Genomic DNA, 72089 nt, shown 5'->3' on the forward strand with positions numbered 1-72089 from the left:
ATTTAAAAACTACAACATGTTCTTTGATGCATCATCTCTGTTTTTTCGACACTAAACCGACAAAAACTGCAACAATATTAATATCTAACTTTTGTAAGTCGCATAATATACTTTATACGTATTATACAACCTACCTTTTATGATTCTTTAATGACATATAAGACACAATGAAAAATGCTATGAATCATACAATTCAAATATCAGTTGACATAAAAACAAACTTGATTCAAAATAAATTTTATAACATGGGCTATCTATTACATAAATGGAAACCATAATACTAACATTAAATGTGAGGGGTTTTGGAAACAAAGATAAAAGAGTGCAAGTGTTTGAGTGGCTACACGGTCTTAACTATTCGATATACATGTTACAAGAGACACATTTGAGTAACTCTAATTATGAATAATGGAAACATGACTGGCCTGGTCGATTTGTTTATAGTGGATGTAAGTCAAATAGCGAAGGTGTAGGGATATTTTTACATCCAAATAGTGACATGGAACTAGCTAACTTCACTGAAATTGTTATTGGAAGGTTAATAGCTGTAGGCATTAAAATGCAAGATATTACCATCACACTTATTAAATTTTACGGGTCAAACAAAGATGACCCATATGTATTCTCAAAACTAAAAAGCTTTTTATTGTCAAATGCTGATAAAAACTTTATTATAGGCGGTGATTTTAATACTGCCTTAACAGGACTTGACAAGAAAAACGGTAATTTTAACACCCATAAAACCTGCAGAAAATCTCTAATAGATTTAATGGCCACCAACATCTAGAGGATAAAACATCCAGACAAAAACCAATTCACATGGCACTCTAATTGTAAATTACATATATGCTGCAGACTTGACTTCTTCTTGATATCAAATAACTTATGTAATCTTATATCAAAATGTAACATAAAACCTGGATATAAAACGAACCACTCTCTTGTACAGTTAAACATAGATAATTAACTCTTAGGAAAAGGACGTGGATACTTTAAAATTAATGATTCCATTCTACTAGATGTTGAATATAAAAAAAAAGTATCAATGACATAACGAATTTAAATAAAGAATGTAATCCAAGCACAATGTGGGAACTAATTAAGATTACAATTCGTAATGAAACAATAAAATACTGTTCAATAAAAAACAAAAAATCTAAAAAGGAAGAAGAAGTGTTAATTAAAGAAATCACGACACTACAACAAAATTTAATAAATTGTAACTCTGCTGATTCTATAGAAAATATAACAAACATAATAAAAGCTAAACAACAAGAACTATAACACATTTATGATAAAAAGGTTAATGGATATATTTTAAGATCAAAAGCTATTCAGGTCGAAGGAAATGAAAAACAATTCAGCATACTTTGCCAACATAGAAAAACGGAGAGCCGAAAAGAAAACAATTCATAAATTGATTGTTGATAACACAGTGTTAAAAGATAATGACAAAATATTAGAAGCAGAAGCCAAGTATTATGAAACACTTTATGAACAGAATCATACAGAAGAAACTGCATCGGAATTTTTTAATGTACCTATAAATAAACTAAACAAAGAGCAAAAAGTACAATGTGAAAGCAAACTTACTGATTATGAATGTGGGTGTGCATGATTAGAAATGGCGTATAATAAAAGCCCAGGCTCTGACGGACTAACTGTTGAATTTTATAAAATATTCTGGCCAACATTAGAAGAATACTATACCAAATCAATCAATTATTCTTTTGACAATGGTGAACTAACTGCTCTACAAAAACAGGGTAAAATTACACTTATTCCTAAGTCAGATAAAAACTTGAATTACTTTTCAAACTGGCGACCAATTAGTCTATTAAACATCGATTACAAAATTGCAACTAAATATAAAGCTAACCGTTTGAAAAAATATTAAATAGAATAATTAGTTATGACAAAACAGGTTTCATGAAAGACAGATATATAGGTGAAAATGTTAGATTAATATTCGATGTAATTGAATATCTTGAAAGTCACAATAAACCTGGACTGTTATTCTTTGCAGACTTCGAAAAAGCATTCGACAGCTTGAACCACTCTTTTATCTTACATTGTCTTGATCATCTCAATTTCGGACCACAGCTTATTCAATGGATTAAAGTATTTTACAATGATATAAATAGCATCATTTTAAACAATGGTAATCTTTCTAGAAGTTTTAAAATAGAAAAAGGAGTTCGGCAAGGTTGTCCACTATCGTCGTCCTTATTTATCTTCTGTTTGGAAATTCTATCGAATTATATAAATACTAATACAATGATTAAAGGAATAAAAATCAATGACCAAGAAATTAAGCAAACCTTTTTTGCGGACGATGCAACTTTTGTCAATGATGGACCAGCAACGTCCTTTGAAACACTAGTGGAAATCCTCAATAAATTTAGAAAAATATCAGGACTAAACCTAAACTCAACAAAATCCACTGTAATGAGAATTGATGACTTGGACATCTGATGGGGATAAAACTCTAGGAATGAATTTTTATAATCAGCATAAACTTAATATAGAAAAAAACTTTATGCCAAAAATTAAAGAATTTGAAGCCTGCTCAAAACAGTGGCAACATAGAAAACTTACCTTAATGGGAAAAATTACTGTTATAAAAACCTTTGCATTACCAAAGTTAATTTATCCATTTTCGGTTTTCCCAAATCCACCAAAGCAAGTTATAGATGGATTAATAACAACTATGTTCAAATTTTTTTGGGATGATAAACCAGACAAAATCAAAAGAAAAAGATTATATCAACCTTATGAAAATGGAGGCTTAAAACTTACAGACATTTATTTCTTTTTGAACGCTATTAAAGCGGGCTGGGTTAAACGATTCCTAGATGAAAACAATCATGGCAAATGGAAACTCTTACTACAAGAAAAGCTCAAACATTTTGGTACCAGTCTAATATTTGAAAGTAACTTAGATGAAGCTATAATTCATTACATTAGTAAAGAAAGTATATCTTTGAAAGATATGCTTATCGCATGGCAAAACATCAAGAACGAATATAACTGTTTAAAAGGGGGCATTTCTTTATGTAAACATGTCATATGGAATAACAAAAATATAAAAATAAATAACAAATCCATATTTCTGGTAAACTGGTTTAACAATGGTATAAAAACAATTGGACACTTATATAATTATCAAAAAATACATATTATACGTTTAATGAAAAACAATGCTTATATAATATAAATCTACTTAAAATTTTTAATTATTATTCACTATTTTCTGCGATTCCCAAAGAATGTAAAACATTATTGCATACACAAGGGATCAACACTTTAACAAGGCCGGAAAAAACTTTTGGTAATTTGATAGAGAAAACCAAACAAATAAATAAAACACTTTATAACATACAACACAAAACACACACTACAATTTATAACTGTACTGAAATGAAATGGAACCAATTATTGAATCTTAAAGAAAATACAGACTGGAAAAAAAAAATACGATTCCATTTAAGTCAACAATTGATACATATCTACGCAATTTTCAATACAAGTTTTCATCTAGAATAGTACCAACAAATATATTTTTAACCAAATGTGGACTGGAAGCGTGTAGCTTGTGTGATTTTTGCTAATTAAATAGTGAAACAATTGACTATTTATGGTGGAAATGCCTCTACATACAAGAAATATGGACCAAACTGCAACACTTTCTGAAAGATGATAACATTGACATAAAATTAAGCAAAGAAATGGCCTTCCTTGGTTTTATCGACAAAAAGTATACAATCATGTTCTGAATTTTATACTAATTTTAATGAAAACGTTTATATTTAACACGAAAAAAAAATGCAACCCAAAATTTAATATTTTTCTAAATTATCTCAAGATAAAAATACAGGCAGAAGCAGAAATTGCCCTCATTAAAAACAAATATGAAACACATAATCAAAAATGGATCCACCTCAGACAATATTTTTCAACCAACAGAACTTCGCTTTAGTACATATTAATTTTTGCCCATGCTCTCAACCATTTGGACTTATGTTTAAAATGTCAACCGCAAAGTACTAATACCATAATCAAGAAATATTGTTCTATGTATTGTAAATGCTTTAAATTACTTGATATTCCTCTTGAACCATTTAAACAAAAATATGTATTGTTTGTATGTATGCAAGTGCGTATGTGCATGCGTGTGTGTGCGCGCGGGTGTGTGTGCGTGTGTATGTGACAGCGAGTGTGAATTCGCCTGAGTGCATGCTTTTTATTTGCTTCTCATGTGAAATGATTAATACTGACAATAAATGTTGTATGTGTGCGAACTATATGAATGAATGCACTGTATATTGTTTTACTTTTTAGAAAATCTAAAAATAATTATGTATGAGTGATCCATATATGTTATATTATATTACCAATGTGTTATGTATGAAAATGTAAATGCTGTATATGTAAATGTCAAGCATGGTAAAATAAATGAAAAAAAAGAAAAAGATCTTAAAAGTGGAAATAGTTAAATACCTCCTGAAAACGCGCGTTTTTAATCTGCTGATAAATTGTGCGTACTTGTGTACAAACTTGTCTCATATTGTAACATCAATAAATATGTCTTCCGTGATTGGGATGCAAATAGTAATCGGGACACTAAAATAATTTGTTTTTCTTATCCTCTCACTAAGGAACTTCTCGGAATATATGCCGAACTATTAAATGACAACAACATGCATTCTTCACTCGAAAATCTCTATGTCTCTATATCTAGAAACTCTATGCACAAACGTGAAAACACATCTAGTTTACCACTCCTGAATATGTGTTAAAACTTGTTTATGCTGAATGGCAGTTTATTTACCTATTTATCAACCTTTTGGCGTTTTCTTCTTGCAGGGACTAATCAGTCATTTATTAAGTGTTGATAACGGTCGAATGCTTAAATTTTATCACGGAGTCCGAAATTGTAAAAACTGTACCTGTATTCCCAGATGGCCACACTGTTCTTGTTATGGACATTTATTTTGTATTATCTCAAAGCAAAAATACAACAACAACAATAACTTACCGGTCTGCCTGGAAATATACCTAGTTGTTATCAATATTAACAAACACCAATTAAGGAGTTATATTTGCGCCTGAATACCTACTCCAACATTAAAATAAAGACACCATTGAAATTTATAATGCCATTAGTGAACAATTACTTTTTGACGCAGACACAATTATTTCAAGTGTTGTAAAAGAACTGATCGATCAGTCTTATATACTCTGCGAATTTTCAACTTATTTGTTAAAATGTTATCATTAATGATAGTGTTTAAAACTAGTGTGTGTGTGTTAAACATGCCAATATATTCTTGACTATTGATTGTGCAAAGTATTTCGTATAAAAATGCTGATTTGTTACTTATGATAAATGGCTGTGGCTACTTTTTTTATGTGTACGATTATAAAAGCGACTTATAATAGTGTTTTATCATCTCAATCAGGATGTTGATTAAAAAATATAATTGTCATTATTATAACTATACAAGCTCAACGTTCATTTTGTAAATTTGTGTTTATCTTCATCGTGACTGTATGGCTAACTTAACTCACACACACAATCAAACAACTGTTTGAATGATTCACACAGCTTGTATAATTCCTCTTTACTACAATGTACCCCTGTACCAAATTTGAACCGGAAACACAATTATTTATTTTTACCATGAATACTTTCTGTGCCCTATGCTGTTTTAATGAATACCTGGGGTAAATAAATTATTAATCTGTTCTACTATGGTATTATTTTAAGCTGTTAAAATCAGCAGACAAGTATAATCTTAGTCCCGTGTATTTGATATTTGTACATGCATGTCTCTTATGTGTAGTTATAAAATGATTAAAATACGAACTATAAGTATAAATACTATATTAATTATGTGTATTTCTTTTTTCATTCACAGTTATTAATTCAACAAATAAGATATGTAATCCCGGAAGTAATTAACCCGACATGCCGTAAACAACTTTTATAGTCCGGATGATACGATACTACAAAAGATGCGAAGATTCCGTACCAACCTATCGCATTAATATTGTATATCACACATAGAGCTTTATATTGTTAAAATCGACCATATCAAGTTAACATAATTTGATACAGAATTTAAGCAAACTGCCCCTATTCAAAGCGTGTGCAGAACACAGTAATCAAAACATAAAAAATTTAAATAATAACACGCACTACAACTTAAAATTAAAGACACCGGAATGAAACATCGACCATTAAATAATTTTATCACAACGACAGTTACACAAATGACTTCTTTCATAAATGATACTCCGAAAACATAAATATGTCAATCAAACCAACTCAAACTGCAGTCTGCACCTAAAATTGCTAACATAATTAGTGATCTTTTCTGACTGAGCATGCTTTCATTATATAGAATCCGAACCTCTTGTAGAAATTTTGCCTGTAAGCCCACCTTGACACCAGTGATTACGCTATACTATATTTATAGAACGAGCTGAAGGATTTGGTGACTTCTCCAACGGATAACAGGGACAAGTTTAGGAAGTGTTACATGAAATTAGATAAGTTCCCAATCGTATGGTTTCACATGAAAATGGAAGCATTTATAGTTACCAGATTATTTTCTATTCAATTCCTTAAAATTGTTTAGCGACAACATTGAATGTTGATAAAGTCATTTTACAAAACAACGTCCAGTGATTGACCAGTCAATGAATACGTATGCAGCCAATCAAAGCGCTCAACTCGTTCAGGATACAATTATTGTAATGTTTTACAATATGAAATAAAAATTTGAATGAGGTGCAAGATGCAATTATTGTAATGTTTTAACAATTGCCATACAAATGTGTATGAGGTTAAATATAAAAAGTTTGTAATTTTTTAACAATATTAAATAAAAATATGTATTCGGTAAATTCAAACAGTGGATGATACGGGATTTTATCAGTTGTGAGAAGGGTTCATTTCTTTGCTATAAAGAAAAAGACTTATTTAATACTTTTGTAAAAAGCAGACAGCCCATAGTACCTACGTACGTTATCATAAGCATTAATATTAGTTTCGTGTGAGTTCTTAGGTAACCTCACTAGCAGTTACACATTCGATCATTTTAACATCTTTCATATCTCAAAGTATAAAAAGGTTGGCATTTTGTTCATGTACAAATCAGTGCGATTTTCTTAAAATAATGATCCGTTTTATTTGTTGTTTAATAACAGTAAAATATAAGCGAATCGTTAAGTATCCAAATATACCATAAGTTATTATAGCAAACTATATTTCAATTAATCGTCGCCATGAAGTGTGTATTTGCGGCATGGATGTGATACGAGCTACTATCGGAGAGGGTCAAAGCTCTGCGCTTAGCCTTATGAGTACACGACAGAAACAACGCAAGAAAAGTAATTAGTGTTATTGAAGATCCCTATAGCTGTTATTCCATCATTCGGCACGAGACCAGGACGGAAACTCGTTCTCAGTTTAGCCACATATGCATTTTGGCCCATCATTCGGTATTTTTGACAACGGACGAAAAAGAGGACATTATTGAAAACAGTTGTTTCCGCCAAAGCGATAAAAACATACAGCAAAATAAACGCTGTATCTCACTGTACAAATTTAAGACTTGTAATTCGAATGTAACTGCTTCGAGCTCACCGATTTCATTCCTTTTTTCTTTCAACAATGTCTGCTACCGGAAGTTCAAACGATGGTGTATTTTCATCAGTCAAATAAATTTTAATTGTGTTGTGACATAGTCTTTAAAACATAATGAACGTGCACAACTACGTTTCAGTGTTCATAACGATTTATGTCTATTGATTTTATTCTAACACAGCGTTTTCGTTAAATATTCTGAACTACAAGTTAAATGTATCAGCCTATCAGCCCCATGACAATAACAAATTGTATGACCGCAATATCCGGCCGTGTGCGTGGTTCTTAACTCTCCATTGAAGAACAATATATTAATATAGATTGGAACACCCAATGGTGACGTGTACAATTTCCGACGGGATCTTGTGCAAAACCAAAGAGGAGGTATAACGTAATCCGTTTTCCAAAAAAACAAAAGACGCATCTGGTCGTCGATGACCTAATTCAAGGGTTTTTGCACGTGTTACAACAATTGCAAAGTGACTTAAAATAACTTAAACAATATGTATCAAATGTTTGTCGACAGTGACCACATTAGCTTAAAGTAAAAACAAAAACATTACTTAATTTTATTTGCACTTGTATTACAAATATCATAACGTCCCTTTGAGACCGTGACTTCAATATTTGAAGACACTGAGTGTATTCTATGGACTCCCATGTAAATAACTGACTGGACTGAACATGTGGAAGAACTATGATGGAATAGTGCATTTATGTTCGCTTCTTATTTGCGTAATAGTTATTAAATTATGTTGAGATATTTTTTTGGATCTGGTTCAGTTGCGGGTTGGAGACGAAGTGAACAAGAAGAAAAGGCGGTTATCTTTAATTGATCTATGGTAATCCGAACCTGGTCGTGTAAAGCAATAGTTAATGGCTATTAAAAGGTTACCTGTGTTCTTTACTTCTGATTGCATATAGTCACAGTAGACAAGTAGTAACAATGCACTATATAACGGTGGTTCCAATGATGATCTAACCCTAGATGGCACAACCCAGGACGTTGATTATTACTTTACTGACATACGGGGTCCGCTTGAATCGACGGAACGTTTGTCAAGGCGAAATTATGCGTATTGCTGAATCTTTGTTCCAGTTTATACTAGTAGCCCGAGTTCAATTACCCCTAAGTTCATATGGCCGCCCATATATTTTCTAGTATTGTTTGTATATTCACATAGGGTTGAGTATTACATCTCAATTAGACATCGCAATCATTTGTTATCAAAGATCAATTAGAATAACGTGATAGGAATGCTTAACTCTTCCAAGTTGTATTCAACTTACAGAGTTTGCCATTCATAAATATTAATATATAATCTCTTTAAAGTAACAAAACAATGATTTACTCCACAATTTATAGAGCATCTGTTTTACGAATAATATGGGTCGCTTCACAGTCACCACAACAGGTTGCGAATTACCAGGAGTATTATAAACGTGATTGCGAAGACTTTAAATAGGCCATTTCATATCATATATATACGTAAAAGTGACCATTTGATAAAATAATTACTCAACAACAAACATTGAACATGAAATTCATATAAAAAAAATGATCAGCATAATAATCAAAGAGAGATATTCACTTTGAACATTGTCGTTAATTCAAATTCACGCAAAAGGCAACACCACATCAACTACAAGTTCAATTAAATAGCTAACAAATATTGTTATTGAAGATTATCCGACGAAAACGATGACGATGAAGAAAACCAAACAATCTAGCCATAAAGTAAAATAATTATAGATAAATCGTCTCATTTTAATAGCAAACTGCAATGGCTTTGGGCGTCTAGGCGTGAATATTAATGATGGCATTTTGTAAGCCAAATAGAATGTAGCGTAACAAAGTAAATTACCAACAAAAATAAATTAAATATTATTAAATTAAATTTTATATTAAATATAAGTATACTTAATATTATACGCGTTGGACAATTATTAACAACAGAAATTCAATGTTATTAGCGGGTCACGACAATTGCAAATTACTACTATATGCTTTGGAGCGGTGTCAATATTGAATCAATACCGATCTTATTATGAAATGGCTCAGCTAATTAATGATACATGTTTTAGAGCGATGCCAGAAGGTATCTTCTAAACAACGTCAAACTGGACGAGAAGACACACTCACTGCTTATCTCGCTTATAAGACATATATCGTGTATGCGGGCAGCCCATTGATTGTTGTATGATTTCATGTAAATAGCGGACTGCCATCCTTATTCGTCTGTCGCAAATATCATATTACATCGCTATATTTGTGCATGAGGTTTTGCACAAGATCCCGTCGGAAATTGTACACGTAATAATTGGGTGTTCCAACCTATATTTATACACTGTTCTTGAGTAGAGGGAAGATAATCATACACACGGCCGAATATTACGGTCACATAATTTGTTATTGTCATGGCGCCAATAGGCCATTACATTTAACTTATAGATAAGAATGTTTAACGAACATTGGAAAACGTTGTATTGAAATTAAATAAATAGAAATAAATCGGTATGAACCTTAAAAAGGACTTGTGTATTCTTATTATGAGTGTCAAAGACAATGTCAAAAGTAAAGACGTATGGTTCTATTTAAATACCATTCATCGTAAGTCATAGGCGACCAAGCGTGGGGATCAATGGCGCAAATTTAATAGCCACATACTGTGGCAACTACTGTGACAATAGGCGACCAGGTGTGATTATTTATTTTCATAGTCGAATTCTAACTACTGTTGCCATAGACTAGCAGTCGTTTAATACATTGGCGATATTTAAAGATCCATGTACAGCTGCTATGGGCGAAAATGCATGGAGGTCACTGGTGATATGTACATAAAAATGTACACAGGTTGTAAATGGACAGGCGTATAGATCAATATGTAAAGAACATTTACGATATATGTATTTAAAGATGGCAAGTACTAAGGCCATGGACGGCCAGGCGCAAATTGCAATTAAAATAGCTAATCATTCAGGCAATAGGCGATCACGTGTGAATATAAATGGTGCTATTTAAATAGCTAATTATTGAGACCATAAACGGCAAGCGTTGAGTTCAATGGTTCATTTAAAAAAAGCAGCTACTGTGGTGCATGGTGGATATGGAGTAGAGAGCGACGGTGATATTTAAAGAGCGCGGTTCTGTAGACATAGTCGAAAGTTGTAGAGATCGATTGCGAATTTTGAATAGCCGTCTGTTTTGGCTATATGCGACCAGGCTTGTATAACAGCGATGCCTTTTAAAAATTCATCGTGTTTAGCCATGTGTGACACATAGTATAAAACTATGTGCTATTAATCAGCAAGTCGCTCTGGACATGATAAGTATGATAATCCACCGCTATCTTTTTGAACAAAGACACTAAGGTTTATGTACTAGATTTACATAGTACAACATACAATCAAACACTTGTTTGTAGATCGAAAATACATTATACATGTAAACTACTATTATTGTCGTGTTTCAATATAAAACAACTTTAAGTTGGCGTGCCATGGTTTACGGCCTACTTGTTTCATACAATCCATAGACAACTATTATATCAAAACTATGGAAACAGGAAGTACTTTGTTCATGGAAGAGTCGCGTTTTCTGTCGTAGGGTGATGCACAACTTGGTCGGTCTTAAAAAAGAACTTCAATAATTTATTTCAAGGTAAGTAAACTATTTACATGGACAGCTTATTTAGGTAGTATATTATCGTTTTCAATAAATAATGTTATGTGAACATATATTTTTAGCACATATTCTTAGTTTGTACTTTATTTATTTTACAACGAAAAGTACGTTTAAACGTTTCATTAAACATACAGATCAGCATATTAATGCCACACATTTATTGTTATATTAGAGTGGAATTCAAAAACATCAATTAAGTAGTGTGGTTTTAAGCCATTTAAAGTTTAAATTTTAAATATGCATGGTTTGTCTGTGCTATGAATAATATTTAGCAGGAAAACTTAAGTGATTCCCCATGATCTATTTTTAGACTGATGGAAATCCTACTTGTAATATATAACGGGATCCCTAACAATATGCATACATAATAAAAGTTTCAACTTGTGCTGAATGTCGATTGGAATGGACACTACATAAGTGTATGTAGGATAAAAATTTATTACCACGCCTTGTACAGTACAGCTCACGCAAAACCAACAAAGTCCGCGGCTATGCCGCGGACAGATTCTTCTGTTAACGTATTTTTGCCGCGTATTTACTCGGCATGATGCCGAGGCACTCGACGAAATTTCGCGGAGTGACGCCGCGTCTGTTTTTGCCTCGGCATCGATTCGCGGAGTAACGCCGCGTAGATGCAGCGATTCGCCGAGTATAACTATTTACAAATATTGATTGTATACTAATCTATAACACATGTTATCGAAATATAGAAACATACACAGAAAATACGCTGTGCGATTGTTAACATTTCTCTATATCTGCATACAATTAATTAAATTATCAATCGGATGTCATCTGTCAAAACAATTATTGTGTATGTCGATAACTAGATCTATATTGAGTTAAAGTTTACACAGTTAAATCCCGTAGATTATTTCGGAAACGAGACTTGCTTTAAACGTCTATTATGTCGCCAAAATTGTTGCTCAATAATTTAAAGAAAATAAATGTAGTATTAGATACACATTTTACAACATGTACATGATTCTAGGCTTGTTATTCTTTAGCAAAGCAACCAAAATTCTAAAGATGGCTGCCAGTGCAGCAACCATCTGCGAAAAAAGAGAGACATTTTGTTGTTGCTTTGTCTAAGTTATCTCTATAACATTAATATGAGGATAAACAGTGCACCCACATCTCAACCTGTGCTTTGCGACACACTCTTTATAAATTTGAATGGGTTGTGTGCATTTCAAACTTGCGGTATAAAAAGCAATAACATAATTTTGAAAACTAAGATTATGCAATAGCGAACAACTTCAGTGCCTTCAGCGATTTGATATAATGTTTTATTTGACCGTACGATTATTAAACCTTTAACATAACATATTTTTATAAATCTTAAACTTGTAAAAATTCCAAAGTATGTATGTTATGTTCAAATACCCGTTATATTATATAAAAATGAAGCTTGCACTCTGGTATATATTGTTGGGACGCATTGGCCATGTCATGTATTACTAGTATGTATTTGTCTATTGTTGAAGATCGTGTACCTTAAACATGATGAACGGGAGGGCTTGTGCGCTTGATATTTCGTTTATGTTAATACACCCAATATTTATAAGACCCATGGCGAACGCCTCATAAGTTTAAATTGTACTTGTGAAATCTGATACGGCTTTGGAAAATCCCGGTCTGTTGCAATCGATACCCCTGCAAAGCTTGTTTTTGTATATGATAAAATAGGTTTGCAAGTACGTCCTTTAATTTTTGGGCTTGCTGTCTTAAGATTTTGTGAAATGGGAAGAACATATTTGCAATGCCAATTATTTTCAATGAATAACTTAAGTCGGGCAGACATAGCTGATATCTTATTAACTACTTTTATGTATAAAACTTCCGTGTGTACCGCAAATGCTTGATATATATTTGTTATTCAAATTTTCGGAACTGGACATACCGATCGTTAAACTGATACTAGCTTTGCACACTCTTGAATAAAGAAAAGAAAATTCCCCTACAAGCTGGCCATTATTTACGTTATAGATAATACACTTAAAGTTTTTAGATGTGTATTTATATTCTTTTTCTACGAGACATGGTTTACTGGGATATACACGTAATAGGATGAGTTATTTTATTAAGTGCGATCAGTTATCATTTTCTGTTTGAAACAAGCATCATAAAATCGATTAATTGTATAATAGAAACACATAACATATTTTTATTATATATATTTATGGTTTTTGAATTCATGTTGCATTTTATTATGTTTGTTTTTTTAATAAAAAAGTGTATATCCTATGTACTGCAAATGACATTAAGTCTCGTCTTATTATCTACCATGTTGTACTTTATATAATCGTCTTTTCCATAAACTCATTATAAGTATTATGGATATGTGAATAATAAAGCACACAAATATAGTACCACATATAAATGGGGGACACACCTTCATATATTGGCAATACACCTCATTCGTTTTCTTATTTCATTCAAAAGTGTAAGCTCCCTTTAACAGGCCTACTTTTATTCCCGCATCATATTACAAGCTTAATGTTTACAGCACACAGTGGTAACATGTTACGAAACTGCAACTAAATTGCATGTTAAAACCCTCTTAAAAATGCAATAATTTATGTCAAGGCCTCAATTTCATTGTGGAAAAGTATACCGTACTTAAGCATGGCTTACGTGCATGTTAGCGCTGAAAACATGACAGTGCGCCGTTAGTTTTCAAACAAACATTTGAATACGTATTGTATCTTTGCAATCTGATACAACGCCCGGGAATGGCGGTCTGATAAAATCAATATCCCAGCCAAACCTGCTCTACATTAATATATTTTGCATACCAGCAGGCTGAATATAGTTTCTTAATTGTCCATGACAACAGGCAGATAAGTATCGAATGTGTAGAATTTCCAACGACTAACCAAGAGAGTATTAACACTTAAGAACAATTAAACAGGTGCATGCCATGGTGGTCTGATGTGTCATTATGCAAGGATATTTAATACGTATTTCTTCCGATCATATTATTTTCCTGCCATTGTAAATGTTTTGCAATATGCATTGTATTATACATCAAGCCTTTTCAGACAACTATTTGTATGATCAAGAATAAGGAACATTCATGAACAACACGCTTTACATTGTAGTTAAGATCTTTAATCCTGTTACTTGCAAACGCCTATGCGCCATAGTGTGGTTTTCAGTAGTTATGTGAATCACATTATATTACATGTTAACTTGTATAAACAGCCATTGTATTTAAGTAGGTCATGGTTGGATTGATTGCTGAATATTTGCTTGGAGAGGCTTCTTAAGTTACAGGCGCGATTATGTAAATTGATTATGATTATTTAAGTTTAAAATAGTGTTCAGGTGATCATTTTCGTCGTAATTTTAAAGCTTTTTGGTAATGCGATCATTTTAAGTGTGGCAGTTAGAGCAGGTATAAATACCAAATGTTTCAATGCATATTTTGCCAAAAATCATGATAAAGGTTTACCACTGAAAACTTCACGTATCATTGCCTTCGATACGTATATGTAAGGCAAACGTATAATGGTGTTACGATTACAACCTTTTGGTAATTCATGACACGCAAGGAATTTTGTAAGAATAATGTAATGACAGTGTTCTTATTTTCTTAACGTAATGTTCAACACATGAATTTGCGGGGTACAGAATTCGCGCTATTTCGATTGCCAATGTGCTCCTGCGGTCTTTATCTTTAATACCCAGTCCATGTGAAGAAAAGCTACTTATTTTTAATCAGAACACTCGTTTAACCCTTTCCCTATCAGCAAAGTGGAAATGGCTATGTGCAAACAGCATAAAACCAGAACAAACTGCGAGTAACTCGCAGTCTGTTCAGGTTTAAGGCTGTTTGCTGCTCATCAGTTTCTAATGTTTGTAGATGAAGGCTTAAGAACTTGAATCGAGTAAGAAAAGTCTTAAATTAAATATAACTTTCCAAGGGACTTCAAATGCGTGAAAATACGTATCTAAGTGGTAAAGGGTTAAATTGAAGCCTATTATGCTTGTTCGATGTACATGTATACACGTCAGTTCTAATGTTTAGCGGTCCACTTCTACATCTATGTTCAAAAGCGGTCGTGATATTGAACATAATCAGCATCATCATCATCATCAGCAGCAGCAGCATCGGCGGCGGTGGCGGGGCGGCGGCGGCGTCGTGGTTGTCGTCGTCATTTTCATCACTATCATCATCATCATTTGCATATGATACTTCACGTGTCTGAGATATATGTGGTTCCATTAGCTGAAATACAATAATGTTCTGTGAACAGCAGTATTTGGCATACGTACGTGTTTTTTTATGCCCCCCGAAGAGTGGCATGAAGTTTTTGAACTGTCCGTCAAGCCGTCCGTCTGTCTGTCTGTCCGTCCGTCAGACCGTCCGTCCGTCCGAACACTTTATCATTGGTCATAACTTTTGCAATATTGAAGATAGAAACTTGATATTTGGCATGCATGTGTATCTCATGGAGCTGCACATTTTGTGTGGTCAAAGGTCAAGGTCATCCTTCAAGGTCAAAGATCAAATATATGGCTTCAAAGCGGCGCAGAAGGGGGCATTGTGTTTCTGACAAACACCTCTCTTGTTAGTTGTTCGCTTGCGAACAATTAAGATTAAGAGCTAGTTTTGCAAGTCGGTCTGCTCTTAACTACCCTAAGAACGATGACCACCGCATCTGCTTGTGCACACTGATTAGCCTGTTTATGCTTCACCACTGGTACACTGCAGACAGTGAGTGTGTGTATGCAATCAATAGTGTTTAACAGCCTGTGCGACGACATTGGCCAGTTTGTCATTGAAATCTGTACATATTGGCTGCGTTCAGGGAAAACGGGGCCTTATGTATGTCCAATAAGTGGTGTCCTGTGCACACTGATTAGCCAGTGCAGTTCGCAAGAGCTAATCAAGGACGACACTTTCTGATTCTATGGTGTTTTTCGTTTAAAGACAGTCTCTGGTACTGGGTTGACAATTTATGCATATGCATTAAGCCCTGTTTTCCCAAGAAGCTGCAGTCAGTATACAATACACTAATTGTTTCAGTAATGAAGGAACTGAAACAGCGTAACGGAACGATACAGTGTGTTTAAATTATATTTTATTTAGAGGAATTGTCCGAACGTAGTTAATCTACATTTAATAAACATCATGATTTCGGAACTTGTAATCAGTTTTTATCCCAGGTAAATTATAGTTTATAAGATTGCTCGCCGAGTGACTCAGCGTCATACCACCAACAATTTCCTCGGCATCATGCCGAGGTGTGCCGCGGCGTGTCTCGGCGAACAGACACGGCGACTCGGCGACCAGATGGTCGATGCCGAGTCGACTCCGCGAACAATTGCTGTCGTCAAACTCCGCGGATCGCGGAATTTGTTGGTTTTTCGTGAGCTGTACTGTAGTTATTTGTCCATAATAAGGTTTGCACTAAATCGATTGGATGCAGCAACGTTCCTTGGTTTACCACCACACATAATCGCATGATTGATCAACTTAGTTATGGAGGTTCAGTTATATTGTGCAGCGACTTTTCCCCTTCGTTATAAAGTACCCATAAATGCACTTTAGTATTTGAGGAAACACTAAATATTTCCCAAATGATGTCTGAAAAATTCCCAAAAGGAATGAAAATAGCATTGATTTCGTTCCAAAAGTCCATTATCTGCAAGTTAACAAATAAAATTAGCACTGAAACTGAACATTTCAAGCCAAAATTAATGTAAATGAATATTCGAAACGGTTTCTGCAATTAATACCAAGCAATTAAAAAGACCCATAATTCCCAATATGAAGATACAACGAAGAAAATTATCCCTTTTTAGTGGTTTTGCGCTAATTATTTCCAATTGGGTGACCGTCGGTACCGGTTCTTTTCCTAATTGCGCAAAAAATTGTTGTTGTAATCAATTTGTATGATCAATGATAATAAGTTATGCTTTTTATCCACGGAATGCCTGGACTGTCCTCTGTCGACGATTTTTTTTCGGTATTCCTTTATAGCCCAAACACGTTGTTTGACATGAGGTACATAGGAGTCACGCTGTCGGCTGGTCCGTTGTTTGGTTCGTTGGTCGATATGTTGTTGATCTGTCCATATAAAATGTATAACGTTTGTGGAGCAAAATGCGTCCCTATTTCTCAAGCGTTTGAATTACAACTTAAAATACTTCGTCACAATGCAATGTAAACGTAAACGAGCATATTCATCCTTCGTTTTTGAGTCACTTGTAGTTGGATCTAGTCATTGTATGCATTAATGTTTTAGGTTTGTAGAACGCACTACGTGTTTATTTTGCTATCGTTTGAAATAGAAAACATGTAAAATGTCATAACTTTTGAAGTGCAGATGTGCAAGACACTTTTTGTATGCCCATTAATTCACAAGTTCCTTAATTATAAGCCAAATAACTTATCAATGTCGATTGCGTAAGAAATTATTTTCACTCAACTTAGTTTGTTGAGTTAACTACTACTACAATTTTCAAGCTACGTCATAATCATTCAGTTCAAAGGTGGAAGACCCATTTTCCGTAATCAGTTATTAACACATTCTTGATTGATTTATGTGAGCTTTACCTTAGTCAGTTTATCGCAGAAGCATACACTGTTCTAAGTTTATGTAGCAAAAAACTTCTACATTTGTTAAACGATTGAATTGAAACTCGAAATATATCATCACCATGAACTTCGGGCAGTGAATCACATAAATTTAGTGTTCGTCTGTGCAAAATAAACATTTGAAGTCAAAGGTAAAATAGTTATTTGTAAAACCACTGATTACTGTGATTACATCACTGCATGCTAAACTAAATAACCTTTCATTACTATAAAAACCAAACAGTGTATGATATAAGCACAACATTTTATTAAAATACATTACATCCATTTTTATATCACATGATGTCACAATAACCACACCTACGTCCATTTTAATGAAGCAAATTGTGCTATAACAATAGAACTTATTATTGATCACTCACAATATACCAATGCAGGGGGGGAGGGTCGTTTACGATATTGAAACATGAAACCGAGGAAAGCAAAAGCAAGGTAGACCCGAAAGGGCTTATTCATGTAATAGAAGTGCAAAGCACAAATGGCTTACCGGGTGAAAAAAAACAAGTTACTATTTAACGAAAATCACGAACACGACGCCATTGTGTAAGTTAATTCGAACTAACTTCACTTAAACGCAGTCAGTTCCGGTATACTCATGCCCCCCACACCCCCCTGCAATTTAACAAACCAACATAAAATGATTCACCCATATCATACTATTATAAACACAATATATTCCAGTTTACACCTACGCCATACCATGTAACCACTCAACATGCCATTATAAAGAAATCGCAGATACTACTTAATTAATAATCAACATAACACTATACACACACAAAGTTCCGATATGAACACAATTAACATAGCTATCGACAAACAATAAAGGGACACACAAACAAAATGCAGTTATAAACACATCACATACAAATGTTAATAAGTATTAATTATCATTTTCAAAATAAATGGGTCGATTAATTTGATGTATATGTTTTAAAGGTGATACCCAAGCAACAACGTATTTAATTTGAACGTTGATTTCCTGCTTGTGCTTAACAAGAACATTATGACGAGTTAAGCCAATCTGTTCAAAGATTCGGAATGGACGAACTGGCTGAAGGCATGGTTTGCAATTGAAACTGCAATGTCTGGTCTAGATAAGTTCGCGGAGAACATGGCTAAGAGTATAACTTAAAGTATATTGAATACAATCAAATATGAGCGATGATCAATGAAATCATATAAGCGGTTATGTTAGAAATCGTATAATTGGACGAAACTTTGTGCCAATCATACATTCAATGGCGGGTTATTAAGTATTTAAAACATTAAGACAGTCAAGACTTTTAAATAATTATTCTTTCACAAATGTTGCTATCTTAATACGTTTACATCTCTTGATTGCATTCAACAAATGACGAAATTTGTAAAGAATCGCAGCATATAATGAACATTAACATACACAGTGAAATTCGACTGCAATGCCTTATTCAAACAACAACAGAGTAGTCTTACCAATACATCGTCCAGTTTAAACTATCAGTGGTCGTGACGAAGTTCTTATCTTCATAACGTTATTTTTTACAGAGCTCCAGATAAGGTTTCGGGTCAATTAGTTTTCACTACAATTTTTTTTCGCAATTAGTTTTTTTCCGGAATTCATAATTTTCAATTATTTTTTTTTCTTACAATGAAAAATATAATATACACACTAAACTTTTAACTCTATTGATCTTTGCATGAGCAACTGTGTGCATACCGGTCCCTTTCTGGATTTAAAAGCCCTCTCTCGCCACATTGTGTTTAATACAAGAAGAACATTTCAAATGAATATCGACATCCGAGACTTCAATCTGTAACCAGGGAAAGGCATTATTCCATGCCGAGATCTGTTTTTGCGTGAAACCGCGATGTTTGGGTTTGGAGATCGTCGATTCCACCTCATCAACCGCTTTTGCCACTATATAAGATAATAGACTTGCCAACAATAGACTTTGGACTTTGTTCTCGCCACGAAATGAAACCAAGTATACTTGGCGCTGTCGCAGAATGAAGTTTCTTTTGAACTCGTTCACGCTTTGCAGCCGCCATATTTAATTTTATAAACAGAGGAGCGGAAACGGAAATGCAAATATTATTGGTTACAATCAACTTATTCACAGATCCGGTATCGGAAATCTCGTTATCATTTAACTTTCGCTGCGCAGAACTCCTAAATTCCGTACTATCAAACGGCCGGTCATAATTCGGATCCGTCTGTCTCAAATCGTTTTGATACGATGGATTTTTATTTTATTGTCGTTTTTCTTTAAAAACAAATCGTAATAACGATAAAACGATGCTTATCTGGAATCTGGAGCTCTGGTTTTAGTCAATCGTGTAGTAAATCTAAACAGTAATCGTATTTGAAAATGTATTGTATTTAATACCCGACACATATCTACGCAACATAGATATACAATCCTGTTATATTTATCAATTACTAAGGGCTTGAAATGCCCTATAAATGAATCAACAGCGACAAAGCCTGGATTATTTTATCAATAGACAAACCGTAAGCAAATGACTGTACTCTAAAATAAAAAACAAGCTAGTTGGAATGTCCTTTATTGCATTGATAAAAAGTTGTTGGTAAATTAACATTATAATTGTTTTCTTGTTGCTTCATTTTGAACGTGTATTTATTGTTTATACATGTCAACGATCAAAGAGCCGGCGTGTACCTAGTTCGCTCTTTCCAATTATTTGTATTAGGTATTTCCTTAAAAACAGATGATGCATAATTCAAAATAGATACCACAACCCATCGAATTATTAAAATTATGTGTGTGTAATGTTAAACTACTTATACATAATTATATTTGTGTTTTACAGATGATGCTCGAGCCACAACGTGTTTCTTCCGGACGTTGATTTCCTTCGAAGATGTAGCTAAATAAAATTTAATGGCGAATCTAGCCGATGTGTTCACTGAGTCGGAAAGAATGAACTGGCTGAAGGCATGGCTGGCAATTGATATTGCAAAGATTGGCCTAGAGCAGTTCGCGGAGAACGAGGCTACAATTCTACAAGGCAATATTTACAACGCAATCTTGACAAGTGGCGCAGTCGCGTGTTCTTGCTGTCACACTGCAAACGTGCTGAAATGCCCTTCGCCAGGGATATGCAATAAACGAGGAGCAAATGGCATATGCATAGCAATGCATGACACCGCGTCCAAACAACCGCGACCATGTCCTGCTAATACTTGTAATAAAGTCCTTATTGAAATTGCAAAGCAACATAAATATCCCAATCCTGCGTGGAAAAACACAGAAGCAATTCACTGGGCATCATGTCCATGGCAAATAGCCAAGGTTTATTTTCCTCCAGACGGTTACACTGGAAAGGGATCGGCTCAAGATACTGACTTCAATGGCATCATCAGTTTTATGATCAACTGTAAACATTTCGATAACAAGTTTTCGTTCCCCATAGATCCAGGAAAAACACTTCCACCATGCCTTTTAACAAAGGTAAATATATGCGTGTCATTTTTAATAAATCTCACAATAATAGCACACTCATATTGTAAACATTCTCTTTGCTGGTCCGCCAAGTCGAGTTGCATAAGTTCCCTGATATCGATGGTATTTTCTGGAAACGTGAATCTTTTTCAATGAGAAAGCAGCAAATGTTTTTATTGTGCATAATTATTGAACACATATTTTTGTAACAATTCTTACCAATCAAATTATGATCGTGTGAGTAACCACTGTGAATACATTACAACCGCGTTTTGCATTTCTTTGTTGACACAGTTTTTTACAATAAAGTTACATAACATAAGAATTTATATTAATGGTATTTGTTTTAATTATTTCTTTGTTTTCTTAAAGGCGTATTGTATTTCACAATTGTATATATAATAGCTATGAATATATATTCGGGTATGTTGGCATGCAAATTTACGCAACTTTGGAATGGACTATTGTAAGCGGTTATCGTCACAAACGAGCATCATCTTATCATGCAGTGATTTACAGCACACATGTTTTTAGGCGCGGGACATTGGCAGAACTGTACGTCATTCGTCTACGTGCAAGGTCGCAGATACAGATCTCCAGGATATTTTTATAACACTGACTAGCCTGTTGACTGACCCAAAATGTCTAGCACACGACGTTGCTGCGAAGGAGGCTGTGAGAAAATTAGCAAAGGTATTGTAGAAACAATTGTGGCGAATAAAATCCGCCTGTTTTTGCGTTTCATGAAGTGCATAAAGTTCGTGTATTTATATTACATACAAATGAGTGATATCGTACGTTTTTGCTGTGAGTATTTGATAATAGGTTTCATCAGGTAAATGTACTGTAAATGTAGTCTAAAATGTTAATCTACAATTTATCTTAATTTATAAACAAATAGACGTGAGATACTTGTTATTGACTTGTATAACAATGAGTGTACCATTCGAATTATAATGTAGGTGAACCAAACTACGCGATTTGCATGAGGTATATGTAATCCTAAATACGCCGTCTACATACGCGTATATATGTATACATCTTTATATAACATTAACAATCGTATAAGTGTTTTATCAATTGTGGCGAATGGTATGCGCATACAAATGTGCGTTTATCAAACATTTCATAAAGTATCCGTACATATTTTACATACAGCGTTATTGATTTTTCTGATTACTATTGAAGAATAGGTTCTCACGGGTAAATGTAATTGAATTTAAAGAAATTTTGTCTACAATATTATTCCTCATATATGAACATATAGATATTATATAATTTGTATTGACTTATTTTACAATAATCGTATCTTTCGTCGAACGATATCATACATATAAAATCGTGTTTGGTGTGAACACGTATTTAAATACATTTTTTTATGTATAGCTACAAACCGACGTTCTGAAGCTAACAACGGAGGAAATTGTTAATTTGTTAGAGTCTGCACAAGATACTCTAAAGAAAGTAGAACATATAACTGAGACGGCTATTGAAGAGATTCGTTTTTCCATTGAAAACTTTAGAAAGGATCTAAACGCACACAATGACAAATTAAAGCAGGATCTTGATGAACACACGGGCAAGTGTAAAGGACAACTGGATGAACATCGTCGTAAGACGACAGGAACAGACTACGACCAATCGTGTAAAGGTATGTCCAGTCTTGTTAAAACAGACTACGACCAATCTTGTATAGGTATGTCCAGTCTCGTAAAGGTACGTCTTACCTCGTAAAGGTTTATCCATTGTTTTAAAGGTCTAACTTTCGATTGAACGGTAATTCGCCGAACAATAACGTCAAGCTTATATTTCTGAACATTCAAGATTATCATCTCTCAAAATATTAGCAGTTACTTAATTGCATTTTCAGCAGCAAACCTTTTATATAAATACTAATATGTTTGCCTATGTAAAACAGATTTGTTATCATGAGAGCAATGAGTAAACGATATGGTAATGTTAAGTTGTTGTAGCAAAGTGATGCACATGTCATTATTACTTCACAAAGTGAAGTTCAGGACTTAACAGTGTGCAGTTTATAAAAATTGTAATACTATTTTGTGATATAACTATATGATATACATGTATGCTTGTTAAGTCGTGGGTAATTTTCATAATCTTGTTACATCGTAAATATTTTATTCATATATGACTATGAATCATTATAAACATAATAATACATCTTTGCTATATATATTTGCTGCTTTTTTCAAATGTTACTCGTCTGTCATTATAATAAATAATCGATTGTGTTTATGTTTCAAACCGCCATTTTTAAAATTATTTCTAGTTGAGCCGTGCGGCTATTCCAATTTCAAGATTTGCATACTATAAATAGCTTTAACACTGACATTGTAGAGGAAGTTAATTTCTTGTGAAAACATGTCAACAGACGCTGTAGTAAAATAAATACTCATAACAAACGATTTTGTGTAACATATGAAAACTATACGAACAATTAAAAAAAAAGTGGACATATGTTATAAAAGTTCTAATGAATTACAATATTGACCTGTTTTTGCTGCATTTGTTATCAGCAAAACGATGGTGACCCGGTCAAAACTGTTTTCCGTAGCAATTGCATAATTTGGGAACGTTTTATGAAGTGATTTCAGGCGATTTCTATAACCACGACTCAAAAAGAACCCACGACTAAACAAGAACCTACCATACAAATGATCCTAGTAAGATCAAGACTGCTCATGATCAGATTCAATAGGAATCAATAAATCTATCCTTTTTGATTTTTTTCTAAAAAACTATTTAAGCAACATAAGTATATGAATACATACATGTACTGTCTTCTCTCTTCAGATTTTCGGAGACGGTTGATGGCACATTACGATGACACTTCTAGCAATGTTCCTCTTTCAAACTTGGATCAAAGTCTTGATAAGCGTATAGCAGATATATACGCAACGCCAAATATACACCGAATTGAAATCGAAAAAAATGGGAAACGCGTTAAACAGGAGCAAGTACTGACATACAAACAAATATTTTGCACAGATGGTGATTTCAGTCGACGTATATATCTACAAGGTGAACCCGGCAGCGGAAAATCTACATTTTCAGCTAAGTTAGTTCATGACTGGTCCCATATTAATCAGGTTTCTTCGCCATCTCCTTCTTCTTCTGACACCAAAGCATTTGATGACGTGTTAACAATTCAACAATTCAAATTCCTATTTTTCGTCACATTGAGAGATTCGAGAGGTCAGGCAGATGTTACGCAGATGATAAAGAAGCAACTTATTGATACAACATTTTCCGAAGACGAACGCGCCGATATGTACAGACTTTTCGTACAAATAATGAACACTGAAATCTGCCTCGTAGTACGGGAAGGTCTAGACGAATGGGTGCCTCCTAATGGTAGTAACCTAGCCGAACCATCCATGGCAGGATTTCAGAACGACAAGTGCACGGTCCTGACAACATCTCGACCATGGAAGCTGGCTGATGAACGTATCAAGAATTCGCAAATCGACATTCTTTTCGAAATCGAGGGGATTAGTAATCCGTATGCATTTAGTAACAATATTATTCGATGCCTTATTGACCATTCGAAGGATCTAAAAGAAACTGCGATACAATTTAAGTCATTCGTTGAAGATCGTAAGCTCGAAGAATTATCTTCTTCGCCAATGTTGTACACGCTTGTCATATATACCTGGGTAAACACGATTGAGAAAGAAGAACGTTTGAAAGAATCGTCATTGTGTGGACTGTACACTACTCTACTGGAAAGTCTTTGTAAAAAAGCCAACAGTACGAGTGGTTATTTCAACGATTCAAACCCGCCACCAGTGCACTGTTTTTCTAGCACAAGTTACCTTCAGCCAAACATTGAACACTTAGATAAGCTGGCAGAAGTAGCTTGCAAATTGCTATTCTCTTCTCAGAGAGAATCATCTATTGTTTTCAGTGATATTACATTGTCCAACTATTTTTCTCCGGACGAATTTACAGTTTGCAAGAGGTTTGCTCTTACGGCAGGGATATTAACAAACAGGAAAGATAAAAGTCGGACAGGAAGCTCCAACTCATTTGTCCACAAAACTGTGCAGGAACTTCTCGCAGCATATCATATCGCTTGCAATACAAACATCATTGATGACGTTATATCCAGATACCTTAAACTCAACAATACATCCTATCTCGAAATATCGCAAGTTCTTATATTTTTGTGTGGAATGAACACGTCTGCTGCGAATAAATTGTCGGCTTTGATGAATCATTATGACGTTATCCATTGCGTTCCTTATGATGTATGTCTTCTTGATTGGCGTGACGCGTATCCCTGTAGGTTTCAGCGTATAATTGAGTCTGGAATCAGAGAGGCAGTAGCCAACAAGCAGGAAGAGGAAGGCATACAGCTGACACTCAGTCACTTTGATATTAATGAACGCAACATAAGAGAATTACATGGCATATGGCCTACAGACGCGCGCAATGTCAAGAGTTTGCTTGTATGTATGACAACGAGTGAAACCCTGCGCTCACCTGCACATGACAAGTCTACATCTCATTTTGAGTTTAACCTGTCATCGTGCCACACTTTGAGTCATTTGTATCTATCGGGCAGCGGCATATTGCTGAGAGGTAACATACATATATCTATACGTTATACCATATACGCCATTAAATGACTATGAATGACTACGGTATCGTTGCATGTGTGCATTATTTTTAACATCAGTTCCTGAAATCGGTTTCAGTCTTATAAATTTGCTGTAGGTGATTGATTTATACTGATTTTAGGCAGGTGTACTTGCCGTTAATTGAATAGCATTAAATCACAAGACCACAGTTTAAAACATACCTGAGCGGAAATTATTTTGAAACGATTCGTCCTTAAAAATGTATTTTCCTCATAAGAAAGTGCATTGGTTGAATTGTTGTAAGAATAGATCGAACATGAAAAGATTGTGTGATAATTGGACTCGTTAAAATCGGCCGCAGTGAAATTGGTATCAATACCATATCGTTTTATGATAAGAAAATAGTACACTGTAGATAAGCCGATACGTATAAAATATCTACAAGTATTGCGGCTTCATGATAGGCGCCTCCCCACGGAGAAGTGCCCCCTCAAAAAAAATTCACTGGGCGGATAACTGCCCTCCTGCTGAAAAATAGGGGGCGGAGAAGTGCCCTCTTGTCAGAATGTAATATCAATTAAATAAACATAAAATAAATAAATTGATTATAAATTTGACTTCATTTTTTTCTTTCTAAATATTGCACAACGTGGCAAAATGGATGCTTATATATACGGTAGACATTGGTCTGCTAACTTATATATAGGCATCCATTTTGCGAATTTAATTTAATTTATTATTCGTAGATTTACGTATTTGTTCCATATTTTCAATGGGTCAATACTATCTTACTATGCATTAATTCCGATTTATTTCATTCATAAGTACTATATGTACTACATGTACTGAATTGCACGTCTATATTAAGTTACGACACATGTTCTGTTTTAACACGCACGCTTTTCCTGCGTGGAACTTGACTATGTTTCGCGCTCTCATTAAAACACGACTTTTACATGGCATTCATGTATAGTGATTGGTGCAGATGCGTACAAAGGGACTTAAATAAAATTATATCGTGACTGTCTGTAGAAAATATGTGTTATTCCGTTCGATAAATGGAAATATACGTGTACTGTGTAACGGGTTTTGTTTTCACTACTTACTCGCCATAAGTGATTGATTGCTCATCATTAGCATTGAACTTCTCATTAGAAACAATTGTTGTTTGAGTAACTGTTTACGGTAAAAAGGTGTGATGAAGATGCCCGACGTTTCATGGTTCTTGAAGCTGACACAGGGGGGGGGGGGGGGGCACTTTTTCGCCCCTTGAAATCTTGTGAGGGGGGCAGATATCCGCCTACTTAATTCTGATAGGGTGGCCTCTTTAGATTTGATAGGAGGGCACCTCTCCGCCCCTTTTAAAATAAGGGGCACCTCTCCGGGGGGCACTTCTCCGGATGGGGGGCGCCTCTTCGGATACCAAGTATTGCTTGTCCGTCCAGTTACAACGCAACGCAAGTATTTACATAGATTAAGAAGATTACTCAGGTGATCATTGAATGACTTCTCAACAAATACCCGGGATTAGTCTAAATCGGGGTTGTAATGAATACCCTCAGTCCATTCATTTATAGCAACATGCGTTATAAGATAAGTGTAAACCTATTTAGTTTAGCTCTATTGCATAGAAAGCCAAAGGCTAATTTGAAAAGCTCTCTAGTCCGTGTCCTGGGAACGGCGCCCTTCATTACTGTTGCATATTAAGATTTGGTTTCTAAATGGAAACGAATTACTTTGATCAGTATACGGCCACAAATCGTGTGCTTAAATATCTGCTTTAAAAACGTTATCAGCAATTGCGATTTTTTTTTTAAACTAAATGTTGCAGCAACATCAGTCTTGTCAACAATACGAGCAAGTTTCAACAATTAAAAGAATGATGACGATTTTTTATAATGCCTATACAATGTTTTATACGTTTGTCATAAGGCCATGCCGTTCCTTCATGGTTTATCATTTCTATTTTGAAATTGGCTTAAGACGAATGTGAGAAATGTGCAAATTTTAGTGAAAATTGCTAGCAAACGAAGTTCATGATATGTTTACATACAATCAAAGTCGAACGTGCGAGAATATTTCCAAAGAATGATTGCTTTTATTGCTACTTGTGAGATCATTTTATGCAATGATTAGATAAATTCTCAGTTCTCCATCGTCTTTCTCCTGATTGCGCACTGGTCGTGTATCTATGAAGAAGATGTCACACACAATTCAGTATCACATGCCTTGGGTTTATGCCTTCCTCATCTAAGGTAACAGCTTGTGTCGTTTGGCAAGCTCTTCAAATTCCTTAATACCGGTACCATTAAGATGTTTTAGAGTATCGTATAGATATTTTTGTAGACAAAGTTACTTCTTAATGACTTCCGTTCAAAACCCGTGTATCCTTTTAACTGGTCCCCCGTTGAATATTTATAAACGTCGACTCCGTTGACCATAATATACAACAGGTACAGGCTAATGTATCGGCGATTTTAATTGGATAACGCGAAGACTAATCGGGAGCGTCGTTCGTGACGTGAAGTTACAATGTTATGGTTCGCACGCGGGGTTTCCCAGATTATGTGTTTTAATCTCTCTATCATTCCGTTGATAACTAGATCAAATACAAAGATTTACATGATCGCAAATCAAGAATTTCCACCTTTAAGTAACGCGAGGATATTATGTATCATGTAGTATTCAAGTTGCATATGTACTATGAATCTTATTTGACTAGAACGAGCTTTTATACTTACCTGTCAGCTGTCAAAAAAGTTTAGAAAAATAAACCGGAAATGGTATACGGATTACTTCCCCTGAACCTCGAATAATCTCGCAATATGTTTCTAAAAAGAACCGATCCAATTTTGGACCGGAAACATTAGCTTGTAAAGATCCCTGTATAGAGAGTATGCGATAGATAATGGGAGGTAACCAATCTATGTATCCTTTCGGTTATACTTTAAAAATGAGATTTTTATCTTATGAACTGGGTTTTTGAGGTAGGGGAAATCATCCCTGAAGTCTGCATCCTCCTCCTTAAACTGTTTCGCTCGACGCATCATCTGAACTATATTGATATTGGCGCATTTCTTAGCATCACATATTTTCGACATCTTTCCTCATCACTATTTATTCTACTTTATAGTGCTAAAAATAGACGTTGATTTATTTATTTTACTACCGACATTCATTCCTCAAATTATACAATACGTGCTATGTTATGTTCTACATAGCACAAATGTTCATGGATGGTTTATCTGACTCTGCCATTTCGATAATATCCGATATCGTATCACACCCTACACATACACTTTTATTAGCTCATGTCTCCATTTCACCCTCAATGTCAACATCACTACCGTAAACTACTAAGTGCGTTTTATTCAGAACTGCACTCACTGATATTAACTGCAAATGTCATTAAAAGCAGACGATCCTGTAAGTTTTTTGACGAATTACATTGTTAAATGAATTTGCTGTAAGCAGTCTTAATATAAACGTGTCATCGTGTTGTGCAAGTAACAGACGGGCGTGTAAGAAACTGCATGTATTACTAAATATTCAACTGAATGATCGAACCTTCCATGGCCTTTTTTAACTTGTATCGATATGTACCAAACAATTCTTCCTTTTGCTAAATATTTGTTTTCATTTTATTCTTACTTTTTGTTACAAATTATTACTAAGTAAACGTTCAAAGGGCAGTTTCGGTATATATTGTTTATGAAAAATGTTTAGGCTACAGCCACAGCACTACAGGACCATACTCCGCCTCTATCCTCATCAGTTGAATATAACACCGAAAGCCTTTGCCGTATCCGTCTTGACTTAGAATAAAACTTACAATTACTGTTTAATATTGCAAAATTCCAATGCCACGTGACGAGATTCTTTCCTTAACATCGCACAATTTCCCACATTGGGTATGCGATGCAATAATACGACGCGAAAGTAGAAGACTAGTGTGACTCATTATTTTATTTTGCATTATCCCGTTGTAAACTCAACTTCTCGCATTGTGATTTAGCTCCTGAACATTTTATCGGGTGGTCGTGCTTGTACTCAAGAGTTCGAACAGGCAAACCAACGAGATTCCTTAAAGAAACGCCGTATACATTTACAAATATCTCTGAAAAACATATCCAGTCAAAAATAAATACTGTTACATTACAATCCAAGTAAAAACATATACTAGTTTATCATCTTATTGTGTTTTGTTTGTATTCGTCTTTATTGTAAAAATATATTTTATTGTTGGCTCGTGTTCCTTCCTTTCCGTATTGCCTCCTTTCAGTATGAATCTACTTGCTATGTAAAACCGTATGTCACTTATCGAATATGAAACACATGTCTTGTATATTCGACCAAAAATAACACACTTGCTTTATGTCACATATTCGTCTGCTTATTTGTACAGTCATATATTTACTATTTTACTATTACCACTATTCTTCATAGCCATTATCAAGTTACAAATAAGAAATACTTCCAGATATCTGATCATTTGTTATGGAATTTTTTCTGTAGTCTGAAAGGGAATTACCCGTTTTGATGAGTAAGGTATTGTATCTTTGTGGATTGCCTCACATTCAACATTAAGTATATCTTATGTATTGATCGATAATTGATCATGTATGAATTTATATAATACGGCAATATTGCGTGCAATGTTATCCAAAACGAGACATTAATGTATGCACTAATGTTTGTAGTATGCCAACTTGTAAATAATACAATCGAATGTACATGTACGTATTAAAAACGTTTCAGCCTTTCGGTGTTAAATGTATAACACATGTTGAACATTCGATCAATTAAACACATATTAGTGTTGGTTACAAATGATTCGTTTATATCGATATAAACATGTGCCTCGGACAACCAATTTGACTTTTATTAAAGGGACTTGTTCACAGATTTTCGAGTGTTTTTTTTTCAAAAAAAATATCATTACATTAATTTGCTGAAAAACCAGAACAATGAAATAGTTTTAATAATAAAGCAAATCGATCTCTGAGAATCGATCCCGTGACCCATAGAAGCAAAAGCTGACTGCGTGACGCAGGTTATTGTCCCCTACCGGTTTCATCGGAGGGGACTTATGATTTGCGCTCTGTCTGTCAGTCTGTCAGTCAGTCAGTCAGTCAGTCACACTTTTCTGGATCCTGCGAAAACTGTAACAGTTCTTAATATTATTTCATGAAACTTGAAACATGGATAGATGGCAATATGGACATTATGCACGTTATTTCATTTTGTTTCTACGTCAAAAATTCTGGTTGCTATGGCAACAACACAAATTCTGACAATGGTGGAATTTCTGACAATGGTGGAGCCGATAGGGGACTATATTGCTTGGCAATAGTCTTGTTGCTTCTATTTCATTATTAGAATTCTGAATATTATGTACGTTTTGCTAACTTGTCGATGAAAACGCATGATATTTTTTCAAGATTTTGATTGATGATTATTGATAACTGAATATATATGTTTCACTTTTTTATATGTCAGAAGTTTTATTTTGCCAGGTTGAATATGATACATGATTGTTTTTTCACAACATCATTGTTTTCGAACAAAAGAGTCATTTGGCCAGACTGTGATTAAGTCCTATTAAATATTTTCGTTACCGTTATACATTGAAAAATGTTGTTTCAATTTTGCAGATACAGCAAGCTCAGTCAGATCGGAATTTCCGGTTTGCATTGTACTTAACAACGCAAATCCAGCCCAAGGTGCAGCAAGTCCCACAATACTGTCGTTCATACAATTCATTGGCCTGAAAAGGATCACATGTTCTTCAACCTTTCTACATAATCTGTTCAGTACGCTGTTGACACTAAATCATAAGGTGCGGTGTAGGCTAAAGTTAAACATAACATCGTGTGTAGAGGGATCAGATATATTTACAAAAGCATCCATTAAGACAAATTTTGACAATCGATTTTACATATGGTGTTTAGAGAGTGACAGTCCCGGTCTGTGGGAGGCTCTTCATGGTCTGAATATCAAGAGTCTTAGTCTTTATGATGAGTATAAAATTGGATTTAATTTGAATCATAAAGAACTGTTTTCACAGTTTCTATCATCGCTCACTCATCTAGAAAAGCTGAGTATTACGATGGATTGTGGCATTCCAAGTCTGTGCAAGGCTCTCCGTGTTATGAATATCAATGATCTGATTCTGCGTTGGAGTGATACGTTTCAAGATTTGACAGCGAACCATTTAGAGTTATTGTCGCAGTCTCTATCATCGCTCATACTGCTGACAACGCTCAGTATATATGTTGATGAAGACAGTCCCGGACTGTGGGAGGTTCTCCGTGGTCTGAATATTAAGAGTCTGAATCTGGGTGATACTTGCCGATGTTTGAAAGTGACACATGTAGAGTCGTTGTCGGAGTCTCTAGCATCGCTCACACAGCTAGAAACACTTTGTATTCGTGTGTATGGAGATAACCCCGATCTGTGGAAGGCCCTCCGTGGTCTGAATATCAAGATTCTGAGTCTGAGTCTGGAAAATACGCGGGGTGATTTAACAGTGGATCATGGGGAGTCTTTGTTGCGGTCTACTTGCCGATGTTTGGAATTGACACATGTAGAGTCGTTGTCGGAGTCTCTAGCATCGCTTACACAGCTGAAAACGCTTAGTATAAGAATACGTAAAGACAATCCCGGTCTTTTGGAGGCTCTCCGTGGTCTGAAAATCAAGAGTCTGAGTCTGAAGGATGAGTATATTTCTTTGTTTAGGATGGGTATTTGGAAAGTGATACATGTAGAGTTTTTATAGAAGTCTCGATTTGCGCTCGCTCAGCTGAAACGGTTTGTATAATTGTTTCAATAAGAGTGTCGGTCTGTTGGAGGCCCTCTGTGGTCTCAATATCAAGAGTTTTAGTCTGAAGCTGAGGGTCTGGGAAAGTGGTTTGAGAGTGAATCATGAAGAGTCGTCTTCGCAGAATCTTGTATCACTCAAACGTCCGGAAACGCTGAGTATTGATGTGTATGATAAAATTCCAAGTCTTTGGAATGCTCTCCATAGTCTGAATATCAAGAGTTTGAATCTGGGTGTTTACTTGATTGGTTTGAAGAATGTAGAGTCGATATCGCAGTCTTTTTCATCGTTCAAACGGCTGGAAACACTCAGTATTTTTTAGGCCAAATCCGTTCGGATGGAAGTTCTCCGTGGACTGATTATCAAGAGTTTGATTCTGGATGTTTGGCGAAATTCAAGAAAAAAACATGTAGAGTTTTTGTAGTAAGTTTTATCATCGCTCATAAAGCTGAAAACGCTAGACATTAGTGTGTATAAAGACAGTTTCGGTGAGTGGTAGGCAATCCGTGGTCTGAATATCAAGGGTCTGAGAGGTTGAATTCAGAGTGAATAATGTTGAGTCGTTGTCACGATATATATTATCGCTCACACAGATGAGAAAGCTTAGTATATGTGTTTAAGAAGAAATACCTGGTTTGTGGGGACCCTCTGTGGTCTGAATATCAACAGACTCTGTCTGAGTGGATTTTTGAGAGTTAATAATGTTGAGTTGTTGGCGAATTTTCTATCATCGCTCACACAGCTTAAGGACCTAAGTATTAGCGTGCAAAAATACAGTCCTGGTCTACGGGGGGCGCTCACGTGTCTGAATATCGAGGATCTTAGTGTCAGTTATAAGTGTACTGGTTTTCGAGTGAATAATTAATCACAGACCCTGCCATCTTTAGTATAAGTGTGTCGGTAGACAGTCACGATCTGCAAGAGTCTCTCCGTGGTCTGAGTCTGGGAAGTAAGTGGAACAATTTGAGAGTGCATCATGATGAGTCGTTGTTGCAGTCTCTATGGTCGCTCTTAAGCTGGAAACGCTAACAATATATATTTATACATATTCCGACTAAAAGCTATCTAAATCATCGAAAAAAATATCTACTGTTATGAATTACATTTATCAGAAGTATGCGACCTATTCAACATGATGGCTGAATGTACTCATAACGTTGAGAGTAGTCTGGAATTCAGTTTTACTTGTTCGAATTATAAAAAATATAACCCACTGAAGGAATACACTGATATCCAAAAGACAATGGAAAAACTGAAGAACGCTATAGTGAAACGATTCCGAATATACAAAGCACCTAGATCCGATGAGTGGTCGTATATGTGTGATATGGGTGTTGATGATGACGATGGCAGCGTTGGTACAAAAGGAGTATTACTATTTCCTTCGTAAAATTTTTCAAGACGCCATAAATCAAATTTCAATACGACATCAGATTACCCTAGCCTCGACGTCATGAATGCATGTATGTGGCTTTCATGCTGATGATATAAAAGCATGCATTACTAATGTAGGAAATAATTGTTGATATTGAGTAAATAAAAAGAATGCAGGAACATCTCAAATATAAGTCACCGGGTGAATTTGTTTATGTAAAAGATTGCATTACAAAGTATTAGTATTTTATCAGTGTTAAATTGCAACGTGTAAAATATAATATTTTTTTATTTTCTAACATGATATAAGTCTGATATATTGTTTGTCTTACAGGCTAGTAAAGGATCTCTATTTGTGTTATGTATTCCACCAATATTTTTAAGAAAAAGTTTTAGTAATAAATGTAATACTTACAAAATCACATCATTTTACTCCTAAATAGTAAGCTTTAATAATATCGTATTAATTTATATAAATCAAAGAACGATATTACTTCACGTTAGTTGCTTCAGCAAAAGTTACATTTTGCACGCACGAATAGCTAAACAAAATAATTAATTGTTAATATAGTTTACGTTGTTTATATGTTAGTGTATATTATTGTTCATACATTCGTTTGTTTCAATACATAAAATAGAATAACATAAATATGTTTAGTACAATTCTATGTGTGTGAATCTAGATCAAATGTATAGGTTTCGAACAATCTCTAGAATTAATATATATAGATAGTATATTATAAATATAAATGGCATGACTAGGCCTAAATTGAGGTTGTACATTGTAATTTATGTATTCCTTATTGTAGACATTATATTTGAATGGTTTAATAATAATAGGAATAATAGATTCTAACAATTATTAATAATAACATGTAAATTAACATGTAACAGTAAGCATTCAAGAAACGCCAGCGCGCTTGAAAGTGCCCTTTTGACAAAATACTGCGCGTGGAAAGTGCCCTTTTGACAAAAAAGCCCCCCCCTGCCCTTTTCAAATCCTATTCTTATATATGTCAAATTTGATAAAGGAATCAAACTGCGCTTCATATTAGAATTCATCAAATACTACTATGATTTTATTGGCTATATAAATCAAAATGCGTTTTGTGTTTGAAGTCATTATATATGCTAATAAGTGTTACATACAGAAAACGAACCGTTAGTTTTGTTTGAATTTATCATAAACTTATATATGTATATGTTGTGTATGCGTTTGGCTACAGAAATCAAACTGCGTGTCGTGTAAGAACTCACCATATGATATTATGATTGTTTCTATCAATCACAACGTTTGTCGTATTATAATTTGTCATATATTAGTATGCTTGTAATTGCTTTTGAAATCAAAGCGCATGTCATTTTACAATTCATTTTATACAACCAAGCGTTAATTTCGATATAGAAATCAACCGCGTGTCGTATTAGAAATCATCATACAGTGCTATGTATAATTGTGCTATAGAAAAAAACCGTTTATTTGGCAATATAAATCAAACCGCATGTCATGTTAGACTACATCTTAAAGCAGTATGTGTGAGGTTTGGGGTTTAACCCTAAATGTTTTGGATTGACCAATCGAGGACAGGGGCCCACAGGTCTACGCACGGTTTGTGTTTGTTGAGTATGTGAACGACTTGTCAATTACATATGTCACATTGTTTATCATATGGCTCGTTGCAAATTAACAAATGAAACATGCTGTATGTTTCTATCTGCTGATGAAAAGGAGTTTTACTTTGCTAATATTATAAAGAAATATATGTTATGTTATTGTTTCTACTCATGATTGGTATGGTAATTACGATAAATTACGATAAATGAATACAATAAAATTAGTGCAGATACGTTGTTGTTTTTATATTTTAATTAATTGTTGTTATGATAATTGATGGTTGTGGTCACATCGATAACGATATAATAATGTTCGATATGTTGAAAGTCGTAATGATGATGATGATGATGGTGATGATTACGAAGATATTACTAACCAGGAGGAGGCAGAGTTGAAGGAAAAAAGGGGTTATGATTATGTTATTTTTTTTTATGATGCTGCTGCTGCTACTTCTTCTGCTGCTGCTGATGATGATGATGACGACGAGGATGCTGCTCCTGATGCTGCTGCTGCAGATGATTATGATGATGATGACGACGCCGATGATGATGATGATGATGATGATGATGATGATGATGATGATGATGCTGATGATGATGATGACGACGACGATGATGATGATGATGATTATGATGATGATGATGATGATGATGATGATGATGATGATGATGATGATGATGATGATTATGATGATGATGATGATGATGATGATGATGATGATGATGATGATGATGATGATGGTGATGACGATGATGATGATAATAATTATGATGGGCTGCCCCAGAATAAAGCAGGCAAGTTGCATACCTATGTTATTGCGTCAATAATTTTATGCAAATTTAAAATAAAATATGATAAAAAAATGCATTTGAAAAAGATATATGAACTTAGAAAGTATTCTCTAAGAATTACTAAGTTAATAATCAACATGGGTGCAATGGACCTCTGCATAAAACATTTCATGAAAATTAGTATCGTTTGAATGCTATGCTTTTTAGTAGTTCAAGTTATTAATGTAGATTAACTATATATGTCTTAAGTCACTTTAGAAGAGCTCTTTGCACGACAACAATTGTGAACCCGTTTTATTGTCGAATATAAAACAGTTTCAATGACACGTTATTAAGTGACCAAAATAATTTAAAGACGTATGGAGCGATTATCAGAGAATTATATAGCCGCCATCGTGAGCATCGACACATATCCGACACTTGCTTATAAGATAAATCGAAACAGCACTCGGTCTAGATTTATTGGCAATATATTCCGTTTACAATAATAAGTCAACTCAACGATCAGTGCACTTTGCATTATATGGTGAATACTTACACCCTAATGTGTTGTAAACGCAGGCAATCAAAAATTGTACTCCATACATCAGGATTAGTGTAACACTTTTGTTTACACTATACAAACTGTCTTCTCATGAAGCTGTCAAAATTGTATCATTTTTTATCAATACGGGTAATTATGTATTGTCACTCAATCCGCCTACTTCATATTCATCAAATTGATCCCGATGGCGGAAGAAGACATGAGAGAAGGAACGATACACTCGGCGACACACCGAGTACAGCTTGCAAACTGTTGACTCCTTAATACCTATCTGGAGAAAGAAAAATGTTAAGAAGTTTCTCCGATAATGGGAATTTCCGTATTTTGCTGTTTACTGAGAATTATCCCCGATGATGGGAAATCCGTTATTTACTATTTCCCCGATAGTGGGAACAATATAAAGCCAAATACCCGCTTTTGGTATGAGCATTTATTAATGATCCAAAAAATATATACAATCCTTGTGTCAACCCAGTACATCACTAGGTAACGACGTCACGTCAATAACGTTACGTCACAAATCGACGTTACGTCACGGAACCAATCCGCCGGTACAAGAAACAAGTTAAAATCTAATGTCCTTTTTTCCCTCCATCAAAATACAGTACATTTTGATAAATATTGTAAAACAAAATTTTAAATAATAAATTGAATACGTAAATTAATTGTATGTTCTGTACGATATTCTAATCATTAATTGTTCAGTTCTAACGGGCATAGCTTTGTCACCGATCTCGTCATGGTGCTGCTTCCAACCTGAATTCTTACGACTCTCACTCGACCGTCTTGTCCTGGATAATCCTCGAGTATCCGTCTTAGTGGCCAGTTTCCCCTCGTCGGTTCCGGAGTAATGATAAGAACGACTTCGCCAATCTTGATGTCTCTCTCAGGATGAAACCGCTCTCGTGTTGAATTGGTTAGAGAGTGGTTTTCAGCAGCTAATGGAAATGCGCTGAGATTTTCCCTCGCGCGTTGCTGTAAGACATACTGTGCTTGGAATGGTGATGAATTTACACCGAACACGACTCTATCAAATTTGTAGATATCGGGACAACGGTTATGATTCATTTCCCTCCATAAGAATCTGTGATATGGCTTGTCCTCGTGATCGATGCCTATTCTGAGATACATCTCGGCTATGTCGCAAACTACTGCAACGGGATGCTTTCTTAATCTTAGCAAAATGTCAAACATATCGCGCTGTTGCTTTGGGCCTTGGTGTATTTTATCATTTAGTGATACGTCTTCAAATTTTGCTGCAGCATCAAACACGATTCTGGTTTTTGTTTTATCTTTATCTGGCCTCAGAACAGGAAAATGAGGTAGGAACCATTTTGAATTGGACACTTCAGAATCCGGAACTTTTGACAGGTACCCCTTTTCTACGTATTGTTCGATGCATTCGCTGTATGCTTTAGCTTCCTGAGGACATCGTTTAAGCTTTTTTTCTGTGTTCTCTAATCTATTCAGTGCCATTTTGTAATTGTTTTGCATAATAGTTTTGTTGCTTTTCCATGATATGGCGACGCGATACATCTGATTTTCGAATATGCACGACTGTTTTACTGCTTTAAGTGCTTGTTGCTCGTCAATGTTAACGACAGGTGATTCAGTTGATTCCCTTTCAACTTCCCAGAATTTCTTAAGAGTCAGGTTTAGATTTTCGATTTCCGTTACGTCTCTTACAAAGTATGTTCGCGCATAATTTGTTTGTAGGACCGGTGTTAAAAATTGAACACGGATTACCGATGCATGTCCATCCAAGTGGAGTAAGACGCGCTATTGGCTCCCCCGCTCTACCTCTTCTTTCTTCCAGTGCATTCTGTAAATCTGCACAATCAAGTCCAATTAAGATGTCAACAACAGGTCTGGTCGTTGCTTTTGGAAATGTTACGTCACGAAGATGTGGCCATTTTCTTTGGTACTTGTTCCAGTCAACAACTTTCATTTCTCCTGTTACTTTGTTAGCTGTATATGCTGCTACATTTATCTTTACGCTTCCGTTGACACTTCTTATTTCGAATTCAACTGGTCTAGTTTCAAACGTCTCGACTTGACCATTCAGAACATTGACCTTGACCTTTTCCGTTCTACCTTTACAGCCGAGTTCTGCCGCTACGTCACTATTGATGTACGTTTTTGTACTTGCGTCATCTAGCAATGCGTTTACAGTTATCGACCGATTTCCATTTGCGAGAATAACCGGAACTGTTCGGAGCCCTACTAAATCAGATCTGGTATGACTTTTTGCTGACAAATATGTTGCCCCTTTTTCTTCCGTAGGAGATTTAACTGGACTGTCAGCAGCGTTTGATTTCATGCTCTTTTGCGCATCTCTGTGTAACAGTCTGTGATGCAGCTCTTCACATCCATTTTGTCCGCATTGTCTACTTCGACGGCATGACTTTCCGACATGGTTAAACCCAAGGCAACGATAGCAAAGATGAAGTTGTTTTGCTTTGTCACACCGTTGTGAAACGTTCATTTCTTTAAATTGTCACAGTTCCATACTCCATGCTGTTTGTCACATACTCTGCATTTAAATATTTTCCCGCTTTATTCGGAACCACCAAAAAACGTTCTTTGATTGTTAGCGTTCGTCTTTTTCGAAGTATGCTCTGATGTCAAATATCCTGACATTCCTTGCACGGTCTCTGACGCAATAGTTTGGAATTCTGCCTCTTGAATAACCCATGTCCGTAGCGACAATACTGACTCATTGTGTTGACCCTCAAAGACCCAACGATGATATCGTGCCAAGAGCAGTTCTGGTAATTTTCTTTGTAATTTTGCATATAATGAGCCAATTCCAAGTTCCGTGGTGTTGATCCGCTTCCTGCAAATTAATAATTGCTACGTCTAATAGATCGGCAAATTGTTTTAGGTCTTTTGCGTTGCCAAGTCGGACGTTTTCGAAGTGTTCAAGTTCTTCCAGGTAAATAGCTATCTGTCGACGCCTACCCCCATATTTCCTTTCAAGTCGATCTTTTGCCTCTTCGTTTGCAAACGCCGAGTGCCCAAGATTTTCCATTACCTTTAACGCTTCGTCAGATAAGTACTGTCTAAGCTGAAGTAGTTTGTACTCTGCTGTGGCTGGCGCTCTGTCAATACAAGCAAGGAATGCTGCTTTCCATGATTGGTAGACTCGCTTATCACCATTGAACACTGAAATTTCCACACGTTTGAGTTGCCTCCAAAGGTCTTGTCCTCATGTAGGATCGATGCCTGAACTCATAGCGTTGCCTTTTTCAAATTCGTCTTTGATGTTAGAGGCATGAGGTGCTTCACGTCCACAATCGTTTTGCGCATCGAACCCGGTCCAATTACGCCACATACTTGGGAAATTTGTCATTTTGTCGCACAGAATTATGTGAAACCGGCCGGTCTTTAGAAATATAAAGTTTACTTACCGTGTCCTGCGACAACGCTTTGCTTACTTGACTTGCTGTTTCACTTCGTAGATCGTTTAAATAGGCACAGGCATCTTCCGTTGTAATTTCATATTCAAGTTCAATCTTTTCCATTTCCGCAATTACTATTTTACTTTTTTCAAGTTCATCTCCTTCCATGTACATATTGGATAAACTATCAAGCCCTTTAATAACTTCGTCCATCGCAAAATCCAACTGCTTGCAAGCGTCGTTAACTGTCGCGCTACATGCATTTCCCTCCAAATGTGACACTACCTTTTTCCTTGCTTTGGTAAAATTAGTTTTCAGTCTTATTTTCTCCCTCTTCAACAAAATCTCTGTCTTTAAATATTCAACTGGATCCATCGCTCACTCAATTTAGAAACCTCGCTCTGCTACCAAATGTTAAGAAGTTTCCCCGATAATGGGAATTTCCGTATTTTGCTGTGAACTGAGAATTATCCCCGATGATGGGAAATCCGTTATTTACTATTTCCCCGATAGTGGAAACAATATAAAGCCAAATACCCGCTTTTGGTATGAGCATTTATTAACGATCCAAAAAATATGTACAATCCTTGTGTCAACCCAGTACATCACTAGGTAACGACGTCACGTCAATAACGTTACGTCACAAATCGACGTTACGTCACGGAACCAATCCGCAGGTACAAATAAAACGTTAAAATCTAATGTCCACCGTGGTTAAGCTGTATTACGATAAAATAGAGTAAACCTTAAGTATGACAACACATCATCGTTATAAAACATTACTTTATCATGTAATGTTCAATGCACTAGTCCCTTTTGCTTTTCATATATAAATCCGTTATAAACAACAAGCACAACAAGATTTTTTTCCACAAAATTGAGCAAAAACCCCACACCGCTTTGTCACATGTACATGAACTACATCACTTGGTAGCTTTACTGAAAGTTACAATCGCTTCAGAAATGTTTTATAAATGGTCTCCAAAATCTAATAGCAGTTTATATGGTCGAAGCGCTCTAGGTTTAGTTAAAGGGACAATACATCCGGAATAAGTGGATCAATGGATGCGGAAATTGTATTTTTTAAATCTACAATTCAAGATGATAACGTATTTCAAGTTTCATGTAGGCTTGAGATATGAAGATGTGAAAAGTTTGCTGTTGAATGAGTGGATCACTGCCCATTGACCATTGTGTACTTCACATCTCAAGTCCAACCTGTCACATGTGTATAGCGGTAGCCTTGCTATCGCGTTCAGGCTAGATTTACCCCCGACGAAAATCAGTCTTTATTACACCTGAGTATTACGGTCATCTGGTTTTAGCGACCAAGGGCTAGAATATTTCACCCTGAAAGACATGTTCCACCTGTATTAAGCGGTTGCGAGGTAGTCATTGCGAGTCGCGAAAAGTAAACACTCAAATCAACCTACTTTGTTGTCTCACATCAGACACCAAGGCGTCTATTTAGCTTCTACTTTGCGTCTAAAGAATCAGAGAGCGGTAACTTCCTTTGATTCGAGTAATACGGTCTTCTGTTCTGTTTAACTCGGATTATTAGTGGCCGAAGTCAGAACGCCATAGCATAAGAGCGTCATAAAATAAATATATCTTTATTGCTGAGAAGGTGTCTACAACAATACTCAGCCAGCGAGTGTTGTTATAAGCAGGCAATAAAAATATTTGTCATCGTCTATTCTGGCAAAATATACATTGAATACCAACTTTTATATTAAAAAAATGGTTTTGATTCAGAATGGCGGTATATGGTTTGCAAATCTTTGTCATAAAACAATTTACTTACTTATTATAAATTGTGCTAAGCTTTTGTCGTTGTTTTTATTAAAATTCTGAAGGCTGACGTCGATTAGTGAGGATCTACCATCACGATATGAAAAGAAGAATGAATACCAACAGAAAGGAAAGAGAGCTACCTCCCCAATATGTCTCCGTTGCTTCTAAAACTACTGAGGAATAACTCAGGTGTCCATCCCAAGAAAGGATTTTATTTGCATCCTGCTTTACTGAATGAACATAGACCCGCATCTCTGGGACCAACAAGCCGACTTCCGAAAAAAAATCCGTGCAATGAGCAGATTGCAACATTGCGCATCATTCTGGAACATTTCTAAGAGTGCAATTCATCAACTTTATCGGCTATGGGGATGCAATTGACAGCCTTTGACCGGCAGTCCTTCTTGAATTAACCTAGACACTACGGAAAGCCAAAAAAGATCCGCAATATCGTCAGGAAGTCTCATGAAGGAATACCTTTCTGAATTACTCATGTCAGACAGTTCGAAGTAAGAACCGCAGAGAGACAGAACTGCTTACTCTTACATTATCAAGCTGGCCATTGACTGCGTCATGAAGACCTCGAAGGATCAGAAGCAAAACGGAATTGTGTGCACACTTTGGAAGCTGTTAGGAGACATTGACTTTGATCTGGCTCTTCTCTCCCACACTTAACAACATATGCAAGAAATGACCTACATCAATGCGGGCAATTCAGCTAAACTGGGCCTCACACTCAACAAAAGGAAGAGCAAGGTGTTCAACACAAACGCATCTAACGACACACCAATCACAGCCGAACGTAAGGCGCTAGAAAGCTATACCTATCTCTGAAGCATCATTGACAAACACGAAGGAACGGATGCAAACGTCAGAACCCGTATCGGTAAAGCACGAACAACCTTTCAGCTGATAGTCATCTAGGGATCCAGCGCGGCATCGATATTAACCTCAGACTCTTTAATCCTACAGTGAAGCCAGTACAACTTTAGGAAGCAGTGACTGAGAGTCTATCCAGGCCTTCATCTACATCTGCCTCAGAAAGATCCTTAATTCAACGATGAATTATGGAGAGGAACGTTTAAGACATGACCAGATGCAAAGATTAGTTGTTCGGCTTGTTTCGCGTTTTCAACAGTATTTCAGTATTACCAATACAAACCTTATTTGGGATTGTTGTTTTATTAGTACTTATTGCACATGAATGGTTGCTGGTTTATTAGAGCTAAGTGCGAGAAACTAATAACTGCCCCACTGAGATAGGGGCAAATGTTAGAGTGCCCATTTTATGACCAGTACCCGCATAAATTTATGTGGCTAGGCTTGGATATCGAATCCAGGATCCTCTTAATGAAGTTAGGCGCATTATCAACTAAGCAAGCTAGTCCGTTTGGCCAATTGTATAACATATTTTTAGCTCTGTTGAGATTCATATGCAGTCGATCGAAAATATTGGTTCAAGTTTGAAAAAGGTTTATCCAACCTGCACTTTCATTTTAATTAACTTTTTAATAACATAACAACATCTGCAATTTTCGTTTAATTAACTTGTTTACAACATAACAACCAACAAACAGCAACCAATATAACAGGTTTCCTAATAAAAAATCCGTGTATGCTTCAATGCAACTGTGTTTAAAATGTGTCTTGGAAAACAGTGTGCTCAGTTATATAATTAACAATGCATATAAAATGCTCCTAATGACATTTCTTTACAATACCCGGTAATGAAATACGCAACAATGAAGCACAAGTCATTTTCTTTATATAGTGAAATATCCACTTCTTAAACATAAGCCTCGTGTTCAGATACTAAAACTGTTATAGCTTACGAATAAAAAAATCACATCTAAAGAAATAGTCATAACTAAAGCATACAATTGTCAGTAACAAAACGGTTTGTTCAGCTTTTACAAACATGAATAGATACAGGAAAACACAGTAAGTACCAAATCCGTTAAACTTTTCTATGAATATCTACTAATAATTAAGAGCTATAGTGCACTCATTCAAGGGAAAGAGTAGATTCTAAATTGTTACAAAACGGAATCATGTTTTATATTCCAAAAATATTCACATTACAGTTGAATCATGAGTCAACTCATTTCATTGCTACAGTATATAATTTCCTAACTACAATGCATTGTCTTTAAACAAAACTGAAATATTCACAACCACAGCTTAAGTCACTCCCTTAAATAGCCACTGATACTTTTGCAGCCTTTGAATCACCGTCTTTATTCGCGCGAATAATGTCCATGACTGATTCCCGACATACGGGACACTTTGCGCTGCGGTCCATCAGGTTTCGCCCGCACGGAAAGCATACACACATGTGACCACACTGGTACAGCACGGAGTCGCTGTGATTGTCCAGGCAGATTAGACAGAGTGTGTCGATCAAGGACGGGACATAGCTGCCGTATCCGTGGGAAAAATTCCTGCAGTCGCGGGGGCGGTGCCTTCTGATGAAATTAGATTGAATTCATTAAAAATAAAATTATTACGTATTACTGTCAATATGGTTAAGTTTATGTTCATGTTTTAAGTTTTATATTACTGCCGGCATGACCCTAGGTCACTTACCTGCGATCTGAAGGAACTGTTCTGCTCAGAGTAGCTTCTGTGGTTTTCATAATCATAGACCGACCATGTGGCTCCAATATAATACTAACTCAATTTGTTTACGGGCTCATACTTGATCACAGCAACATTCCTTAGATGTGTATAACCAAATGTTGATAAAAGTAATTACATCTAATATCACTTTCAAAGTTAACTTGGTCAAAATGTAATAATCCATCAAAACGTCTTGATTGTGAGCCACGCACTTAGAAACGCATTTTAATGTTTACAAAACAAATGATTTGCACTACCCACCAGATGCAGCTTCGATGCCTGCAGCCACTTCCTGTCGAATTAACCTCTGGATGTCCATCATGTTCTTCATCTCTCGGAGCTGGGCCTTCAGAGCCGATAGTTCTCTACTTAGGTGCAAGTTTACAGGAATTTATCAAATATTTATCTATAATATCCCTAAAATTAGGTGCAGGTTGGTCTGTTAGAAAAATTCGTATATTCATAAATATGCCAAGGAACGCAGCGGTGGTCTTGAAAAGACTTCTCGAATTACTGAACCAAAATCTGTTGGGCCTTCAGAGCAGATAAATCTCGACTGAGGTGCAGTTTGGCCTGTAAGAGAAATTTATTAAATATCTATTCATTATATGCCATGCAACACAACTGTTGCTTAATTTTAGATTGCAAAGCCCTTACCAATAACTGTGCGAAAATATGTAGCAGTTATTGGCAAAGGTTAAAAAGTTAAACATATTTATGTTTTTAATCTAGTAAGGATGTGTGGCAATCGGGCCTTGCCTTCAAATGTCAGACAAAAAAGCCCCCGTCCCGGCCCCGAAAAATAATAATGGTGATACATTTCGTCCTATATATTTAATTGGGGGATTCGATTTCAGGGCAACGTTTCATTTTAATGAACAACTGAATGAATTAGAATAAGTTTTCTGAGAGAATGAAAACTACATTTTGCGTCTTAATCTAAACAAAGCTTTCAACATGATACACACTTTGATTGACCAACTGAACTGGATAAGATGCGCGATACAGATACAGCAGTCATCTTCTTTCCTTAGAATATAAACGATGCTTACCAAAAATTATATAAACGATGCTTACACAAAATTATATACACGATGCTAACAAAAAAAAACTTTCAAATTTATCTGATACATTGACCTTGAACCAACACTTCCAATTATTTGTTGCTGGTTTAAATGAATCGCCAAAATGCTTTTCAATAATTGCAACACACTCATAAGATTTATATCATTGACTTTTGCGCACAATTGGATAACAATTAGAGACCATGTGCTCGTATAAATACCTGTATGACTGACATTCCTAGCACCTGGAGAACAGAAAGCCTAGCTAATATACTAATATATCTAATGAACAGTTTCAAATAATAGTATAGCTTCATAATATAAACGGGCTTTGATACGGAAAAACGGATCTTAATGCATACCAGACCTTACCATGTTCAAAAGTCAACACATATAGACTTGAAAGAAATAGATATATAAGAGCAATGCATATTTGAACAAACCAATGATCCGTAATCACAAGCATTTTTTCAATTTGATTTCATGGTGCTTGTTTTCATCAACAAAAACACGTTACAAAATTGACCAAGATATCATCAGAAAAGATGCACTGAGACATTTTCAATTGAGAAATTGATTTTGAATTCATCATCACTCAGAACTATTGTTTATTTACATACACAGCTTCACAATCGACAGTTCTTTATTTATGGAAATCATTTATAAAGGTGTCATTGGGTAAAAACTAAGATGTCCTTTTACTATATTAAAATATATAGTAAAACACCTTTTCCATTAGTTACCTTTAAGTATTCATTTGTGTATTTAGTATTAATTAGGTTTGAGATTTTAGTTAAACTTACTTTGCTTCTAGTGTAAGAGGAAAGATAGCACTCCTATGTAGTAGAAAGAAAAGTAGTTTGTAACCTATCGTTTTGCACGAGTACTAATACTATTCACCGCACTACTTCGCTACTTTTCCGCACTTTGTCAGACACACAAAGACAACGAACACGTACTGATCGTGGCCTTACAGATAGTACAGATCATCTTTACCGGCACATTCAAATCCATTTGTGTAGGGTTTAATAATTAACCTACAGGTAAATATTATTATTATATCATTATTATTATTATTATTATTATTATTACTACAGGATCTTACCAATACACATTTAAGACCAGAACCACGAGTTATTTGTCATTCCATCCGAGACGCCTAAAGGGGCGTAGCTAGGCCGGAGACAATTGGCTTTTTAAAAATTAAAGTTTTAAAAATATTGTATGCAATTATTTTATGCACAACTCCCATTAAAACTGTCTATCCTTAATATGCATCTTAAATTTATCCGTGTATAAAGCAGAGTCTATCTAATACAGTATCTTAAATATGCAGCTGACAGCTACCTGTCTGAGAGTCATAGTTTATAAAGATACAAGTAACCCGTGTGTAAGACAAGGCGCAGTCTATGCAACTAGCATTTACCTACATGTAGGCCACAGGATTCCTGCAGATCTTCGACCTCCCGGCCTTTCATAAATACTTTTATTAAATTATATAATATGATGAAAAATAACACACTGTTATGTCGATTTTGACATATAATCACACATATCTAGGATAGTGCATCTGAGAATATGGAAATTTTTTAATTTTTTTATTGACATTCTTACCCTATTGCTATGTACCTTTACAATCGTACCACGGCCATAATTTGTGTAACATACGCTTAACATATGTAGGCTTTTATTTAAAAAACCTGCAATATTATACATAACTTGTGTGTATATTTATCAGTATTTCCCTTATATTATGACCCACAATATATAATATGTTTCAGATACAAAGATGCACACTTGTTTCATCAGTATTTGCGTTATATTATGATCCCGAATACATGTATATACATATTGGATTCTATAGCAGATACAAAGATTCAAACTTGTTGCAAACAATATAAAGAAGTGAAACTCCAGCTGCTGGAGCAGTATTGCATTCTTATTATATACCATTTGTTGGTCCTTTATTAAACACCTTTCCTTTTTAAAGTAAAAAAGGTTAAAAAGATTTCATAAATTGCCAGGTCAGATGTATGAGGTATTGAGTTTGACATCTAATATACATGTAGTGGCTAGCTAACGATAGTGTCCTAAAACTTATGATAATTCACATAGAGTAAAACAAGACAAAATTTATGCATATGTTAGTGTGTGTGAGATATTGGACAATTTATTTCTGTTAAACTAAAAAACAATTTAAAAATGAATATTCAACTCTGTTCATTATTACACCAAATAATAATATTCTGTGCATTATGTACATTATGTGAGTTGCTGCTTGTATAAAATCTCCACCAGGATTTGAACCTGGATTTCCTCGCTATATGGAAAGGTGTGTTTGCTTATACTATAAGAATGTTTCCATGAACAGCAATATTTGTTGCAATTATAAGTGTTATATATACTATTTATAATATTTCCATAAGAATAGATAAACAAATGAGTAAATACATGTTTTGAAGTTTATTTAACACAATTAATTCTCCATCTGCTGTTCAAGGCACATGTCACTTTACTTATTACATGTACCATAATTGCTTGGGACCTTTTAGCTCTTATATAAGCAAAACACAAATGAATAAATCACTGCGAAACACTGAATAAAAGCTAGGCAGCAATAAGATTTTTTGTCATTGTTTCTTTAATTGATATGAGTCCTGTTGTTAAAAGTGAATGTTATTTAAATTGTTTTTATAGTCCAAAAGCACATTGTCAGAAAAAGCTATCAATTCCGGATATTGTTTATGCATTAATGTCCAGCTATTAATTATTATTATTTTCAGTTGTCTTTTTACCAAACCCCTTCACCTTAAGGGCCCCTTTCCACTCTTCATAAGTTTCTAGAGACTTGAAGGGACACCAACAATGTCCATAATATTGTTTATGTGCACCAGTGTTCCTGTCCTCAAAACATTTATTGCAGCTGTGGTAAGGAAGCTTCTTGTTGTACTGTCACCGGAACTTTCCTGCCTGCTAAGCCTCAAGCTTCCTTTTCTTGTATTGTTTTGTGGAGTGCTACATGTTAAGTACGGCTGGGGCTTTCCACGAGGACTGAACCTGAAATAAGACAAAGATACTTAATGAGAATCTCTTTTTTTTCAACTTAAAAAATACCTTTCTTATATTAATTGATTATTATAGACAAAGGAATTGTTCTCCTAAATTAAGTGATACATAAATTGAGTCAACATGTTAAAAAAATAATTCAATACCAAGATAATATTTTAACTTTAAATGTAAGAAAACAGAGTTTTATAAACATAAAGAATAGTATGGCTTGGAGACATGGAAAAGAAGCTCCATCTACAAACTTACACCATTTTGTGGAGACGTGGTGACAAACTGACAGATAGACAAGAGTAACTCCATTTAACTGTATTCGAAATTTAATGTGTTGACAATATATTAACATCTTTAGCTTAACGAAGTCATAATAACCTTAACCTCGCCGGCGCATCAAGTATATGGCACGAGTGTCACACGCGCTATGGAACATTATCTGTACCGGAAACAAAGACCTGGTAGCTAGATCCAGCTGGTCCAAGATGGCATCACTCCAACCTGTGTGATTCTTTCTGCACGTATTAGAGCCAACATATTCAGTGGCGAGAATGTATACAGAATGCCAGCACCAGCCTAGCCAGCTGGTACAGACCATGCTCAACCAGATGGGTCACCTTGCAAAAAGGGACATGTCAGCATCAGTCTGCTAAGCCGCATTGGAATCCACAGGCAAAGCCGATGTCAGAAATATGTAAACATGATATTGAAACCAATATGAATGACAGCATACATAGCAGAAAAAATGTTTTAATACTTTAAATACCAGTAGTATTATGTAGATAGAAATCAAATGCTGACTGAAGTACAAAAACAATAACTCGAAAAATATTCCATACATATCCTAGAAATAATATGGATACATCATTTAAACACATATGCAGTCATTAAAGCAATATTGTGTAGAAAAACAGCAACACTTAATGGTTTATGAAATCATACACACCTGTCTAGTCTAGGCTTTTGACTTGGTAGCAACTGGGGTTTTTGGAGGGTCATACCAAAAAAATTCTCAGGGTTGCCCTTTCTCTTGTAAGTGAACAGGGCGTTTGGAATCCACTGTTGGTCAATAATTATGAATATCGCATTATCGTATCAATATGGGAACGAGTAAAACTTGTGCCATTTTCCAAAAACAGCATGTATGTGTTTTATTTATAACGCCTATGTATGGGTCGATGCATATTAGTTTCCCAAATAGAATTTTATTTCCAACTGGGTAACAGAAAACGTACATATTATGATATCTGCTGTGTGAAATATACTAAAACAAAACATGTGTATTAAATAAAATCATGTAAATTACTCTTTAGATTATTAATGTTAAGACAAAGTTATTTTGTTCTCTGCCATCATTTCTCGCTTATTGTATTGCCTCTTATGATGGATTAATGTACGGCTAATTGCAGTTACCGTTCACTACTGACCTAAATAATTAGAATTGAAAAGTCTCTATTCTATAGACAAGACTGCCATTATAGCTAAAAGTTAAAAAGCTTAATATAATGTCCACGATACGTGACGTATTAGCAGTATTTAGTTTAAATGTCGTATGATAAAATCAATAAGAAAAGACCACATATTTCGAACGTCTGGTCGTCTATGACCTAATTCAAAGTTGTTATGCACGTGTGATAACAATTGCAAAGTGACTAAAAATAACATTTACAATATATTTCAAATGCTTGTCTACAGTGACCACATTAGCTTAAATTAAAAATTAAACATTATTAAATTTAGTTTGCGCTTGTACTACAAATATTAGAACGTTCCTTTGAGATTGTGACTTCAATATTTGAAGACACTGAGTGTATTATGTGCACTCCCTTGTAATTAACTGACTGGACTGAAAATGTGGACGAATTTTGATGGACTAGTGCATTTGTGTTCGCTTCCTATTTTAGTGATCATTATTAAACTATGTTGCGATATTTTTGTGGATCTGGTTGAGTTTCTGGTTGGAGACGGAGTGAACAACAAAAAAGGCCGATTATCTGTAATTGATCTTTGGTAATCCGAACCTTGTCGTGTATAACAATAGTTAATGGCTATTTTATGTGACATGTGTTCTTTACTCCTGATCGCATATAGCCCCAGTAGACAAATAGTAAAACGCACTATATACCGGTAGTTCAAAGGACGATTTAACATCTAACGCTAGTTTGCACAACCCATGACGTGGTTTAATTTGTTACTGAAATACGGGGCCCGCTTGAATCGACGGAACTTTTGTCAAGGCGAAATTATGCGTATTGCTGAATCTTTGTTCCAGCTTATACTAGTACCCACAGTTCAATTACCCCTAGGTTCAAATGACCGTCCATATGTTTTCTAGTATTTTTTGTATATGCACATAGGGATAAGTATTACATTTCAATTAGACATCACAATCATCCGTTATCACAGATCATTTAGAATGAAATACTCTCGCCATTAAGTAAAATAATTGTAGATACATCGTCTCATGTAAATAGCCAACTACAGTGGTTTGGGGCGACTAGACGTGGATATTAATGGTGGCATTGAGTACGCAAAATAGTACAGCCGTATGGTTCTACGTAAATACCATTCATCGTAGGTGATAGGCGACTAAGCGTTGTGTCAATGGCGCCATTTAAATAGGCACATACTGTGGGAACTGCTGTGACAATAGGCGACAATGTGTGGATAGAAATAAAGGATATTTGTTAATGTCAGTGTAAGATCGTTTGTTATTTCACGAGAGATCATATAAAATATATGTTCACGAGTGGCGCCACTCGTGAAAATATTATTTTTCAATGATCACGACATGAACGAATTTTCTGTTTCTTTTATGCCCCTTTTTCAAGAATATAACAATCAGCTGTTTCCCTTTTGCTGAAAAGTTACCCTTTCTTCCGTGTCGTGCCTCAGTTTATTTCTTAAGTTAAACTCTTTTAAAATGTAAATAAACGGTGAAAAATCATCAAATAAAAAGAACATTTGTTTGATTCGGTGGAATGTCGATTTTAATTCACTCATGATCATAGAAAATAAATAAAACTATTTATGATAATCAAATACTAGAAAAAGTTCCGAAAATTTGTTATTTTCACCGGTGAAAATAGCAATATATTTATTTTCACTTCTGTTATTTCACTGCAGAAATGTCAAATTTTATCATAAGGTATAAAAGAAATGGTTATATTTGAATTCTTACTACTTTCGCCATACGATGATATAAAAATGTAAGTTTAATAGCCACCTTCTTTGGTCATAGGCAAGCAGTTGTTTAATAAATAGCCAACTTCCGTGGCCATAGGCTAGCATTTGTTTAATGCATTGGCGATATTTCAAGATCCATGTAGAGCTGATATGGGCGAAAATGCATGGATGTCACTGGTGATATGTACATAGACATTTACACTGGTTGCTAATGGACAGGCGTATATATCAATTGTGTTATTTGAATAGCTAACTACTCGTGTTATCACTTGAGCTATTAAAATAACACAATGCAGTTGCTGTTGTCACCTATTTGTAAAGAACTTTTACAATAAATGTATTAAAAAAGTCAAGAACTAAGGCCATAGACGGCCAGGCGTGAATGGCAATTGAAATAGTTCATCATTCAGGCAATTAACGATCATGCGTGAATATAAATGGTGCTATTTAAATATCTAATTATTCATTTAAAGAATAGCCATCTATTGTGGCTATATACTAGCAGGCTTGTATAGCAGCGATGCCTTTTATAAATTCATCATGTTTAGCCATGTGTGACCCATCGTATTAAACAATTTGCTATAAATCAGCAAGTCGCTCTGCTAACGATAAGTATGATAATCCACCGCTACCTTTTTGGACAAAGACACTACGGTTTAATCTAGTACACTAGATTTACATAGTACAACATATAATCGCACACTTGTTTGTAGATCGAAAATACATTATACATCTATACTACTAATATTGTCGTGTTTCAATATAAAACAACTTTGGGTTAGCATGTCGTGGTTTACGGCCTACTTTTTCCATACAATCCATAGACAACTATATATTATATCAAAACTATGGAAACTGTCAGTGCTTTGTCCATGGACGAGTCACATGATTAGTCGAAAGTTGGTGCACAACTTTATCGTAAAAAGCAAATGTATTAGAATATTTCAAGGTAAGTAAACTATTTACATGGGTAGCTTATTTAGGTTGTATGTTATCGTTTACAATAAATAATATTTTGGGTACATATATTTTTAGCACATATTCTTAGAGAGTAATTTATCTATTTAAAACGAAAAGTACGTTTTTACGTTTCATTAAACATAAAGATCAGCCTATCGATGCCACTCATTTATTGTTACATTGGAGGAAAATACAGAAACATCAATTTAGTATTGCGGTATTAAGGTTTAATTGTTTTTTATTCATGGTTCGTCTGTGCTATAAGTAATATTTAACAGGAAAAACTGAAGTGGTTTCAGTGATTTCCCATGATCTTTTTCTAGACTGATGGAAATATGACTTATAATTAATAACGAGATCCCTGACAATATGCATACAAAATGATAGTTATAACTTGTGTTGAATGTCGATTGTAAATTGTAATGGACACAACATTAGTATATAAAGGATAAAAAACGTACGTATAACTTTTAATTTACAAGTAGACAGATAATTATGACCGCGCCCTGTAGTTTTTTTTCCAAAATAGGGTTCGCAGCTAATCGACTGAATTATGCAGCAACGATCATTGGTTTACCACCACACATATAATCTCATGATTGATCAATTTAGGTGTGGAGAAACAGTTATCTTCCGCAGCTTATTTCCCCTCTTCGTTATAAGTGACAAATAAAGGGCACTTTCCCAATTTAGGAAACACTCAACATTTCCAAAACGCTGTCTGAAAAATACCCAAATGCAATGAAAATATCGTCGATTTCGTTCCAAAAGTCCATTATATGCAGGTTAACGAATAAAATTAGCACTGAAACAACATTTCAAGGAAAAACGAACGTGAATGAATTTTTGAAATGGTTTCTGCAATTTATACAAAGCAATTTTTAAAGACCCATAATACCCAATATGAAGATAAAACGAAGTAAATTATCCCAATTTCAGTGCTTTTGCGCTAATTTTTTTCCAATTGGTTTGGAAAATACGTTTCCATTTCTCAAGCGATTGAATCCTAACTTACAATATTTCGTCACAATGCAGTGTAGATGTAAAAGGAACAATTTTATCCACACGTTTTATTTGTTTACACAATGAACGCCTTAGCTACTGTGTACAGTTCTAGAAAGCAAAGATACATGAAACCCAGCCATCAAACAAAATAAAAGATAACGTTTAAGTGCCACGCCATACTTTTACAGCGATTATGAGATAGTAAAAATACTTCCATAATTGCGATGCGGAATACCTATTCATTGGGAATACTTGACACGTGCTTAGAAGATGCATATCAGTGGAAAGTTTATTAAATGCAAAATTAAATATTAATTGCTTATTAATAACATTGAACGCGTTTTGCCACAGCGATACTGATACGTGTGTGTTACAATGACTTGACACATTTTGGACAAAGTGATTTTAAACAAATTCTGTTGATGGTGAATATATCATAGTCCAAACAAATGGAGTTGTAGTGTATAGAAACAGTCGTGCAAAAACAATACACGCCATGATATCAGTAGAAGTAGTCAATATATATATGTATATTATTTATCTTTTATACTTATGTGTGTACAACTTATTGAAGATTGTTGTATAGAGAAAATTTAGTATTGGTTCATCTAGATGGGTTATTTAGTCTTTTGCTAACATTACCTGCTAATCTTAACTATATGCGTATATGTAGATTGTATAATGAATCCTTTCGAATGTTTTGGAATCATGTATATTAATGCTGAGTACAATTAAACATACATGAATCGTGGGGAGAAATGACGTTACATTGATTATTGTTAATTGTAAAATGTAAGAAAAAATGTAAAATACTTGCATTATGACAAAAAGGGAACATACAGTTTAATGAAGTAGCAATTATATTTCAGACTTATTTTTGCAGTCTTCAGCCGTACATACTATTGTTTGGTTCATGGGTCTGTATGTGCTGTTTAAGTCCACTTCTTTTGAATACTTCTTTCAATCATATTCAACATTTACTCTTAGGTAGTCCATGAATGGGGAATGGTAGCTCAGTCCTCCTCTATTTTTAATTTTTAAACTACACATAGTGCAACTAAAGATGCATTTCATATCACCCTCTGAGACCTGCGTCTTCTGCAAAGACCGTTAAAAGAATGGTTTAACACATTTTCTTATCATAATAACACGTCATAAAATACCTTAAAATCATGTTAACATTACTGAAAATGGCTGATAAACAATATAATATCTCGTATATCAACCAACCCACAATCTATCCCCCTAGGTAATTTGATTCTTTTCTCAGTTGGTTTTTCGCACAGCACTATTATCATTCTACAGTATGTGTGTGATAAAGAAAACATTAATAGTGCTAACCATAGCATGCTATAAAACTATAATATTGATGTGCACAAACACATTTTATTGCAAATATGTACCGCATGTATTTTGTGTCAAACATTTAAACATAGGAATGAGCTGTTTGTCATTTGAAGGTCAGTCCAAAAATGTGCATAAAAGAAAGTAAGTTTCAGAAAGGGGCGAATATTTTTCTTCAATAAATAAATTTTTAGAGATAAAAAGCGTCGGGAAAATAAGATATTAATGATTCGTGGTATATGTTACTAAACACATGCGCAAATACTGTGTTTTATAAGAGAAACACGTGCATCAAATTTCTCGAAGGTCATGTACTTCAACAACAAATTTGTGGACGGTTGTCCGTCAGTTACTTTATTATTCCGACGTCTACGATATTTAAACAAATAACCCAACGGAAGGACACACACCGTAGAGCCGAATAGGCGTATTTACAGAGGGGGTAACGACGTAATAGTCAAGATGGCGACGTCCATCCCGAGACAGTTATTTTTCGCCGTTTAATACTCTTTATTACTTCTATTTATTTTTAAATAGACGCTCACTTTCCAGCCATATCAATAAAAGGGTATTACCGTTTATTTTGTATTTAAATTCGATTTATATCTCGACTTTACTCCCCGTAAATTTTCTTATAGGAGCCCTATTAAGGTCATCCCGCTAAGAAATGTCGCACCGAGTAAAGTCGAGATAGAGCGAATATTACTATGAATCAAAAGCCAGTAACTTTCTTCCTAATATGCCTTGAAAGTGAGCTGAATAACAAAAATTAATACAAGTAATAATGAGTATAAAACGACGAATGATACCTGCCTCGGCATGGGCGTCGCCATCTTGTTTGTCACGTGATTATCCTCTCTGATTTAATTATAAGAAATACATTTATAAAATACGCGTTACTGTTCAACGGAAATAATGAATCCGACGCCATTTCGTAAGTCAGTTCGAAATAACTCCACTTAAACGCAGCTCCGGTATACGCATGCCCCCCCCCCCCACCGGTGCAATGTAACAAACCAACATAAAATTATTCACCCGTATTATACCATTATAAACACGGGATATTTCATTTTTCATTTACACCATACAACGTGACCACTCAAAATCATGCAATTATAAAGAAATCGCAGAAACTATTAAATGAACAATATAACACTAGGCACATACAACGTTCCGATATGAACACAATTAATATAGCTATCGACAAACAATAAAGGGGCACACACATAAAATGCTATGATAAACACACACATAATATCATGACTTATATTTTAAATTTAATAATGTATACTATTATAACCAACATCACTTCATTGAAACATATTGTCAAAACACTAAATACTGTAAAAGATATGCATTATGCTCTTTCTTATTCCTAAATCAGCCAAGTCTTTTAAATAATTCTTCTTTTACAAATGTTGCTTTCGCAATACCTTGGTTTACATCGCTTGGTCGCATTAAACAATTGGTAAAGTGTGAAAATAATCGCAGCATATGATGAACTTTGACATACACAGTGCAATTCGACTTCAAACCCTTATTCATTACAACAACAGAGTACTCTTACCAATACATCGTCCAGTTTGAACTCTCAGTGATAGTGACGTAGTTCTTATCTTAATAACGTATTTGTTTAGTAAGTCGTGTAGTAAATCTTAACTGTAATCGTATTTAAAAATGTATTGTATGTAATACCCGACGCATATTTCAAACATAACAATACGCAACATAGATATAAAATTCCTGTTATATATAGATCAATTACAAATGGTTCGAAATGCTCTATAAATGAGACAACATCGACACAGCCTGGATTTGTTTACCAATAGACAAATCGTATGCTACTGACAGTACTCTTAAATAAAAAAGCCAGTTAGAATTGTTTTTGCATTAATTATAATTTGCTAGTAAATTGATGTTATAATAGTTTTTCATGTTGCTTCATTTTGAACCAGTATTTATTGTTTCTTACATGTCAACAATCAAATATCGGGTGTCTACCTAGTCCGCCCTTTCCAATTATTTATATTGTGTATTTCTTAAAAGAAAGCATGCATAATTCAAAATAGATACCAAAAACCATCGAAAAATTGAAATTGTGTTTGTGGTATGTTTAACTGCTTATACTTAATTGATATTTGTGTTTTACAGATGATGCTAGAGCCACAGCGTGTTTCTTCCAAACGCTGATTTCATTCGACGATGTAGCCAAATAAAACATCATGGCGGATCTAGCCGATATGTTCACTGAGTCGGAAAGAACGAATTGGCTGAAGGCATGGCTTGCAATTTATATTGCAAAGTCTGGCCTAGAGCAGTTCGCGGAGAACGAGGCTAAAATTTTACAAGGCAATACATGCAACGCTATCTTGACACGTGGCGCAGTCGCGTGTTCTTGCTGTCACACTGCAAACTTGCTGAAATGCCCTTTGCCAGGGATATGCAATACACGAGGAGCAAATAGCCGATGCAAATCTATGCATGACACCGCATCCAAACAACCGCGACCATGTCCTGCTAATGTTTGTAATATAGTCCTTATCGAAATTGTAAAGCAACATAAATATTCCAATCCTCCATGGAAAAATACAGTAGCGATTCACTGGGCATCATGCCCATGGCAAATAGCCAAGGCTTATTTTCCTCCAGATGGTTACACTGAAAAAGGGTCGGCTCAAGATACTGACTTCAATGGCATCATTAGTTTTATGATTAACTGTAAACACTTCGATAACAAGTTTTCGTTCCCCATAGCTCCAGGAAAAACACATCCACCACGCCTTTTAACAAAGGTAAATTTATACGTGTCATATTTAATGAATCTAACAAAAATAGCACATTAATATTGTAATCTTCCATCCCTTTGCTGGTCCGCCAAGTAGAGTTGCATAAGATCACTGATATCGACGGTATTTTCTGGAAACGTGAATCACTTTCAATGAGAAAGCAGCACATGGTTTTATTGTGTATGATGATGTCAATGCGACTCTAACTACAAGTGAACACATGTTTTGTAACAATTCGAACCAATCTTATTTTTATTTTATGGGTCACTGTGAATACATTACAATCACGTTATGCATTTCTTTGATTAAATTGACACATTTGTGTACAATTAAGTTACATAACATATGAATGTTTACTAATGTTGTTTGTTTTAATTATATGTTATTTTTCTTAAAAGCGTATTGTATTGCAAACTTGTATGTATGATAGCTGTGAATATATATTCGGGTATGTTAGCATGTTAGTTCGCGCAACTTTTGAATGGACTACTGTAAGCGGTTATCGTCACAAACGAGCATCATTTTATCATGCAGTATTTTACAGCACTCATGTTTTTAGGCGCGAGACATTTGCAGAACTGTACGTCATTCGTCTGCATGCAAGGTCACAGACACAGATCTCCAGGACATTTTCATAACGCTTACTAGCCTGTTGACTGACCAACACTGTCTAGCAAACAACGTTGATGCTCAGGAGGCTGTAAGGAAATTAGCAAAGGTATTATAGAAAAAATAGTATCGAATTAAATCCGTTTATGATTTGGCGTTGAAGTACGCGTATTAATATTACATAAAAATTATTGATATACTAGTAGCACGTTTTTCCTGTGAGTATTTAATAATAGGTTTCATCAGGTAAAAATTTACTCTATATGTAGTCTAAAATTATGTATCTACAATTAATATTAATTTATGAACAAACAGACGTGAGATACTTGTTTTTAACTTAGATAACAATGAGTATGCCATTCGAATTATAATATATTGTTGGAGGGTGAACCAAACGACGCGATTTGCATGAAGTATGTGTAATACTAAATACGCCGTCTGCATACTCGTATATGTATATACATATTTATATAACATTTACAATCGTGTAACTGTTTAATCAATTGTGGCGAATGATATCCGCATAAATATGTGCGTTTATCAAACATTTCATAAAGTATCCGTACATATTTTACATAAAGCATTATAGATGTTTACGATTATTATTAAAAAGTAGGTTCTCACTGGTAAATGTAATGTAATTTAAAGTTACTTTGTCTACAATATGATTCCTCCTATATGAGCATATAGATATGATAAGATTCGTATTGACTTATTTTAAAATAATCGTATCGTTCGTTGATAAGCAATTATAATGTAAATGTTTTATCTAAAGGCAAACCTAACACCGCGATTTGCTGCGAACACGTATTTAAACACAGTAGTTTTCTGTATAGCTTCAAACCGACGTTCTGAAGCTTACAACGGAGGGAATTATTAATTTGTTAGAATCTGCACAAGATAAACTAAAGAAAGCTGAACATATAGTTGAAGCTATTGATGAGATGCGGATTTACATTGAAAACTGTAGAAAGGATCTAAACGCACATAATGAAAAATGTAAGCAGGAACTTAATCAACACACGGTCAAATGTAAAGAACAACTGGATGAACAATGTCAAAAGTCTACAGAAACAGACTACGATAAATCATGTAAAGGTATGTCCAGTCTTGTAAAGGTAATACTTCCGATTGCACGGTAATGTAAGTCGGCGAACAATATCATCAAGTTAAAAGTTCTGGGCCCGTATTCACCAACCGATTTTAAGAATAAAGAGTAGACTTAGAACCAAGAAAATGTGTTCAGTGTTTGAATATATACAGGCCTCCACTGGTGATTATTTCATTAACAAAATGTTCTATATGAAGAATAATATAGATAGAGATGTTTACTGCAGAGTTTGACTCAAAATTAAAGAAATTATTGAATATTCTAATTTAAATAATTTTCTTTATTCTTAGACTTAAGTCTAAGAATTGTTTGGTGAATACGGGCCCTGAACAATCAACATTTCTGAGAAACGTGATCATCTTTCAACATATTCGCAGTTAATTAATATCATTTTTTGAACACCAAACCATTTATGTAAATGTTAAAACGTTTGCCAATTGCAAACAATTGTGTGATCATGAGCCCAGAGATGAAACGATATGCGTATGTTAAGTTTGTGTAGCAAAGTGATTAACACTCCATTATTACTTCACATAATTGAAGTTCAGTACTTAACAGTGTGCATTTTATAAAAATTGTAATACTATATTGTGATATGACTCGATGATATACATGTATGCTTGTTGAGTCGTGGGTTATTTTCATAAAGTTGTTACATCACAAAGATTTTACAAATAAATGAATATGAATCATTATAAACATAATAATAAATCTTTGGTCTTTATATTTGTAGCTTTGTTCCAAATCGTCTTCAATAATAATAAATAATCGATTGTGTTGATGTGTCAAACCGCCACCTTGAAAATAGGTTCTTGTCGAGTCGTTCGTCTTTTGTTCATTTTAGGTTTTGCATGCTATAAATAGCCTTAACACTCACATTGCCAAGGGGGTTCATTTTGTTTGAAAAAAAATGTCAACAGATGATGTAGTATGGACCATACATGTACTCATAACGAACGATTTTGTGTTACTTAGGAACACTATATGAACAATATATAAAACTGGAAATATGTTATAAGAGTTCTGATGAATTACAATATTGACCTGTTTTTGCTGCATTTTTTTATCAGCAAAACGATGATGACCAAATAAATTTGTGTATCCTTAACGATGGAATCATTTGGGAACGTTATATCACGTGATTTCACGCCAGCTCTATGACAACCACTTAAAAACAACCCCCGACTTAACCAGAACCTACCATTTAATCGATCCTTTTTTAATAACACTGCTTATGTTCAGGTTCAATATGAATCAATTAATCTAAGCTTATTGCTTTTTGTAGAAAACTATTTAAGCAACTTTAGTATATACATACATACTGTCTTCTCTCTTCAGATTTTCGGAGACGGTTGATGGCACATTACGATGACACTTCTAGCAATATTCCTCTTTCAAACTTGGATCAGAGTGTTGATAAGCGTATAGTAGATATATACGCATCGCCGAATATATACCGAATTGAAATTGAAAAAGATGGAAAACGAATAAAACAGGAGCAAGTACTGACATACAAAGAAATATTTTACACAGATGGTGAGCCCAATAGACGTATATACCTACAAGGTGAACCCGGCAGCGGAAAATCTACATTTTCAGCTAAGTTAGTTCATGACTGGTCCCACATTAATCAGGTTTCTTCGGCATCTCCTTCTTCTTCTGACACTACAGAATTTGATGACGTTTTACCAATTCAACAATTCCAATTCCTATTTTTCATCACATTGAGAAGGTCGAGAGGTGAGGCAGATGTAACGCAGATGATAAAGAAACAGCTGATTGATACACTATTTTCCGAAGACGAACTCGCCGATGTGTACAAACTTTTCGTACAAATAATAAACACTGAAATCTGCCTCGCAATACGGGAAGGTATAGATGAATGGGTGCCTCCTAAAAAAAATGAAAGCAACCTAAGAGAATTACAGGACATATGGTCTACAGACACGCGCAATGTCCAGGTCTTATGTGTACGTCTAACCGAGGATAACTTCCTGAGTTCGTCTGCACGTGGCGAGTCTACATCTCATCTGGAATTTAACCTGTCATCGTGCCATTCGTTGAGGGGATTGTTGCTATCGGGCAGCAGCATATTGCTGAGAGGTAAAATACACAAAACTATACGATATATCATAACTGCATTTAATGACAGTTAATGAGTACGGTATCGTTGCACGTGATATGTTATATTTAACAACAGTTACTGACATCGAGTTCAGTCTTATACATTCGTTTTACATGATTGGCTTATACTGATCTTAGGCATTTGTATGTTCCGTTAATTGAATAACATAAAATTACGTACCTGAGCGAAATATAATTTTGTAACGATTCGTGCTTTTAAAATGAATGCTCTTCATAAGAAAGTGCATTGGTTGAATTGTTGTAAGAATGGATCGAACATGAAAAGATTGTGAGATCATTGAACAGGTTAAAATCGTTCTCAGTGAAAATTTTGAACAAATGAACATTGTAGATAAGCCGATACGTACAAAATATTTACATGTAGTGCCTGTCCTTCCATTCAAAACGCAACGCATGTATTTACATAGGTTAAGAAAAATAATTATGTGATCATTGTATGACTTTTTGCAAATCGATAAATATGTTATTTTACGTATGATTTTCGAAACTACAAAGTTACATCGTACAATAAATTTGATGTAAGCGGTCTTAATATGTACATGTCATATTGTTGTAAAACTTACGTACGGGCGTAAGAAACTACATGTATTGCTACAGTTTCAAATGAATGCTCGAATCTCCCAGGGCTTTTTTTAAAACTCGTATCGATATGTACCAAACAGTTTTTCCTTTTGCTAAAAATATGTTTGTCATAATGTTATTATTTGTGTTACAAAGGAGTACTAAATAACAGTTAAAAGGGCAGTTTCGGCATATTATAATAAATGAAAAAAATATGTAGGCTACAGCAATAGAACTACAGAACCATACGCATCTGACGCATCAGTTGAACATAAAGCCGCAAGCCTTCACCGTATCCGCCCGGACCTAGAATGACAGTCGCTGTATGAATATGGATCGTCACACTTGTTGATCAAGTTTTCGCGTTCTCACCCTTTGAGTCGAATATTTTAAAATAACTTTGTAAATTTTCTCGAGAATACGATTTAATATCTCGTAAGTACATTGCAATTTTGCAAAATTACAATGCCATGTGACGAGATTCGTTCCTTAACATCGCAAACTTTCCAACCTTGAGTAGGCGAGGCAAAAAAACGATGTTAGAGCACAAGACTATAATGTGAAATCGTGATATAATTTCGCGATATCGCGTCCTTTATTCACACTCTCGCATTGTGATTTAGCTTCTTAACATTGTATCGCGTTGTTGTGCTTGTAGTCGAGAGTTCGAAAATGCGAAACAACCAGATATGTTAAAGAAATTTACATTGACTGTATCGTAATGAATATTATTGAACATTAATAAAATTTATACGTTTAGTATTCAATAGCATTCATTACGAAGTTTATGTAACGTAATGAATACTTTTCAATATTAAAATTATATATCAACATAAATTATAAATACATCTTTAACCATAATGCAACGTGATGAATAGTAATAGTATTTATTATATATCAATTAGAAATTATCTACTGATTTGTTATCCACAATTATAAATAATATAATACATCAATATTGGAAATTATTAATATAAGTTTGATTAAAACGAATATAAATTGAATAGTTAATTTATGCTAAATGTCTTCAAATCTGCTTAATTTTACAGTTACATATGTTGTGATACTTAATTATTACCTCCGTTCATTAACGCCATTATACAATTACAAATTAGAAATACTTTCAGATATCTGATTATTTGTTATGAAATTCTTAAGGTAGTTCAAAATTGAACTACCCGTTTCGATGAGTTAGGTAATGTAACTCTTTGCAACATTTTCCAAAATGAGACACTCACGCATGCATAAATGTTGGTAATATGCTAACTTGTAAATAATACAGTCTAATATACATATATGTATTACAAAAGTTGCAGCCGTTCGGTGTTATATTAAGCATTTGATCAAACAAACTGACAGTATTGTGGGTTTCAATATGAACATGTGCCTCGGACTACCAATTTGACTTTTATAAAAGGGACTTGTAAACAGATTTTTAAGTTATTGAAAAATATCATGACATTAATTGCCTGAAAAACGAAACATGTGAAATGGTTCTAAATAATTATAAAAACAAAGCAAAATAAACAACACAAAATGTGTCTGCTCTTGGAATCGATCCCGGACCTCAACAAGCAAAAGCTGACTACACCATCCAGGGTTTTGAATCTATTTCATTATTAGAATCCTGAATGTTATGTACGTTTTGTTAAATAATCAATGACGACGCATTATTTTTTTTTAAGATTTCGATTGATTATCATTGATGACCGAATAGATATGTTTTTCCTTTTCTTTGTCAGCAGTATTTTTTGATTTTTTGCTCGCTTAAATATGATACATTATACTATGTTTTTACTTTCGAAAAAAAAAATTTTGCCAGACGGTGTACAAGACCCATTCAATATTTTCGTTACCGTCATACATTGAAAAAGATTGTGTCAATTTGCAGATACAGCATGCACGGTCAGATCGGATTTTCCGGTCATCATTTTACTTAACAACGCATATCCATCCCAAGGTGCAGACACTCCCATAATACTGCCTTCCACACAAGAAATTTTTCTGGAAAGGGTCACATGTTCCTCAACCTGTCTACGCAGTCTGTTCAGTACGCTGTTGCCACTCGATCATGAGGTTGTGTGTACGCTAGAGTGTGTCATAACATCGTGTGCAGAGGAATCAGATATATGTACAGAAGCATATATATCGACGAATTCAGACGATGAATTTCACATGCATTCTGTAGAGAATAACAGTCCTGGTCTATGGGAGGCTCTTTATGGTCTTAATATCAAGAGTCTTAGTCTTGGTGAGGATTCAAAAAGATTGCACGTGAATCTTAAAGAACTGTTCTGGCAGTGTCTATCATCGCTCACACATTTGAAAACGCACAGTATTGAAATGGATTGTGACTGTTCCAGTCTGCGCAAGGCTCTCCGTGGTCTGAATATCAATGATCTGAGTCTGAATGTATGGTGTAGAGGTTTGAGAGTGAAACATGTAGAGTCGATGTCGCAGTTTATATCATCGCTCATACGTATGGCAACGCTTAGTATTGGTGTGGATGAAGACAATCTCGGTCTTTGGGAGGCTCTCCGTGGTCCGAATATCAAGAGTCTGAGTCTGAATTAGAGGTGTAAAGGTTTAAGAGTGAAACATGTAGAGTTGATGTCGCAGTCTCATCATCGCTTATACGTATGGAAATGCTTAATATTGGTGTGGATGAAGACAAACCCGGTCAGTGGGAGGCTCTAAGTGGTCTGAATATCAAGAGTCTGAGTTTGAGTGGTAGGTGGAGTCGAGATGTGATAATGAATCATTTTTAGTCGTTATCGCAGTCTCTATCATCGCTCATACGTATGGAAACGCTTAGTATTGGTGTGGACGTAGACAGTCCCGGTCTGTAGGAGGCTCTCCGTGGTCTGAATATCAAGACTCTGAATCTAGGTACTTTTTTGAGAAATTTGAGAGTGAAACATGTAGAGTCGATGTCGCAGTCTCTATCATCGCTCAAACGACTGGAAACGCTTAGTATTGAAGTAGATGATGACAGTCATGTTCTATGGAAGGCTCTCCGTGTTCTGAATATCAAGAGTCTGAAACTGAGTGGTAAGTGGAGTCTAGATTTGACTATGCATCATGTTGAGTCGTTATCGCAGTCTCTATCATCGCTCACACAGTAGGAAACGCTAAACATTAGTGTGGCTGAAGATAGACCCGGTCTGTGGGAGGCTCTCCGTAGTCTGAATATCAAGAGTCTGAATCTGCATAAGTGGAATAGTGGTTTGAGAGTGAAACATGTAGAGTCGATGTCGCAGTCTCTATCATCGCTCACACGTTTGAAAAGGCTTAGTATTATAGAAGATGATGACAGTCATGTTCTGTGGGAGGCTCTCCGTGGTCTGAATATCAAGAGTCTGAATCTGAGTGGTAAGTGGAGTCTAGATTTGACTATGCATCATGTTGAGTCGTTATCGCAGTCTCTATCATCACTCACACAGTTGGAAACACTAAGTATTCAAGTGAATAAAGACAGTCCCGGTCTGTGGAAGGCTCTGAGTGGTCTGAATAGCAAGTCTCTGAATCTGCGTTATGCTTTGAGAAGTTTGAGAGTGAAACATGTAGAGTCGATCTCACAGTCTCTATCATCGCTCATACGTATGGAAACGCTTAGTATTGAAGTATATGATGACAGTCATGTTCTGTGGGAGGCTCTCCGTGGTCTGAATATCAAAAGTCTGAAGCTGAGTGGTTGGTGAAGTGGAGGTTTGATAGTGAATCATGTTGAGTCGTTATCGCAGTCTCTATCATCGCTCACACAACTGGAACAAACTTAGTATATGTGTTTCAGAAGAGATGCCCGGTCTGTGGGGGGCTCTCCGTAGTCTCAATATCAATAAACTGAGTCTGAGTGGATGTTTGAGAGTGAATAATGTTGAGTTGTTGTCGAATTCTCTATCATCGCTCACACAGCTTAAAACACTAAGTATTATTGTTGAAAAAGACAGTCCCGGTCTTTGGAAGCCCTCAGGTGTCTGAATATCAAGAATCTTAGTGTGGAATTGTTTGCGAGTGAATAATGAATCACAGTCTATGCCATCCCTCACACAGCACAGCTGAAAACGCTTTGTATAAGTGTGTCGGTAGACAGTCACGATCTACAGGAGTCTGTCCGTGGTCTGAATATGAAGAGTCTGACTCTTGGTAGTAACAGTGGAACAGTTTGAGAGTGAATCATGATGAGTCGTTGTTGCAGTCTCTATGATCGCTCATACAACTGCAAACGCTAACAATATATATTTATACATGTGCTAGCCTACATGTATCTAAATCATTGATTTTTGGAATACCTACTGTTGTGAATAATATTTATCGGAATGTTGCGACCTATTCAACACGATGTCTGACTGCACTCAGAAAGATGACAGAAGACTGGAATTCGGTTTTACTCGTTTCAATTATAAAAAGTATACCACATTGAAGGAATACACTGATATCCAACACACAATAGAAAAACTGAAGAACGTTATTGTGAAACGATTCCGAATATACAACAAGGCACCTGGATCCGATAAGTGGTCATATATGTATGATTTTGGTGTTGTTAGTGACGATGGGAGCGTTGATAGAAAGGAGTATAACCATTTCCTTTGTAACATTTTTCGAACGCCATCAATCGAATTTCAATACGACTTCAGATTACCCCAGCCTCGACTTCATGAATGCATGCGGCGTTCATGATGATGATGAAATAATCGCATTACTAATGTGGGCAAAACATGTTGATATTGTGTAAATAAAACAAATACCGGAACATCTCAAATATAAGTCGCCGGATGTATTTGTTTATGTCAAAGATTGCATTACGAAGTATTAGTATTTTATCAGTGTTAAATTTCAACATGTAAAACTATTTTATTGTGTTTTTTTCTAACATGATTTAAGAATGATTTATCGTTTGTCTTAAAGGCTAGTTAATGATCACTACTTGTGTTGTGTATTCCACTAATATTTTTAAGAAATACATTTAAGTAAATAAATGTAATACTTACAAAATCACATCATTTAATTCCTAAGTAGAAAACTGTAATGACATCGTATTCATTTGTATAAATCAAAGAACCAAATAACTTCACGTTAGCTGCTTCAGCACAAGTCACATGTTACATGCACGAATAGCTAAGCAAACTAATTCAGTGTTAATGTAGTTTACGTTTTTTTTCATGTTAGTGTATGTTATTGTTAATCCATCCGTTTGTTTCAATACATAAACATATAATAGAATAACACATCGTTGTTTAGTACGCCTCTATGTGTGTGCATCTAGATCCAAGGTATAGGTTCCGAACAATCTTTAGAATTATTATATAGAGAGAATATATTATAAATGTAAATGGTATAACTTCGCCCATAAGCAGCGTTTCGAGTTACGACTCATCATTTTCTTAAATATGTCAAATTTGATAAAGGAATCAAACTGCGCGTCATATCAAAATTCATCAAATACTACTATGTTTTATTGGCTATATAAATCAAACTGCGTTTTGTGTTTGAAGTCATTATTTATGCTTATAAGTGTTACATATAGAATACGAACCGTTGGTTTTGTTTGAATTCACCATCAGCTTATACATGTATGTGTTTTGTATGTGTTTCGCTACAGAAATCAAACTGCGTGTCGTGTAAGAACTGACCATATGATACTATGTATTAACTGTTTAAAACAATCACACCGTGTGTCGTCCTAGAATTTGGCATATATTAGTATGCTTGTAGTTGCTTTTGTAATTAAATCAAATTGTAATGTTAAAATTCAATTTATACGACCGATCGTTAATTTCGTTAGAGAAATCAACCGCTTGTCGTATTAGAAATCATCATACAGTACTTTGTGTTAATTGTGCAATATAAAAAAACGCTTGTTTTAGAACTCAATGTGAACAACTATGTTAATTTGGCAGTATGATTTAAACCGCATGTAATGTTAGACTACATCATTAAGCAGTATATGTGAGGTTTGGGGTTTAACCCTAAATGCTTTGGATTGACCAATCGAGGACATGCTATCTGTTTATATCTGCTGATGATAAGAAGTTTCACTTTCCTATATATTAAAATGAAATGTCTGTTATGTTCTTCTTCCTACTCATGATTGTTATGATTGATAAATCAATACAATAAAATTAGTGCAGATACGTTTATTTGTTATTTTTTGTTGTTCTGATAATTGATGTTTGTGGTCACATTGATAACGATATAATAATGTTTATGTTGAAAGTCATGATGATGATGATTACGAAGATAGTACTAACCAGTAGGAAGCAGAGTAGAAGCAAAACAGGGGTTATGATAATGTTAAATTTTTTGATGATGATGATGATGATGATGATGCTTCTGCTGCTGCTGCTGCTGCTGATGATGATGATGATGATGTAATCACACTATCATGGGAAGTGCCCTGATAGTTGACTTATTATTTTAAACTGAATATATTGCCAATATATATAGCCGGCAAAATTGTATCATATGTTTAACAATACGTGTAATTATGTATTGCCACACAATCCGCGTACCTCATATTCATCAAATTGATCCCGGTGGTGAAAGTAGGCATGAGAAAAGGAACGATACAATCGGCGACACACCGAGTACAGCTTGGAAACTGTTGACTTCGTGATGCCTACCTTGGGGAAAGACAATACAATGGTTAAGTTGTATTACGATAAAATAGAGTAAACCTTAAGTATGACAACGCATCATCTTTATTGCATTACTTAAGCATGTCATGTTCAATGCATGGAACGCAATTCCAAACCACAACTTAATGCACTTGTCTCTTTTGCTTTTCTTATATAAATCCTTTATAAACAATAAACAAAACAATACTGTTTTCACAAAAGTGAGCAATACCCCCACACCGCTATGTCACAGGTCGGACATCTTTTGGCAGCTGAAAGTTACATGGTACATAACTCACTTATAAGTGGATTACTGCGAATGATGATTGTCTGTTTTACATTACAACTACCATGTGAAAACATATTTCAGATTCCAATTCAATCGCTTCAGAAATGTATTATAGATGTGCGCCAAAAACTAATAGCAATGTATATGGAAGAAGCGCCCTTGGTTAAGTTCAAGGGCAAATACATGTACATCCGGAATAAGTGCGACAATGCAGGCGGAAATCGTATTTTAAAAATCTTCATTTCAAGATGATGACATATTTCAAGTTTTATTTACGTTAATTGAGCTTTCAACATTGTATATAGCACATATACCACTGGGTAAATTAAAGGGTCATCACTGTTGAATAAGTGAATCACTGCTCATGCAAATTGTGTACTTCACATCTCATGTTTAACCTGTCATATGAGTACAGCGGTAGCATTGCTATCGAGGTCAAGCTAGATTTACCCGCGACGAAAATCATAATAAAGCCTTGTCTTGTTTTCCGTCGAAAACATCCATGTACGGGGGCGACATCAAATTAGCAGCCATTCTTAAAATCACCCGCTACGTAAACAATCCATTCGGATGCATAGTACAAAACAACGATAAAGCGCAGTCGATAATAATATAATTTATAGTCACCACCAAAACAAACGTGACCTCGCAAATGGTAAATCATGCGTATTCTATGAAGTTTTTCTTTTTTTTAACACAGTTTTAAGTGTTTTTCGATATGTAAACATATCTCTCGAATAGAAAATATGCCTAACCCGGGTTAGGCATCACATATTTTTGCATTTTTCGATCACTTTAATTATGTTTTATTTTTCCAAACAGCGTACGCACGTGCGTATTTGCGTATGCCCAGCTACGCCCCTGTCATTATATAATACACCTGAAAATAACGGACATTTGGCATTAACGACCAAGGACTAGAATATTTAACCATGAAATACATTTTCCACCTTTGTCGAGCGGTCGCGAGGTAGTCATTTTGAGTCACGAAAAGTAAACACTCAAATCAACCTGCTTTGTTTTCTCACATCACACACCATAGCGTCTATTGTGTTTTTATTTTGCGTCTAAAAAATCTGATAGCGGTAACTTACTTCGATTCGAGTAATACGATCTACTCTGAGAAAACAAATAATAGGGTGTGTGGTTTGTTTTACTCGGATTATTAGTGGCCGAAGTCAGAACGTCATAGGATAAACGCGTGATAAAATCAATAGATCTTTATTGCTGAGAAGATGTCTACCATAATACTCAGCCAGCGAGTGTTGTTATAAGCAGGCGATAAAAATATTTGTGATTGGGTCGTATTTTCTGGCAAAATATACATTGAATAGCAACTTTTGTAACAAAATTGTTTTGATTTAGAATGATGGTATGTGGTATGAAAATCTTTGTAATAAAACAATTTATTTACGTAAGATAAATAGTGCTAAGTTGTTGTGTTGTTTTAATTAAAATCTTGAAGGATAACGTCGATCAGTGTGGAACTACTATACCAGCAAGAAATGATAATAAGAACGAATACCAACAGAAAGGAAAGAGAGTTACCTCCACAATAAATCTCTGTTCCAGCTCATATTACAGAGGAACTCTGTTATCTATCCCAAGAAAGGATTTTATTCGCATCCTGCTGTAGTGCATGAACGCTATAGACCCGCATCTTTGGAACCAACAAGCCTAATTCAGAAAGGAAAACAACTTACAATGAGCAGATCGGAACCCTGCACATCATTATGGAACAGTCCCACTAGTGGAATTCATCAACTTCATCGACTATAGGGAGGCAATTGACAGCATTGACCGGCAGTCCTATCCTACTAGAATAAGAGGTAGGAGCGAATGCTAAAGTGATGATTTTGTGTACGATACCCACACGAGTTTACGTAGCTGGATGGGAGATTGAACCCAGGATCCTCTTTTTTAAGTCAGGCGCTCTATCAACTGAGCAGGCTGGCCCGTTTGTCCCCTTTAAAAACATATTTTTAGCTCCGTTGAGATTCATATGAAGTCGACCGGAAATATTAGTTCACGTTTGAAAGAGGTTTATCCAACCATCACTCGTATGATGTTTCATAAAATTCGGCCATTTTTATTTAAGAAATTGTTTTGTTGATGAGGCTGAGTCCGGAAAAATAGATCTAATGGTTTGTTCCAGTCTCTGTCCATCATTGCTTGTGGCGGCAAGTTGTTGCTTCAAAATATTATACATTGCCAGTAAATTTCGTTGTAATACGCACATAGGGCATTTTTCCTTCCTAAGAGAGGTTCAACGATTTAGCTCATCAAATACCTTACAAAATGCTGCACATTTCACAAATTTCAACACAAAACTATGGAAATGTGTTTGTAAACTAAATTGTATTAATTCTCCCCCCCCCCGCCAACAAAATAA

At 35.0% G+C, this 72089-nt stretch overlaps 1 protein-coding gene across 1 annotated transcript; it reads left to right on the forward strand.

Moving 5' to 3' along the window:
• Window positions 1–11226: 11226 nt before the first annotated feature.
• LOC127843162 (uncharacterized) lies at window positions 11227–36031 on the forward strand. The gene is made up of 6 exons (XM_052373021.1): window positions 11227–11315; window positions 20764–21404; window positions 21930–22088; window positions 22782–23046; window positions 24210–26000; window positions 31654–36031. The coding sequence occupies exons 2-6, from the start codon at window positions 20835–20837 to the stop codon at window positions 32775–32777; spliced, it is 3909 nt and encodes a 1302-aa protein (XP_052228981.1). The 5' UTR covers window positions 11227–11315; window positions 20764–20834; the 3' UTR covers window positions 32778–36031.
• The last annotated feature ends 36058 nt before the right edge of the window (window positions 36032–72089 follow it).

The sequence above is a fragment of the Dreissena polymorpha genome, chromosome 8 (genome assembly GCF_020536995.1).
Source record: "Dreissena polymorpha isolate Duluth1 chromosome 8, UMN_Dpol_1.0, whole genome shotgun sequence".
In the NCBI taxonomy this organism is placed as follows: Eukaryota; Metazoa; Mollusca; class Bivalvia; order Myida; family Dreissenidae; genus Dreissena; species Dreissena polymorpha.

Bases quoted from the DNA above. Each gene is read 5' to 3' on its own strand.
- LOC127843162 (XM_052373021.1), top strand. From the start codon at position 20,835: ATGGCGAATCTAGCCGATGTGTTCACTGAGTCGGAAAGAATGAACTGG. The intron at 21,405-21,929 runs GTAAATATATGC...ACATGTTTTTAG, and splicing joins CACCATGCCTTTTAACAAAG to GCGCGGGACATTGGCAGAAC. The intron at 26,001-31,653 runs GTAACATACATA...TCAATTTTGCAG, and splicing joins CAGCGGCATATTGCTGAGAG to ATACAGCAAGCTCAGTCAGA.